Here is a 72,089-nt window from a genome sequence, read left to right as displayed (position 1 = left end):
TATATATATATATATATATATATATATATATATATATATAGATGGAGATAGATCATTTAAACAAAATTCAATCAACTCAAAATTCAATCAACTCAAATAATGTGTTCTAGAAACATGTTCAAAAAAAGCAATCACCTCAAGATCAAACATATGCTGGATACTAGTGTAAAGACTCACCACATCAGCTGTTAACCAGTATCTATTACCTTCTCAAATAACAGCAGAAAGTTCCTGTAACAATTCAATTGTGTGATGTCTTGCATTCTCTGCAAATGTGGTACTATGATTCTGATGGGTTTAATGCATATATCTAATATTCTTCTATATACTGCAGGCACTTTAGCAATGATTTTTAAAACTTTGCACAAATTTCAGAAGATACTTATTCCAAATGCTGCATTTGAGATAGGTAATCAGTTCTTATCTTTATTATTAATAAAATTAAAAATCAGTTGTTTATTTGACCATGGATACACCTGCATTCGTGATTTCACTTGAGCAGGTAGACTTCATGACCAGTCCTGGTCACTGTCACAAGAAAATAGCATGTAACAAGGGTTAGGCAAAAGATTAAAACATTATAAATCCTGTCCAGTGTCTCTCACTGGAGCAGACAGGGTACCTGAGTGTGTTTGTACCTAATTTCAGATTCAGAACTTTTACCTTTATTTCAGATAGCAGGTTGAGAGGGGATGTTTCAGTGAATTGAAATACTGCAAGTGGCTAAGGAGATCCTCATCCTTAGTTCAAACACCTGGGTATGTCTCTTGGAACTTTCTCAACACCTACCAGCCAAAAAAAGCAGTAGGCAGACTCTTATATAAATACTCAATAGCCCAAAACTGAAATAAACTTCCTCAAGAAATAAGCTCCACCATTCACCCAGCACACTTTAAGGAGAAACTAAAGCTCCATCTGCTCAACACCAGAATCTGCCCTTGCACAGCACCAACCTAACCTCATTTCTCCCTCCAAAGGCTACCCCCTCCTCACTTTCCTCCATCACCTCAAAAATGTGATCCCTCAACTAAGGGTTACAAACTGAACTATAATCTTCTCATTTGATCAATTAATCTTCATGTAAATATGTACAAACTCTCTAATCTGTAAACATATAGTTTACATAATGTAAACAGTTTCCGTGTTTTCACTTGTATCTGTAGTGTTCTTGTATTATTATTTTTTCTTCTTCTTTTTTTATATCTCATCATATGTCTATTGAAATTGTTACCTTTTTATGTCTGTATATATCTGTACTGGAGCTTTTCTCCTCGTGTCTCCACTGAAAACGGGCTAAAAACCCAGCTGGACCAACACAGTTAACAAATATCAATAAATAAATAAATCGATGTGTGACTTTCACACTAAGACTCCTCAGCAATCACCTGCATGTGTCTCTGATCACATCTCATCATGGGACCATCATTTGATTGTTCCTTGTCATATTATACTGTGGTTTATCATTTTTTTCTACTTTGTACTGCACATCAGCAGTCATATATATTCTCTTTCTTTCAAGCTTTAGGTGCATTGGTTGACCTGGATGAAGTATGTACAGTGTGGGTGGGATATCAACTGTCGTAAAAATGTTTGGAAGAATCCATTTGCTTTTGTTCTTTTCTCATGCCAGTTTTAGAGTAGCCTTTGGTTTAAATTTAGCTTCCAGCATTGGTGTATTAACCTTTATTTTTCAAGCATCAGCTGTGCAGGGCTTACTCCAACAACAGTCTGTAGAGTAGCATTGTAAAACATAAGACCTTTGTAAGGATCTGGTTGGTGAAGAATCTTTTTAGCAGTTGAGACTGTTCATTCAGTAGTGCCACTAAACTGTGGAGAGTGCGGACTTGATTTAGCATGTATGAAGCTGCAGTTCTCAGAAAGTTATTGGAACTCTGAAAATAGAGATTGTAACCATTATCTTGAAGGCACTGTCTTAAGAAGTCTGACAATATTTTTTTAACTAGCTATGACTGGTACATACAGAATTTCTGCAGCTTGTACTATTACTACTACAAGGTAACTCTTTCCATCAGATCTGGATCATGGTTAAATGGGGCCCTAAGGTACAGTAATGCACTTGACCCCCCCCCCTCCAGTGTCATGTTACTTACCTCTCTCCCTAATTACTGTAAATACTGTTCAGAAATGTCAGTGTGCATACTGTTTTCTTCTTTACTTTACAATGATTACAGAGATTAGGATTTCAGTTAAAACATTTATTTCAGATTTCATTTTCCAAGCACCAGTGGTAATTTGCTAAACTAAACAAAACAGTCTGAGACTGAAAACAGACTTAGCATGAGCAACAGTAAATTTGTCTTCCCTGGAAACTCACATTCATTGAAAATGCATCTGGTCAGTGGTGGATCATATTTACATTGAGCCCTGGACTTTTTTTGAAACCATGGGTCTCCTGCACACATTTTTAGGACTATGCATAAATGTATGCATTCTCTGATTCAAATACAAATTGGTTTAAATTATATTTCTTGTTTAATATAATGACAGTTGTTAGGGTATGTTGAAATAAATTTGTAGCCTTGAATATTTTTTTTTCCGGTGAACAATAAAACAAAATGTATGAAATAATAACAAAAAAAAAATGTTAATGTCTCTTTTAATTCTCCAAATCTTTTGTGCTTTTAATACCATGACAGGAATGGGCCCCATTCCTAAGTCAAAGTATGATTAAAGTTCATTAAATCAGTATTGTTTCAATCTTTATTTGTCAGTCAGAAGTGCTCTTCATAGCACCTACAATGTGCCTAGTAATGACTCCTTCTGCAATTCTTATGGAATTACATGTATTAGTAACATATCTAATACAACTGTAGGTTCTTTTTTATAAGACCTGTTGCTCATACTACTACTGGAACTGTCTAGGTATCTTTCTTCGACTTTGCTCTCATTTCTGCCTACAAATCCTGATATTTTATGACTTTGTGTCTCTCTGTATGCAAGACACTGTAGTCACTAAGTGTAGCAATTTCAATGATCAATGCTACTTTTGTCTTGTTTTCATGGTCCACTATATCTGGTTTTCTCTCATCTATCTCCCCTTGGAGTAGCCTCTTTTTAGGGAGGTCAGAAGGGTTATTATACTATTAACGGAAATTTGGACAGAGCTTTGGGGAACTTTCCCTACTCTTTTTGAGAGGTGCCATCAGATCTTTTATATCCACCTCAGCTACCACCAGCTCAAGCAGATATGGCCTCAGTTTAACATCTTACACAAGAGACAACACACTCAGGAGTGCAGCACCTCATTACACTGCTATTACACTGCACTGTCATCACCCATCTACATGATATGTGGAAATAGTACCCATGGCCTTCTACATGAAAGGTAAGTATGTTACCTGTTGTGCCACTGATACAGTTAGTTACAATAATGACAAAAGTACCCATTTCAGGACATTTCAACAGTAAAAGGCCACTAAAACTGCTGTCATTATAATCCATCGCTATCCATAGTCAACAATGCTAGCCACTTTCTTGACTGTGTATGCATCACTTCTGATTGTCATAAAAATGGCCACAGTAATGTATTCCAATTTGCTTTATGAATGCACACTACTTCTACAAAGACAGAGTAATGATGTTTTAACTTTATCAGCTCATAAGTGTCCATCATTTATTCCATAGACATCCCCCCAAACTCAACAATTATAGCTACATTCAAAAACAAAAATAAAAAATACGGAATAACAAATAAATCCTGTAGTGCAAGCACAAACTAAGTATCAGTCCAAACCACACCAGGAACCACATACAGAACCACTAGCACTTCATTTGAAGACATATCCTATTGATGTGAAAGTGCTTGTGGATTGTTTAATAAAGCCCTTTCTATACATGATTCAAGGTGTGGTTTCGATTCAATTATAACTACATTGTTGACTGCATCCTTCTCAGATGTCTGTGTCAAAATAAATGAATAACCATAATGAGCAAAGTCAGATATTTCAAATTTGTTTCACACAAACACACCATGGCCAAAATATTCCAAATTAATTCACACACACACACACACACACACACACACACACACACACACACACACACACACACACACACACACACACAGATGCACATTAGTGCTGCAAAGCCAGGTTAGAGATGGTTTAAAAATGACCAGCTGATAAGAGCATAAAGTACTTTCATCCACAAAGAACCCACCCCCACTTCCACCAGCAGTCGTAGCTACTTTGTTGACTGTATACACCCTTTATTGTTGTGAAGAAATAAATTACATGCATTTTGTTGTTAACTTTGTGTGAATTACATGAAATTGTATAAAAATCACAAGCATTTGACTATGTGTAGCACAGTTTAAATAGATAATATTTATGAGAGCATGTTAACCACCTGATAATATATGCTCAGTCAATAAGCTCAATCTTTCCTAAGTAAAGGTTATCTAAATTATCTCACATTAAACTGCACTCTTACTAATGCAGAAGTTGTTGCTGGCAAACAACTTTGCATTTCAGTGTCTCATCTACAAATGCAGTGCTGATGTCTTTGAAGATTAAATTGCCTAGGTTACATAAAAATGGTGTGCTGATGATATTGCTATAATATTTCCTGAACTAGATCAGCTATGCAGTGGGAAATAGCTGGCAAACAACAATAGGTTCATAGTTACTAGGCATGTAGTCCTAGAGATCATTTAGGAGCCTAGCCCAGATTCTCAATTACTCCAAAGCACTGTCTGGTTAAGTGATTTGTTCAATGTTACACAGTATAGGATAATAGGATCATAGGAAGTCACTAGGCTATTGGTCGTCAGGCCCTTATAAGCCTAACCAGGAGTTTAGCCAATGCATAGATAAATCAGCACCTGATGCCCCTGTCCAGCAGGGATACGGGTGGAATCCCAGGGATATATTTTCTATTTCCCATCAAGTTATCGAGATTACACTTAAAAAGGGGTAAAGAGGTACTCTGTTTGATGTGGACAGTGAGTTTATTCCATAGATGGGGGAGTCGCTGGGACACAAATCTGTCCTGCCAGCAAGTCCTATTGATGTCACAGACTAGGTTGAGGCCACATGTGTGGGTTACTCAAGTGGATCTTTACTTCCATAAATACAGCAGTCCCATCAAGGTGGAGTCTGAGATCACCTTGTATGCCAGGCAAAGGTCACCTCTGAGGAGTCTGTATGAAACAAAGCAGAGGGATAGGGCTTTTAGCCTGTGTATGGTAGATTTATGAGATCCTGGATTCTCCTGGTGAGGAACCTCTGTGGTCTCTTCATCTGCTGCATGTGCTTTGTGAGGTACATGCTGAAAGGGGCATTGCACTCAGTAATGGGCCTTATAAGGGAAGAGTACATGGATGTTATGACCTCCTTGTCCCTGGACGAGATACCCTTATTTATGAGGTGGGTCATGTTGAAAGCTTTCTGTACAATGGAAGCAACATTGTGGTCAAAATTCAGGCTGCTATCAATCTGGGTGCCCAAATCCCTCATGACTGACTACATGCTTAGAACCTTGTTATTAATGTGATAATTTGTGGGGACGTCTCTCTCCACAAAGGGGATGATGATGCATTCTTTTGTATTCAGCTTGAGGCCATGTTTCTGGCACCAGTCATTTGTTTGGGTGAGACCCTCTTGGAGGATGTCCATTTCACTAGGAGAATTGATGACAACTCTCAACTTGCAATCATCTGCAAACTTGGTTGGCCATAGCCCACTGGTTTTGGCCTGTACCTCAGAAAAGTATATCCTAAATAACAGAGGCCCAAGACCGAACCCTGGGGTACACCACTTGATATGGATCTACTGCTTGAGGTGGCTTCCCCTATTTTGACTAGGTGGGTCTATCAGTGAGCCAGTTGGCTATCCATCTGGTAACATATGGATTGATGCCACATTGAGAGAGTTTATCTATTATGCCAGAATGGGGAATAGTGTCGAAGGCTTTGGCCAGGCCAAGGTAGGCGGTGTGCACTGTCTTCCCCTCATCCATGGCATCCCCTTGACGAAGCCAAACTGTGTGGGATTGAGTGTTTGGAGGTTGCCATTGTCCTTGTTTATGAGGTTCATGATAATACTTTCCATGGCCTTGCAGATCAGGCTAGTTAGGCTGATGGGTCTATAATTTCCCTGATCAGTGGATGCTCTACCTTTGTGTAAAGGGATGACAGTAGCTATCTTCCACTCAGCTGGGACAAAACCAGTACTCAGGCTTTGGCTGAATAGGGTGCCTAATGCTGCTGCAAGTTCCTGCCTGAGTTCATGTAGGATGCAGCCTGGCATGTTATCAGGTCTCATGGAGGCTGTATTTTTTGCCTTTGAGAAAGCAGTGATGACCTGATCCCTAGATATAAGGGGAAGGAGGCAGGTAGTAGGAATGTCCTGGTTTACTGATGGGGGCAGAGGAGTGAAATTTTCGCTGAATCTGTAAGCCCACAAGTTTTCAATATCTATGGAATTTGTGTCCGTGACCACCAGTTCTGAACAGATCTGGGTGCTACCTTTGAGATTATGGGCATATGTGAAGAAGTCAGACCAAACCAAGTTCCACGCATGAAAGACTGAGTGCACGGTTCAAACCAAAATGACCATAGAACCAAAAAATGAACCAGTACAATGGGGAAAAGTGCAAAAGTATTATTTATTCATGGCAAAGTTTATTCCGTATAATCCATGTGTTGCAAACCGGTTTCGGCTATCTTTAGCCTTCTTCAGTGCATAAAGAGAAAGCAGTATGTTAACAGCACATCCTTGTAAACGCTTATATACCAAATAATTTAAAGGTGTCTATACACCAAAAAACTTTTCTCATTTGTTAGGGAAGAAGGCTAAAGATAGCCGAAACCTGTTGGCAACACATGGATTATATGGAATAAACTTTGCCATGAATAAATAATACTTTTGCACTTTTCCCCATTGTGCTGGTTCGTTTTTTGGTTCTATGGTCATATGTGAAGAAGGCCTTATGATTGTCTCTAGTACATGTGGCCAATTTGGACTCAAAGTTTGCTTTGGAGGATTTCACTAGTGCTCTTATTTGCTTGTTTAGTGTAAGGAGAGATTGCTTCCAATTGGGCACTTGCTCCTTTTTTGTCCTGGACAGCAGTTTTCTTTCTTTTGTTATAGAGTTTATTTATTACAGATGTCCACCAGACAGGTTTACTCTTCCTTACAAGGGATGATTTAGTCCTGTCAGGTATTCCTGATTCCATGCATCTATATAAATGTTCGTATAGTAATTTGGTATAGTTTTGGATACTGGTGCCAGTTCCTAGAGATGGGGAGGGGGCTGTGAAGCTGTTTATACCATCCCTCAGGAGGCTGTAATCAGCTTTGGAGAAGTTTTTTTTGATTGAACCTAGCTAGAGGGGGGCCAGTGGAGATGATGACTTCAAAGATGACCGCTTTATGGTCAGATCTTACAAGGGAGGATGATACTGCAAAGATGGAGCAATGGTTACTCATGTTGGTTAATACCAAGTCCAAGATATTATCACCTCTTGTGGGGGTATCAACTAGCTGTTCCAAAGCATTTGCATTGACAAAATCAAGGAATCTCTGGGCATTTGTGTTCTGGCAAGAGTAGTTCTTTCAGTCTGTGTTTGGGTAGTTAAAGTCACTCAGGATCAGGGTAAAGGATTGAATCTTGATAGATTTGAAGAGGTCTAGGTAGGCAGCTTGGGCATATTGGGTCAGATTTCGGGACCAGTAGCTAACTATGATTTGTATAGGGTCATGTCAATAGTTACCTGCACCTGGAGTGTCTCCTGTATGCCATACTGTTTGACTAGCCTGGAGGTGTGTATATCTTTAATATATATTGAAAATCCACCTCCTTTGGCTTTACTACCCACAGTTTGGGGTCTGAATGTATGATAGGATGAGTAACCAAGTAAGGCTGGGGTGCTCTCTGCAGCTTTGAACCAGGCTTCTGTGACTGCACAGATGTCAGCATTTTCCAGGGTTAGAAATGCTTGCAATGAGTCCAGTTTCATGTTTAGAGCCCTAGCATTTAGCAGCATGACCTTTAATTTGTGTTTTGTTGAAATGTTTATGTTAGTAGTTTTAACCTCATCACTTCTACTAAAAAAGGCACTATAGGGGAGGGAAGAGCCTTTGCCAGAATCCTGAAGCCCAAGTGAGACAGATGGAGGCCATTTCTGGCAAAACATCATGGTCTGTTGATCATCTCTTCCCAGGCTGTCAGGTACTGGATCCCCCTGGAATGACACCAGAAACTAAACCAATTGTTAAAGTCAATCATTTTCTGTTTGTATTAAGGCATCATTCTGGGAGACAGTAGAATGCTGCTTAAAGCTAGGGACATGCCTGTCTGGGACACATATTCAGCAAGTCATCTAGACATAAGTGCTGATGTGATATCCAAATCTCTCATGTGGATCCAGATGGCTTAACTTTTGTAAGGGAGCAAATCAATCACATACACAGATGTCTTAACTTTTTAAAAGCCAAACCGGGAGCATTTAAAAGCCCCCCCCCCAGCCAGCACCAGGCCCTAGACAGTTGCTTAGGTCATCTAGTGCTGGATCAGGCCTTGCAGCTAAGAAGTTGGTAGCAATGGCTATTCTTTCAGGGATGGCTAATGTATTATCTAAAGGTGACACACTGCCACAAGGTATGCAATGTCCGTGTTGATAAAGGGTCACCATACCAACATTTATTTATTTAACATTTGTTTACCGGGAAAGTCTGACTACAACAGAGCCCATTTTCAGTGGAGGCCCAGGGAGAAATGCTCCAGCTGCATGTTTTTGGAATGTGGAAGGAAACCAGGGCTCCCAGAAGAAACCCACGTGATCTCAGGGAGGACATACAGACTCTAAACAGAAGACACCCCAGCAAACAATTGAACTGGAGAACCTCTTCCAGTGAGGCCACAATGCTAACTGCTGCACCACTGCACAGTAGTGCAGCTCTTTCATGACACTTAGTTAGGCCTTGGTGTCCTTCATGTATTTGTTCCATTATTTTAGTATGTTGTGAAGAAATAAAAACAAAAAGATTCCAAGAAGCAAGTGTCATGATCCAGTTCGTTTATAAAAAACAGGTTTAATGTTTCACTAAATAAAATCAGGTTGAGCGCTTTCTTCTACTGACTGTAGATTTCATCAGAACACTCATCATACATTTTGAAAATCCTATATACTTGATATTTCCCGCCCTTTTTACTCAATTATTCACTTATTCAATTAATTTAGTTATTCTGTAAATACTTTTAAAAAAACCTGTACATATAAAAACTTTGTAAAACGAAAATACAAACATATCACCACTTTACTGAACCATAACAAATACCTATGCTAATAAAAACGTTATTTATACATTTATATTACAGATTTGTAAAATACAATAATATTGTTTATGTTCATTTGTATATTCATTGCCACTGTATGTCCAGTAATCCCAAAATGAACCTCACATATAATGTATATCAACACACCTGTCCATCTTCTAAATATATAGCTAATGTATACATCCCATAATATTTACTATGAGATGTTATATTACAATATATTTTGAGCTCTGATAAGTGGTTTTGTAGGTATGTGTTCATTAATACCTGGCATACTGGCCGCGTTGAGTCTTATCTGCCATTTGATTTCTTTCTCTCCCAAAATCGCCTTAAAATCCCCACCTCTAGGGTCACTCCTGACCACTTCCAATATGGCAAATTTGAAAGACTCACATCCAGTACTTTAGTCTAGGTGCCTGTATAGTGCGTTATTCTTATCTTTCTTTTTAATACAATATAGATGATCATAAATTCTATTTCTCAGCCTTCTATCTGTTTTCCCCACATAATAACTGGGGCATGACGTATATTTCCCTAAATAAATGACATGCTGTGTCTGACAATTCCCCCTTCCGAAATATATTCTACTCTTGATGTTATTTTCTAAGCATAATTGTTTGTCTTCCAAAATGTATGGACAATGATTGCAGTGTCCACATCTTTTGGTTCCATCATACTTCGTATTTACTGTATCTTTCTTATTAGATGTCCTATCTTCTATCATTGTTTTAATATTCACCCTGTTTTATAAACAAATGAAGGTTTTTCCCTTATTTTACCACACATATATCATCACTAGTTAATATGTTCCAGTTCTGTTCAATAATATTCCTGATATCACCTGCAAATGGACTGAATGCTAAAATGTAGGCCCTTTGATATCCATCAGTTCCTATACTCTTGTTCGTGATATTCTGAATGCTAGTATCATTACCCAATAGTGGAACGTATTTGTTCCCCCATTCACTTATTACATATTCTGTGATGTATTTTATTAGATTTGTGGGATATCCTCTCATTCTAAATCATTCTCCTATAAATCTGATTTCTTTGATCATATCTTCCTTACGGGTAGTCATTCTGGCCGCCCTTATGCATTGCCCTTTTAAGATACTTTTTTTCTGAGTATATGGATGGTTACTGCTATATTCCAGATATGAATTACAAAAAGTTTCTTTTCTATATATCCTGGATTGGAAAGTATTTCTATCATTAAATATAAATGTATCCAAGTAATTAATTCCCATCCTATTCATATTATAAGTAAATTTCAAGTAAGGGCTACTATGACTGATATAATCACTAAATTGTGTTACTGATTCTTCAGTCCCTTTCCACAAGAACATATCATCCAAAAATCTCACATAACATGCTATATATTCTTTCCAGGGGGTATCTAGGATGCATTCTTCTTCCCAATCCAGTAATACAAGATTGGCATATATGGGGGCACAAGCTGCCCCATCGCTACTCCAAAATATTGTTTATAGTATTCCCCTTTGAAGTAAATGTAATTGTTGTCAAGTACTATGTTGATTAATTCGGTGATAAGTTCAATTCTATCCAATTTAAGCTGAGAATATTTATTTATGATGTTATTAAATCTCATGATACCATCCATTCTAGGTATGCAGGAGAATAAATCTATTATGTCAATGGTAACAAATATCAAATTACTATCCCATAGTCCTTGTTTAAATCTACCCAAAAAGTCCCACAAATCTTTTATTAAATCTGAGACTCTGGTGTATATAGGTTTCAACCACTGATCAACAACTTTTCCAAAAGGGAAAGTTTTGCTCCTGCTTCCTGAAATGATAGGTCTAAAAGGTGGATTGTTTATACTCTTGTGTATCTTTGGTATCCCTACAATAGTTGCTAATACTGGATTATCGACTCTCAAAAATCTATAAAGATCAGCATCTATACGTTCATCTAATAAGAATTCCTCCAAATATAAATCTATCCTTCTGTGTGCTATATTGATTTGGTTTATGGATGAAGTCTCATATTGTTCTGATTGATTGAGAATATCAAATATTTTCTGAATATAATCATCAGTATCATACCATACGATTCCCCCTCCTTTGTCTGGTGTCATTATCTGGATATTGTTAATATCACAAAGTTGACGAAGGGCTACATCCTATTCCTTACTCCAGTTATTATGAACCTTCACATTTTGGCTCTTATTATACAAGTCATAAATTTGCTTAGTTACTACCTTTTCGAATGTAGTTAAAGTATTATACATCGGGGAGGGGGGGTATAATTGCTTTATTTCTTTAAACTGTTGTTACCTGTTCTCCCAAGGGTAGAGTTGTGAAAAAAATACACCCAGGTTCAATTTTCTCATGTATAACTTGAACTCAACTAATGTATCAACCAAGTTGAATCTCCTCCTGTGTGTAAATTTCATACCATTAGAGAATAACTTAAAGTGTTCAATACAAACAGGATATTGGGTATAATTATAGATTTTAAAATCTCCCAGGCTGTGGATGACCCCATCTTTTTTTATATGTTCCTGTTCACAACCTGGTCGAGTTATTTCGAGTTAACGGATAGAAGGTTGAGAAATAGAATTTATGATCATCTATATTGTATTAAAAAGAAAGATAAGAATAACGCACTATACAGGCACCTAGAAGAAAGTACTGGATGTGAGTCTTTCAAATTTGCCATATTGGAAGTGGTCAGGAGTGACCCTAGAGGAGGGGATATTAAGGCCATTTTGAGAGAGAAAGAAATTAAATGGCAGATTAGACTCAACGCGGCCAGTATGCCAGGTATTAATGAACACATACTGACGAAACCACTTATCAGAGCTTAAAATATGTTGTAATATAACATCTCATAGTAAATATTATGGAATGTATACATTAGCTATATATTTAGAAGATAGACAGGTGTGTTGATATACATTATATGTGAGGTTCATTTTGGGATTACTGGACATACAGGGGCAATGAATATACAAATGAACATAAACAATATTATTGTATTTTACAAATCTATAATATAAATGTATAAATAACATTTTTATTAGTATAGGTATTTGTTATGGTTCAGTAAAGTGGTGATATGTTTGTATTTTGGTTTTACAAAGTTTTTATAAGTACAGTTTTTTTTTAAAGTATTTACAGAATAACTAAATTAATTGAATAAGTGAATAATTGAGTAAAAAGGGCGGGAAATATCAAGTATATAGGATTTTCAAAATGTATGATGAGTGTTCTGATGAAATCTACGGTCAGTAGAAGAAAGCGCTCAACCTGACTTTATTTAGTGAAACATTAAACCTGTTTTTTATAAATGAACTGGATCGTGACACTTGCTTCTTGGAATCTTTTTGTTTTTACTTGTTTGGAGATTGTTGGGATTCCTTGGGGATCATTTGGAGTTATGTTGTGAAGAAAGTACAACAATTCTGTTTTGGCTCAGTAAAGAACCATTGTGTTCATGTAGCTGTGCTCTGATTCTGTAACATTTGTACACCAGATGCTTTGTTGGTGTAACTCTTTGTCATGTTTGATAGGTTAATTTAGTTTTTCTATTTTTTTCTAGTTACAGGTTGATTTGCCATGGCACTCATCATAGGCAGCAACATCCTCTTCAGTATCAGATGTTTTCTGGTCGTTCTGGCATTGAAATGTGTTAGCCTTATAAGCAATCTTTGGCATCTGAGTGGCACTTTTTCCATCTTGCAGGACTTGATCAGTGCATACATTGGTTTGTGGTCAATCAGAATTTATTCTAAGTAGGTATCTCGAGAACTTCTCAAACATTCACACACAAAAATGCTCTTTTAATGTCTGTAACTATCTCTGTACTGCATCAGTTAGCATTTAGGAGCACTAGACATTCAGTCTTAAAATGTGTCTACCCATTTGGAGCAAAGCAGCACTTAGGCCATAACTACTAGTATCAGCACCCACGCCTATAGTATATTGTATTCCTATCTTGATGGGGCCTATCCCATCTCAAGGAGGCATGTTGCCACTCCAGTAAATGTGGTATCAGATGTTTACATGCTAACAGATGTAACTTGACTGGGATTCCTTCTGAACATGGTGATTTTCCTGAGTTCTGGTTTTCAGTACCTGCTGCTAATCATGTAATGTAAAGAGCCCCAGACATCTGGCCACCTGGGGTTAGGTAGATGACGTGAATTGCATCAGTATCATGGGCTTTACTACTATGGGCCACTTGGGCCTACTTTGAGGAGGAGCAGAGGACCATAAAATCAACAAACAATGCTAATCATGTAATGTAAAGAGCCCCAGACATCTGGCCACCTGGGGTTAGGTAGATGACGTGAATTGCATCAGTATCATGGGCTTTACTACTATGGGCCACTTGGGCCTACTTTGAGGAGGAACAGAGGACCATAAAATCAACAAACAATGCTAAGATTGTATCAGGAGATGTAGCTTGCTTAAGTGTGTGATGGAGTTGTTTAAATTGGCCATCATTATGTCAGGCTGCTGTGGACAATAACACAAGACCAAAAACCACCGGGCTGACAGAGAATATTGAGAATATTTTACAATTACATCTCTCAAGCCGAAGTCAAGCGTTCATTGAATAATATCTTGAATCACATCTATTGCCTGATAGTTATAGCCAGAAGATAACTATCCAGTTTTGTAAGGCCCACATGGCCCTAAGAGAATTCATTCATCCCTCATCTGTATAGGCTTTGCCTTTTACTTTCACTGAGGACTTTCCTGACTTTTCCCAGTAACTGTGGAAGTAACTGTTCAAGCCAATATTGAAAAAATGTTGGTACTCAAGGAATCATCCTAAACCAGGCCCTCCGCCACAGGATTGTCTCATTAACATTAATACTCACATATATACTGATATTTTGCCTAAATAAATTGGGTGAGAGTACTAGAGTTGAGTCTGAACAACTTTTACTGAACAAAAATATAATGACATTGAGAACTTGCCCAAGGGTCCCAACAGGTAGCTAGGCAAATGTGGCACCAGTAATCAAAGTATCACAAACATCAGTGGATACCCCAGTGTAATAGTCTGTGGTGGGACAGAAAATCAGAGTCCTGCAGAATGTGTGCAGCCCAGAAGCAATGACTGTGTTTTTGAAAGTTTATAACATAATAAAAACATTAAAATAATGGCATTAGAACAAAATGACATGTGGTCTGAGTTAGTGCCCTTGTGAGGAAAGCCCATTATGAAATATGGCTTCATCTCCAAAAGGCTTGGATACCTCCTTGCAACACACAAGAGAATGAAGGACCTCTGTAATGGGTTCTCACAAGGAATACCACAACAGGCTTAATTATATGAGGACTATAAACCTGGCTACTAGGACTACAGACAATTAGTGCCCCCCTACACACACACACACACACACACACACACACACACACACACACACACACACACACACACACACACACACATTGAAATTAGCTCTTCTTCAACTCACAGTAGTCTTAGAAGATATGCCTAACTAGCTTTTTAAAAGATAAAGTAATGATATTCTCAAATTTGAATAAATCAGTAAAGGCAAGCATGGTGGGAATTATAAACTCCAAACTAAGTGTAGGAGAGAGATGATGCAATAACTCGCAAAGTAAATGCCACGCCCCACATACCCATAATTCCTAATCTCTAAAATCACCAAAACACTAGGGCCTATAGTCTCCATTGGTACATTAAGGTCTGCATAACAAGTAATATGAATACATATAAAGAACAGTGGAAATATGTTTGATCAACTTATGAAGTCCCCAGTTCATCCAAATTTGCAAGAAAAGCAAACAATGAACCAACAATTCCAAACAACCACTATAACAGGTGTATTACAAATATATGTATAAAACAGAGGGGGAGGGTGGTGTGTGCAAGACCACCAACAAAGCAACACATGAGTATAAAACCAGTATGGTATACCAAGTGCAGTAACTACTTTCTCTGCTAAGTTGGGCAGGAAGGTTTGTCCCAAGCAAATACAAAAAGAGAGAAAGCGAGAGAAAAGAGAAAGAGAGAGAGGGAAAAGCTTGCTGCATTGGTAACACCAACAGCAGAGTAAGCAGTCATTGTCAGCAGTTAGCCTTGGAGGATCTCACTATCAGAAACACACAAATGCACTTTCTATGGTGCCAATATAGCAGGGTCTGCAAGCTGCCATTGGTGAAGGGAGTCAGGGCAAACCTTCATGATTAGTGTGTTGGCCCAGTTCCACACACCTGACTCTCAACTCCAAGGGGATGGACTGATTGGACCTGTGAATCTACTGGGAAATTAATGAAATATAGCTTTCTTACCCTGACTGGGAATTGAATGGGTACAGCATTAAACCCTCTTCAGAAGAATGAATGAGCCAAAGGATGCTGGTGAGCGAATTGTCAACAGATCTTGCAAGTAGAAATTGGGGGGGGGGTGGGGGATGCCGTCAAGAAGAAGGCAGTTTCGTTTATTAATTGGTTTCCTGACAAAGTCCAAGAAGGAGTTGCAGTTAGACTAACCCAAATATTTCCTCCTCATTCTATATTCCAGATTGGTTAGTTTCACATCTGACTTCTTAATCTTTATTTTATAGGTTCATAGGTAAGTACTAAGCTAGCTGCCTTAGTTGTACATTTTAAGCTTAGCCAGCTTCCTTTTTGGTGCTTGAATTAATTTATCCCATGTAGTGTTAGACTGAACTTACCCATATAATTATTGATTACTCCTAGTCAGAATAACTGAGATCATATCATAAATAATTTTAGGGGACTCATTTATGGGATAAAGCATTTTGGAGGTACATCTGACCACTAGTAGTTCAGGAGGCAGTTCTTGTGTAAATTTTGTAATACCCATTCATAGATCCAAGTTGCCTTAGATATTATCTCCTAGATCAAGCATTTCTGTTGCTATTTGACTTGTTTCATGTACAGTAGGTCCATTAGTAATGGGTCAGAGGATGCCTTGTATGCCAAAAGCGGGTCACATCTTAGCAGTCTGTAGGATGCCAAGTATAATGACAGTGCTTTGATTTGGTCCATGTAGGAGATGTTGCTTAGGCCTTGTATCCCTTTAGTATGATAGCTCTGTTCATGTTCCAGATGTTGCATGTGGCTGGACAGATACATGTCAAAAGAGGCATTATACTCAATAACTGACCCATTCTATCTCAACAGCTTATTCTACTGAGTAGAGAGAGATCATTTGGGAAGGCCCACCCTCCTTAGTTTCTCAACCTTAAATTATTGTGTTGCATCCCTTCCCACTCAACCTAAAAAAAATGCACTTTATTCATCTGCTTTTACTGTGTTTGTTTTTCTTCCTACTTTATTACTTTATTCTGCTTTTGCTGCCTGTTCTTAAAATTACTCAATTACATTTATTCTGCTGCATTTATTACTGCTTGTTAGTAGCCTGATTAAATTGTAACTGTTATTCTAAACCTTTTGCTTTAAGCACTTGGGCTTCAGGCCAGTTGTTTTACATTAAGAAGGTTTGTAGTCTGCACTCTTGTGGCAGGAGAGGTGGCTTACATCCTTCTAAGTTGGGAATTGCTGGTTGAAGGCTTAGTGTCTGTTATTCTAAAAGTGTCTTAGTTCTGGTTTAAACACTTGGGTTCAGGCCAGTTATTTTACATTAAAAATGTTTCTGGTCTGCACTCTTGTGGGAGGAGAGGGTAGATTCTGCCCTTCTGAGTTGGGAATTGCTTGTTAAAGGCTTATTGTGCCTGCTTATTTGAACTGTTTCTTTCTGAAATTGGTGCACTTTGATTGTTGTAGCATAGACTAGATTCAGACCTGCTAAATTTAGCTTTGTTTGTATAACTTGAGCACTAATCCAGGCCATCTTTTTTTTTGGGGGAGGGTTCCCTGCACACTAGTGACAGGAGTGTGCAGTTAGAACTTGTCTTATTAAAGACTGCTGGAACAGGGCTCAGTTTTGAGCTTTTTTATTGGTTAATTGGTTAATTTGTTAAATCAGTTTGCTCTTGTTTGCTGCTGTTATATTTAAGTGTGTATCTGTTCACCTGTGTTAAATTGACCTAAACATAGTTTAAATATCTTTAGCATAGTCTGGTTAGAGGTTTTGCTGTATTCATATCTGTTTGTGTGATTTCTGTGTTTTCTACTACACCATCTTGTGTTGGCCAGGGCCTGTCTGTACTTAGTGGGAGTAAGTGAACTGGTAGGAACTGGTCTGGCATAGGGTGTTGAGCTAAGAGCTCAGGGCCAAAGGTTGATTGATCAGTTTTGGTGTTTCTATTTTACATTTGTTTTTGTGGTATTTAGACCCAGGATTTGCATGGATTTGTACTTGTTTGCACACTGCACAGCACCTCTGTGCTGTTTTAACACTTTGCGAGGTATCTTAGTTACATTTGTTTTTCTTACCATCACTCCTCTGTGAGTGAGGCCCTTGCCTGTAGCTACTGTATTGAGTTTATCCAGCTCTACTCACACCTATAGGTACTCTCCTCAGAAAGTACCCACTCTGCTATCCCTAACCTCTCTTCCACAGATTCTGATAACCATGGATGATCAATTTCCTATGGTTTCTCCTGCTAGTTTGGTTGATATGGGCATCCTGAGACGGTGTAGCAACTGCCTCATGTACATAGACAACCCTCTACTACTACCATCTAAGAACACAATATGTGAGAGATACAATCACATTAAGAACCTAGAATCTCTGCTGTCTCAGTCACAAGCCAGTACATCTGACACTGAGGTTGTCTGCACAAACACTACGAATACCACACCCCTAACACCACCCACATATGTACAACACACTCCTACATATGCAGGGGTTCTCAACAAAAACATACCTAAACAAAAGAGACCTCCGAAGCAAAAATGCACACGCACATCACAATCCACAGCACCAAGCATCACACATAATAAACAGATCTGTGTCTCACAGCCTCTAAGGCCCAACCACAAACCCAACATACTAGTCCTAGGAGACTCTATCGTGAGACACACAGATGTGCCCCTCACCAGGTTAGACAAGGAGAAAGTCACAGTAAGTTGCTTGTCAGGTCCTAGAATCTACCATATCACGCACACACTCAAGTCTCTTAACAGCAGGTACTATGTCTCTGTCATAGTCCATGTTGGTGTGAATGACTTGAGACCTACCTCTCTGGACTATATGAAGAGAGACATGATTGTGCTCTCTGAATGTGTGTCCCAGACAGGTATGTCCCTAGCCTTACACAGCATACTACCATCACCAAGAACGATACCTCAATACAAACAGAAAATGACTGACTAACAATTGGCTTAGTTTCTGGTGTCATTCCAAGAGGATCTAGTACCTGACAGCATGGGATTGACAGACCACAATGCTTTAACAGAGATGGCATTCATCTGTCTCCCCTGGGCTTTAAGCTTCTGGCAAAGGCTTTTTCCTCCCCCATAGTGACTTTTTTAGGCAAAGTCATGCGGACAAAATCACCAACATGAAAAATTCTTATAAATGAAATTTAAAGGTAATGCTGCTAAATGCCACAAGTCTTAGCATGGAACTCCATTCATTGCAAGCATTACTTGCCCTGGAGGATGCTGATATTTGTGGAGTCACTGAAGCCTGGTTCAAAGCTGTGGAGAGCACCCCATCCTTACCAGGTTACTCATCCTACCATACTTTCAGACCCCAAATGGAGGGCTACAAAGCCAAAGGAGGTGGAGTTTCAATATTTATCAAAGACATGCACACCTCCAGGCTGGTCAAATGGTATGATGCACAGCAGACACTCCAAGTGCAGTTAACTGTTGACAAAACACCTATTCAAATCATAGCTAACTACGGACCCCCAACCATGACTCACAACATCCACTCCACCTATCTGCACTTAATTGAATCCATCAAGATTCAACCCTCTACCCTGATCCTGAGTGACTTTAACTACCCAATCATAGAGTGGAAGACCTATTCTAGCTTAAATATGAATTCCCAGAGATTCATCGACTTCGTCAACGCCAGTGCATTGGATCAGCTGGTTGACACCGCTTATTACAGGTTAAAATATCCTGGGCCTGTTCCTAACCAACATGAGTAGCCTCTGTAGCACTCCTACAGTGTCATCCTCCACCTTGGTAAGATCTGGCTATAAAGCGATCACTTTTGAAGTCACCATCTCTCCTGACCCCCCCCCCCCCAGTCAGGGTAAAAAAAAAAAACTTTTCTAAATCTCACTACAATCTACTAAACCTTTTGCTTTAAGCACTTGGGCTTCAGGCCAGTTGTTTTACATTAAGAAGGTTTGTAGTCTGCACTCTTGTGGCAGGAGAGGTGGCTTACATTAGTAAGACATTAGTGTCTCTTTTGTGCATACTGAAATTAAGAAGTCTACTGAGATAGAGCAATGGCCATCTGATGTTTGCGTTGATGGTAGTTACACATACATTGGCGTGTACTTATTTCCATTTGTCTACATGTTCGTATGAGATTTAAGCAAGCATTATATTAACAGCATGTTTTTATAAATCTGAAAATGTTAACGTTGGGGTAACATTTCATGATTGTTTGATTTTATTACTGGATTAGGTTTGTTTTACATTAGTCTAAGTAGGATTTTTATATGTCCAGCATTTGAGGATGTTGGTTTTTATTTAGTGGGTAATATTTGATTGATCATGTGTAAAAGTTTTTTTATTTTTAACTTGCAGTCTTATTTATGGTATAGTCCCTTTAAATGTTAATTAGTTTTAACATGTGTTTGTAAAGGGAGATGTATATATGGGTGTGGTGTTGTTTGCTCTGTTTGTCTGAAGAAGTTCGGCTATCAGCTGAACGAAAAGCTTTGTGGAAATAAATTGTTGCTTAACAAGTTTGACTTCAGTTCTGCTCTTGCCTGGAGTTCCTTTGGAGATTTCTTGGTGTGTGTTCCAGTGTGTCTTGTGGATTTAACTGGAGTTTCTTTTGTATACCTAGTTTAAATTGTCTTTTATGCTATTTAAGATGCATCAAGAAATATTGTCAAGGCCCATCAATGTAGTAGGTTTAGGTTTTAATAGTGCTTTTAGGACTTGGTCTTCTGTATAGCTGACGGTGAATCAGCTTCAGGTATATCTTGTGGGACAGTTGAAGGGGAAGGATGTGTAAAGTTTGAGCTGAATTTATTGACCAGTAAGTTTATTATACTTTCAATCTCCATATAGGTAACATCATTCACAATTAGCTCAGCCCATTGCTGCATTGTGCTTCTGATATTAAGAACATAACTCAAAAAAGGCTTTGTGATTGTCTTTTGCTTGGGTAGCTATTTTAGCCTCAAACATGATTCTAGTGAATTTTATTAAGGTTTATAGGTAAGTACTATTCTAGCTGCTCTTGTGGACCATTTTAAGCCTAGATAATTTACCTTTCAAAGGTGAGAACCAAGCTCTGTGCCTTGTGTCTGTGGGAAAGCACCTTACTACTTTACCAGCCCCCAACTCCTGAGTAGCTTGTTTATTTCAATGATGAGAGATCTTTCATTCTGGAAATTAATCTTCTTGCTTTTAATCAAAATTCTCTTCCTTTTATTGTAAAGCTTGTTGATGTTATGGTTCCATCACTGAGGTTTGTTTCTGGGGTTTGCCCTGTGCTTGTTCCTACAGGGTACAGACGCACCTATGCAGTTATTTACATGTTGGTATATTGTGGTGGAATATGTTTGTGTATTCAGTGGAATTAATTGGGTTTGGTAGGGATCTGAAGCTTGCAAATGTATTATTTAGAAGTAGATAGTTTGTCTTAGAGACATTTCTGAAGGTACATTGGGTGGAAGGGGTTTCTGGTTTCAGTTTTTTTTGAAGGAGATGTTTTTATGGTCAAATCTAATAAGTGTTGAAAATACACAATGGATGGTGCAAGATGACCTCATATTAGTAAGAGCAAGATCCAAGATGTTGTTCCCCCAGTTGGTACTATGCCTAATTGTTTTAAGACATTTGTACTGACAAAGTCCAGGAATCTCTTTGCTTATGTACAAGTGGTGGTGGTGTAGGTTTCCCAGTCTATATTTGGATAGATTAGATCACCAAGGAACATGATATTAGGTTTAATGCTGATTCATGTTCCTGTAGGTAGGCTTTGTGGCTTTATTTGTCATAGAGGGACTTTTATAGCTAGATAGTATATTAAATGGGACCTTTCTGATGGTTATTTGGACATGAGGAAGTTCTAGTGCATCATGTTACTTTACCAGCCTTGATGTGAATCTCTTCTGAATGAATACTGAGACACCTCCAACTTTCTCCCCTCCTGCACAGTAGCTGGTCTAAGTGTGTAGAAGGCATTCTAGCTATGCACAACTGGAGTGCTCTCCACCATTTTAAACCATGTCTCAGTCACTACACAGACGTCTACATCCTCCTGGGCTAGAAGGACTAGAGAGTTTAGTTTCCTGTTTAGGCTACCAGCATTGATCAGTAGCACCTTTATATTTTCCTTTGCTTGTTTCCTTATGTTGGTAGGTTTATCAGGTTGGCATTGTCTAAAAACAGAAAACCATCTGAAATGTTAGGACCTGCTAGAGTGAGTCCCAATATACAGAAATGGAATATTCCCTTTGTATCATGGTATGGCAATCTCAGAGTTAATATCTAAAAGTTTGGGGGTGTGATGGGCTTTCTCCCCATATCAGGGGCTGCAGAGGGCTAACAAAGTTTAAAGGATAAGAGCAATGTTAGAGGTTTGCTCTACTCCTGCAGTTTTGGTCTTTTTTTGTTCCATTTGTCAGCAGTCAGCATTTTGAGTGCCTACATTTTAATAGAGAACCTAAAAAGGTACTGTGGGGGTGGACAATGTCTGCCAATAACTGAAAGCCTTGAGAGGTCAGATGTAAGCTATCCTTGGTAAAGCAGCATGGCCTATCGATCATATCTTCCCAGGCTGACAAATATTGACATTCCTTCAAATGGCACCAAAAATTAAGACAATTATTGTAGTATAGAATTTTTACTCATATTGTGGCATCATCTTTGGGGAAGGTAGAATGCTGCTCAGTGCTATTCTTATACCTGCCTGGGGCACATAGTCTGAGAGCTCTATCTTGTCTCTCTTCATATAGTCCAGGAAGGTAAATCTGACTCCCACGTCTAGTATGACAGAGTCCTAATGTCACATGAGCCATCATTTGCTTGGCCACTTGAAGAGCTCCTTGTTCTCTCTAAACCCAATCAGATTAAGCTATTAAGATGTCTTCTCGCTCTCCTGCCTTCCTTGAAGAATTTTCTTAAACTTATATCGAGTCTGGAGTTTAGTTTAATTATTTTCACTATTAGTGATGCCACTGGTAAGGACTGTAAAAGATCATGTTACATTTGATTTAGTGGACTGGGTGCTGAGGGAATATGTTCATCTGAAACCATATCAGAAAAGTATATATATTTTTTCTTTTTAGCAGAATGGAACTGTATGTTTTTAACAGTTACTGCTCCCTGACAAAAATGACATTACTTTGTCCTTGAGTAGAATGTACTGTGTTTTCTAGCAGCTTGCTTTAAATAATAAAAAAATTCCTTATGGTTTTGAAATTGTACTATCCACTGAGGAGTATTGAATCGGGACTGCTGTTGCTCTTTCATTTATGTTTAAGACTGTCATATACATTCGAAAAACCTCTAATTTGCAGAAGAAACTGAATCAAGATTCTTTGTAGATGTCTTCATTTTGGATCATGGATTTGAGCTCTTTTCAAGCTCAAAGCAGTAAAGCATTTTCTACAGGGACTGTAAAAGGGAAATACAACTGTTGTCCCAAAGACTGCAAACTAAATCTCTTGTATTCTGCCCATGTGTCATCTGCAGCCCGTGTTTATTTTAATGAGATATTAATAGCTGATCAAGAGTCTTCAGTACCAGTTGAGATAATCAGTCTATCTAGTTGCAGTTAAACTTATTCTGATGTTGTATGTTTAAGTTTTTTTCCTTCTTCCTTTTGCAATTGATTTACTGATATGAATAATTGGATTGTTTTTTTATGTCTCTATATGTTTTTTCTCTTAAGTAAAGACTTTTCATTTATAAAAGATTGTGGCTGCTTGATTTATGTAGGGTTATCTCACAATATTGGTGAGACTATCCATATCCAGCCTTTCTGAAGGAAAACTGTTTGGAAATAAACTACCATAAGTTAGCTTTTAGTTGCATGACTGGAGGAGTAATCAGCAACTGAAATCATAATACTGGATTGGTTTAGTAGATATCAGCATGTACCATGGACACAGGAAAAGGGTGCTATTATTGTGAAGTATCAGTGGCATCTCTTTGCAAATAGTAAGTAACAAAATAACCTGGTTAACTCTCAGTTACAACTGGAATGATTACACTAGAAGGCATTGAGTTCAGACTGAGGTGGATGAAATCCTGGGGAGCTAATAATTATAACTCTGTTCTCTAGCTGTACCAATGTAAAGTTTATTTAGTTGTGGCAGGTGCTGGCAGTAACTTGAGGTAGTATTGTATATTTACTGTTAGCTCTTAATGTCAGATACTCACTTGCATATATAACTGATGGCAACAGTGTGGGATTCAAGGTCCATATTCACTGGACTTGACATTACTTAGTACTAATGGCTCAGATTTAAGCTCTTAACCCTTGTGCATGTGGCATTGGGATCTTTCACAAAAGGGCTTACTATTTTTATGACTTCTTCACATAGATAAACATCCAGGAGCTAATATTTCCTGTAGCTGTTGGTCTTATTAGAAATTCAAACTCTACAATGTAATCCATTTTAAGGAGTTGTCAAGATGGAATTCTTCATATGAATATGGTGCTAGGCTGCTACCATGACAGACATTGAAAATGTTACAATTTTGCATGATGGGTATGATGAGCAGGTAATGAAGGAGTAAAAACACTATTACAACACACATCTTAAATAGTATTAAAAAAATCTGCCCCCGATTACACAATCAATTAATCAAAGCAATTACAAAATTAAACAAGACTTCTAATTGCACTCCACATTAAGTCCAGCAGGGTCAGAGTTGCATACTTTAAAATAAACAATTCTTTCTTGCATATTAACTTCTTTTTAATATCAAAATACCCTTCATGTGCATTTACTTTTTCTAAAATTGTACCTCTAAGACCATCTGGATCACTATCATGATAAACCTTAAAATGCATTGCAACAGGACTTTCATTTTTTACCATTTTAATGTCTCTAACATGTTCTTGCAGTCTAAACTTGAAAGCTCTCTTGCTTTCTCTAATATAAAACAGTTCATGTGAATACCTCAGTGTATAGATAATGCCTTCTGTATAACAACAATACCTTCCCATAGATCTGAATGGAATTCCATTAATTCTATCAAATGTATTCACAATATAACTGCAGCTAATACACTTATTACAAGGAAAGGTTCCAATATTTATAGGCTGAATAATTACATTAACCATGGGCAGCTCAGACTTACTATGGACTATTATATTTTTAGTATGTCCAGTTTTATAAGAGAACATAATGACATTTCCTATCACATCCATCAAATGCCTATACTTCAATAAAAAAAAAAACAATAATATTTATGATATCCTTAATTTGTTTACTCAGTGTGACATCTGGAAAGAGGAAGGAGGACAAGGAGACCTGGTGGTGGAATGAAGAAGTACAGGAGAGTATGCAGAGAAAGAGGTTGGCGAAGAAGAAGTGGGATTGTCAAAGAGATGAAGAAAGTAGACAAGAGTATAAGGATATGAGGTGCATGGCAAAGAGAGAGGTGGCGAAGGCTAAGGATAAGGCGTATGAAGAGTTGTATAAAAGGTTGGACACTAAGGAGGGAGAAAAGGACCTGTACTGATTGGCTAGGCAGAGGGACTGAGCTAGTAAAGATGCGCAGCAGGTAAAGGTGATAAAGGATAATGAGGGAAACATACTCACCAGCGAGGAGAGTGTGTTGAGCAGATGGAAAGAGTACTTTGAGGGGTTGATAAATGAAGAGAATGAGAGGGAGAGAAGGTTGGATGATGTGCGGATAGTGAATCATGAAGTGCAGTGGATTAGCAAGGGGGAAGTAAGGATAGCTATGAAGATGATGAAGAACGGAAAGGCTGTTGGTCCAGATGACATTCCTGTGGAAGCATAGAGGTGTTTAGGTGAAATGGCAGTGGAGTTTTTAACTAGATTGTTTAATGAAATCTTGGAAAGTGAGAGGATGCCTGGGGAATGGAGAAAAGGTATTTTTGTACCGATTTTTAAGAATAAGGGTGATGTGCAGAGCTGTAGTAACTACAGAGGGATTAAAGTGATCAGTCACAGCATGAAGTTATGGGAAAGAGTAGTGGAAGCTAGGTTAAGAAGGGAGGTGATGATTAGTGATCAGCAGTATGGTTTCATGCCAGGAAAGAGCACTACAGATGCGATGTTTGCTCTGAGAGTGTTGATGGAGAAGTACAGAGAAGGTCAGAAGGAGTTGCATTGTGTCTTTGTGGATTTAGAGAAAGCATATGACAGGGTGCCTAGAGAGGAGTTGTGGTATTGTATGAGGAAGTCAGGAGTGTCAGAGAAGTATGTAAGAGTGGTACAGGATATGTACGAGGGTAGTGTGACAGCGGTGAGGTCTGCGGTGGGAGTGATGGATGCGTTTAAGGTGGAGGTGGGATTACATCAAGGATCAGCTCTGAGCCCTTTCTTATTTGCAATGGTGATGGACAGGTTGACAGACGAGATCAGACAGGAGTCCCCGTGGACTATGATGTTTGCAGATGACATTGTGATCTGTAGTGAGATTAGGGAACAGGTGGAGGAGACCCTGGAGAGGTGGAGATATGCTCTAGAGAGAAGAGGAATGAAGGTCAGCAGGACTAAGACAGTATATACATGTGTGAATGAGAGGGAGGACAGAGGAATGGTGAGGATGCAGGGAGTAGAGGTGACAAAGGTGAATGAGTTTAAGTACTTGGGATCAACAGTTCAGAGTAATGGTGAGTGTGGAAGAGAGGTGAAGAAGAGAGTACAGGCGGGATGGAGTGGGTGGAGAAGAGTGTCAGGAGTGATTTGTGACAGACGAGTACCAGTAAGAGTGAAAGGGAAGGTCTACAAGAGGGTAGTGAGACCAGCTATGTTATACGTGTTGGAGACAGTGGCATTGACAAAAAGGCAGGAGTCAGAGCTTGACGTGGCAGAGATGAAGATGTTAAGATTTGCACTGGGTGTGACAAGGATGGACAGGATTAGGAATAAGTATATTAGAGGGTCAGCCCAGGTTGGAAGGTTTGGAGACAAAGTCAGAGAGGCAAGATTGCATTGGTTTGGACATGTACTGAGGAGGGATGCAGAGTATATTGGGAAGAAGCTGCTAAGGATGAAGCTGCCAGATAACAGGAAAAGAGGAAGGCCTAAGATAATGTTTATGGATGTGGTGAGAGAGGACATGCAGGCGGTTGGTGTGACAGAGCAAGATGCAGAGGACAGGAAGAAATGGAAACAGTTGATCTGCTGTGGCGACCCCTAACAGGAGCAGCCGAAAGAAGAAGAAGAAGAAGAAGAAGAAGAAAATATTCTAAGTAGTAACTACAAAAATGTTACTATGTTTAGTCCCCTGCCAACCATGTTTATATATATATATATATATATATATATATATATATATATTTATTTTTTTTTTTTTCACCACATTTTTATCATAACCTCTCTACAAAAACATATCAGCAGTCTTATTCAGTTCCTGCTTTATTCACTTTGGTCATTACATAACCTGGAAATTCGCAAAAAATCCCCACAGGAGAGTATCTTAATAGTGTGTGGTGGATGATGACTACTGCCATTTAAAAATGACTCACATTATCAAATATCCTGTTTACCCAACTTCTTATTTGTCCATCATTCAAACCATTTAAAAAACATCCAGAAACATTATACTAATCCCATATTGCAGGCTATCAAATTTTATTCCAAACGTATTATGTAAATCATTTATAAAATGCCTCACCACTTCATGCCCACCTTTACACACAAAAAGACAAATCATCTATAAATCTAGAACATTTTAAAACAAATTTCTGAAAAAACTTCATGCTTATAAAGTTATTCTGTCTCAAACATACCCATCATTAAATTAGCACACATGGGGCAAAAGATGCCCCCATAGCAGTGCCCTGCAGTTGATGATACATTACCTTATTAAACTCAAAATAATTATGGATCAGACTAAAATAAACTAAATCTGTAGTATAATGAGATAAAGGACTATCACTTAGAAACAGTTTCAATGCTTCTATACCAAATTCACGTTGTATGCTGGTATACAAACTTTTAACATCAACAGTGATCCAGTACATGCCACTACTCCATTGAATATCAGATATTTTTCTAATAAAATCAAATGAATCTTTAATTTACATAGACAATTTAATAACTGCATTCAATAAATATTTATGTGATAGGAAACCATTATTATATAGGAAATATTTGCATGCAGACACTATAGGTCTCCAAGGTGGCTTTTATATATTCTTACAAACCTTAGGGAGTCAATAAAAAGAAGCCATCCCGCATTCTTCAATACAGAACTTTTTTTCAACATCACTCTTAGATAAATTACCCAAACTGAGGCCATTGTTAAGTAAATCTTGAAATTCTATTAATGCATGCTTATACTTGTTTTCCTATGCTACTTTATATATTTTTTATCATTAAGATGTTGATAACACATATTTAAATACTGGGAAAAATATTACTTTAATCTTATTGCCCTTATCTGATGGCTTAATAACCAGTTCTCTTTGGTTACCAAAATCCTTCAAAGCTTGCCATTTTTTTTAGTTAAGTTATAACGAATCTTCCCCATGTTTTTATTTAAAATAAAATCAGAAAAGACCCTTTAAATGCCATAATTAACCATGGCATGACATTTCTGAACCCTCTCATGTTTAAAGGCAGGTATAAAATTATGTTTACACACTATGCAGCTAGTATCCAACTGGCAATATGCATTATATTCCAACTCATCATCCTTACTGGGTACACAAGACAAAAAGTATAATTTGACAGTGTTTAGAAGTGCTTAGTTTCTAACATCACTTGCACCTCCCTCTTCTCAACGATGCTTATGATTTGACCTGCAGCTTTGTGGAATGATGAATATTCATAAATGTTCACTTTGAGCTTGAGCATGTAGGAAGTGAATGAGTAGCAGAGAGTCAGCTTGAGAAGCTGTTTGTGTTTCTGTATAAATCAACACATGATGATGTGTATGAGATGGTCAAAAGCTGCTTTTTTAAAAATGAGCTTATCCTAAATAGGATATGAAAACTGTGCAGGTTGTATACTTAATATTAGATTGACTTAGAAGGATCTTCTACTTTTCTCTATATTAGTGTTTATTCCAACATGCCTGAGACAGAAGGTAGCAACAGGGTGTGGAAGAATGGGGAACCTAGCAACTCGCTTATCAGCAGATAACAGTGCAGCAATAGACACTTGGAATGAAAAGAGACTAGTCATTGAGTTAGGAGGGTTTAAGCAGAAGTTTGCATATTCTTGTATCTAAGTTAGTTTAGACTGGTTTGAATATAGTTTCTGTTGTACTAAGCTTTTATATTTTTTCAGGAGAATACTTTTTGTAATTTAGCTATGAGTATATATGTTAGGCATGAAAACTATTGAGACTGTCTCTGCAGATGCTTTAGCTATGGGTATTTTTTATAGAAAGGCTAGGAAAAGTGATTTGTATGGTAACTATTGGATGAAATTGTTACATGGGATGTCAATGATTTGGCCAATCCAGCTAGGAAAGGTTGAATTACAACATTTTTTGGGCTTTAGAATAGAGACAGTTGGATAAGCAAGAACATAGTGTTTCAATCAAGTGCATATGCATGAGGGGTGCTAAGCAAAGACGGTACCTCTTACAAATCAGCACTGGGGCCTTATTCAGTTAAAAATGCAATAATATATGTGAATAGCTACATGTATGGGTAAACAGATTCCTAGATGGAATCATGTTGATTGTTTTCAAAGTAGATGGAATCATGTTGATTGTTTTCAAAGTGTAATTCCTATCAAGAACCTGATGGTTTTGATTTCAGAGAGAGACAATGAAGGTATATTGCTGCTTTTTTTTAAGAATGGGCAGTGACATACATGGAGGACTGGAATGTAGGGACAAGTTCTTGATATGTGTGAGGTGGTGAGGTGTCCTAGAGTTGGTCAGCCCAGTACTGGGGAGATCTGTAATAGTTTGCACTAGGGTCATGGGGCTGGCTGATGTACAGTAGTGTGCGGGACCAACTGATACACTTATTATTCCAAAAAGATGTAGGTCAAGCTCTAGTAGCTATATGTGACAAGACCTGAACTGAACATATAGTCTTTTATTTACTTGGAGAAGTTTGGATAATTTTTGGTTAGAAGATTGCTTAAACTAAAACTAGGGCAAAAGCTGTAAATTAAGAACCAACCTGAAAACTAAAGCCAGAGTTTTCTTTTCTTTTTTTTATGGGAAGTTCTTCAAAGTATTTTTGGATTTGGTTAGGGAATCTTATACAAGACTCTGTTAGAAAGACGTGCAAGGAACAAATGAAATGACTGAAACTTGATTTTAGGAGACGGGAACAGTGGGACCTGATTCAGACCAGAGATTCCAATAATTGTGTTGTTCTTGTTTTAAATATTTCACTCCTTTCCAGCAGATATCTCAGCTCACATTATGAAACCACTTAAAAATATGATGATTAATTTTATTTGGATACTGCTACACCTAGATTGTCTGTCATGGGATAAACTGATGAAAAATGTTCTAATGAGAAAAATATAAAACATACGTTTCATTGTAGAGTGCAATGAAAAACAACATGAGCTGGAGAAAATATGTGAGGAAAAACTCAGTAGTCATATTATTTGTTACATAGATTAGTATGTGGTAAATGAGGCCTAAAACAATTCTAATAAGGTATTTAAAGAGATATTAGAGAGTACATGATTAGAGACACTGAGGTGAAATTGAGTGCTACCTTACTATGAGAGATGGTGGTCATATTTTGGTTATAGAAGGATGATGGAAGAAGGATGGAGAGGAGGAGTTTATAAGAAGAGTGCAGGGTAGGGTGTCTTCAGGTAGCTCAGGCGAGAAGGGAGGACAGAGGTAGAGGAAAGGTGTACAGAGATGAAGAGAATAAGGTAAGGTTGTGGGGAAAACAAAAAACAGTGGAATAAGAGGCTAGGGAGGATTCGGAGTGCGATCTAGGTTGAAGGGGGTGAGTGAAGTATAGTAAGTTCAGCCAGGATTGGCACAGGAGCAGATCTGTGATTCTGTAAAGCATTCTTTTAGGGAGCATTTACAGGTGGGTAGGTTAGAAATGGTTCTGGTGGGCAGAGGTAAGGAGTTCCATTTTTTTTCCACTGAGTATGAATATAGGCTTTGTCCGGGAGATTTATTTGTTTTATTTATGGTGAGAAATTGTTTGTCTTCTGATCCAAGAGTTCTTTTTGGAAAATGCATGTTGATTAAAGGGATAAGAGCTGGGCGGGCTAATGGTTTGTGTTTGATTGTATGTACTGTTATAAATTGAATGTAGGAGAGGTGGAGGAGGAGTTCCAGCCTAGGCTAAGGGTATGTATAGCTTTGCAGTGATGTGTAAGGGAGGATGAATTAGTAGCAACCTTGGCAATTTTCTTGTAGCAGCTTTCAAGTTTGTTTTTTATGAAGGATTGTAAGTTGGTTAGAGTTGGTGCTCCTCAGAGTAGGGAGGGCAGAAAGTAGGTTTTGGCTAGAGTAATTTTTGAGGGTGTGCTCATAAAATGTTTGTTTCTGTATAACATGCCTAGTTTTTAATGGGTTTTCTTGATATTGTTTTTGGATGTGGATATATTATGACTCCTAATAGTTTGGTATTGGACTAATTCAATTTCAGTGCCATTTGCTGAAAAGATTTGGAAAAAATGCTTTGTTAGGGGTGTGAGTTTTTGGGGTAAAGAGGGGAATTTGTTTTTTGGGTGGGTGAGTGGGATTTGTGCTCTTGTAAGCCAGGTTTCAATAGAGATGATAGCTTGTTCAATAATTTCTTGGAAATGAGTTAAGTTGTTTGAAGAGCAGATGATGGTAGAGTCTTCTGCATATTGAATAAAGCTGCCTTCACAAGAAGATGAATGTAGCTTACTGATAAAAATATTGAATAGTAGAAGACCAGGGCTGGATCCTTGTGGGACTCCTGTGGAAGTGGGAAGGTATGCAGAGATGAAACGTTGCCATTTTGCAGCTTGTTGCCTGTTGACAAGGTAGCTAGAGAACCATTGAATAGATGGAGATGCCAGACCCAGGATGGAAAGTTGATTGAGGAGTTTACTGTGAGAGAGACCATGTCAAATGCTTTTGATATATGTAGAAATACTGCAGATACAAGTTTATTAGAGTTACAAGATTTATTGACAGTGTCTGTAAATGATAGTAATGTGGTGGAGATGCTTTGATCTGGTCAAAATCCATGTTGCTTATTGGTGTTTAACTTATTTTGTAAGAGAAAAATTGTTGATGTATATATTTTTCAAGGATTTTAGAGAGTTGAGACAGAAAGGCTATTGGATGGAAATTTGTAAGGTTAGTAGAATTGCCTCCTTTATGTAAGAGGATAATATGCATCATTTTCCACAAGATGTTGACACAGGATTGTGTTATTGATCTATTAATAAGAAATCTGATTGGGTGTGGTATGACATCTTCAGCTAGATATAGGTATTCTGGGAGAAGGTTGTTGGCTGGGGAGGAACAATGTTTTAGTTTACATAAAACCATTTTTATAAGAGTTATAGAAATTGGTTAAAAGGTAAAGTAGGGGGAGTTGTCTGTATGTGGATTGGAGAGGTTGCAGTTAGGTGAATGTTGTCAAGAAAATGGACAAGGGTCTTAGGTAGGGGAAGCTGGCTGTGTGGATTGAGGTGTGTTGGTAAGTTTGAGGTTAAATGGAAATACATATCTGATTTCATGAGTAGACGTAATGAGGAGTTTACCTTTATGGGCTTATTATCGGAAGAGGAGTGAGCTTCCATTTGCTTTTAAGCAGGCAATGAGGCTGTTAAAACAAGTGTTGTGTAGCAAGGAAAGGAAACCATGGGCAAATCTGTTTCTACCCATCTGACATACTAAGTCTGGTGTCCCACGAGATGAGGGTTTAATGTTGAAGTTGAAGAGAAAAATAAATTTGATTTATTACAAACAAATGAGAAGTGGTGATGCGTTGAACATGTAGCCGCAAATTAAACAACATTTTGGCTTGCATTAATTCTTTGAGGTTTCCATATAAGAGGATGGCCAGTGCTACTAATGTCATGTACTTCAATGATTCCTTATAAATATCAGCCTCTACACTGGTATCTTTGTTAAGGGAATAGACCCAAGATTTGAAGCAGTGAATGGTTAAAAAAAGAAAAGAAAAAAAACAATCCTGGCAGTTGTTTTCTTTCAGATAAACTTTGTACTTTATTCAAGAGTAACTGAATGGTATTCATTATCTATCGCTCACTAGCAGCTCTAGTTAGAATATTCAGACTGCAATGGAGGCTGATGTATGGGGTAAAGATGAGTTTGTATGTGGTAAAGATATTCTTTGGGCAAGTTTTATAGTGAATGTTCTTTTCAGTCTTTTAAACAGGAAAATCCTGAAAGGTGTTAAGAAAGGTAAGGAATGAACCACTGATGACCAAAGGGAAATTATTAAGATATTTAAAGCATTGATAGTCTTAAGAGAGAGACTACTAGATAATATGAAGCAAAGTCTGGTTTAAGATACTGACGAAGACAGTATGTTGAACAAGGGCACCAGAGCCATAGGGCTTGCGGGGGCAAGAGTCCCCCCACTTTAGATGAAGTCATGGACTCTGCCCTCAGCTCTTGGCTGAGCTGTATTATTATTAAAAAAAAGGAAGTGAGCAGCTGTTTCTTCCAAAGAGGGCCCCAGAATTCATATATTAGTGTGTGTCTGTGCTTGAGCAAGAGTGTGTGTACGTGTGTATGTGAGTGAGATTGTGTGTGTGTGTTTGTGAGTATGCACATGCTTGTGTACAAGAATGCAGAGTGCGTAGGTATGTATGTGTGAGTGTGTATTGCGGGTGTGTCTGTGCGAGTCTGCATGTGCATGCATGTGTTTTCATGCAAGTATCTGTGTGTAAGGAGAATGGAAATAGCATGGTGCCTTCTTCCCTACTGCTATGGTGCACCAATTTCTGTAAGTGCCATGAATCCATAACACAATTTTCAAGCAAGTGCATCACTGACACTTTGCTCAGAACATTTTCAGTTTCTACAACTTTCATTGGCATACCTCTTAACTATTCAAATTTTCACAGATGGGCCAAAGTTTTGCTTCATATTTTGGCTTGTTTCTCATAAAATGTGTGGTTTTCTGGCAAATCACTGAGCACTGAAATCACCTAATAATCATTTGAGTTTGTGTTTTTTGTACAGACATCACTTTCATTAGTTTATTTTTTTGTATGAACTGTATATTTATTTCTTTAAGTGGGCGTAAACATCATTGCAAGAGGAGTGACACATACCATGATCCTCCCAACAGTGCAGTCTAAAATAAAATATCATCTTGTTTTTCTTTCACTGGCATTTAATGCCTCTTTTAAAAAATGGGAAACAAATTATGTATTACGTTTTTCTTTTCTATTCAAAAATAGATATTAAAGCACTGTATTCCAGGTTGACTGTCACGTGGTTAAAACTATGCCAGAATTCTTGCTTTCGCCATTACCCATAAGGCAGTTGTGGGAATGTAAGCCTAATAAACGTCTGGTCTTCAATGTCACAAACTCCCTGCTAATTGTGACCTTGTTTATCTAGTTAGCCCATGGAACCAGTACTTCTAAGGTAGCCTTAGAGACAGCTTCATCTACTGTAGTAACGCAAGCACAAATGTGATTGACCCTACCCGCTAGAATCAGCCATGATTTCTGCAGTCTAGGCTTTCAAGCATGTACACATACAGTTTGGCATCTACTTCTTAAAAGTCAAGACTACTATCAACGGCCTCTGGCTCACTAAGTTTGCAGATGACTGCAAACTGGGAGCATACCTCTCAACCTTTCAGTGCAAGAAATATGGACAAAGCCAGAAATAATTGGAAGGGGGGTGACAGAGGCCCACAAATAGGGACGGATTTTAAAAACTGCTCCTATAAACTTAGAAATTTTCTCTTATAACAGGTATGGAATTATTATGCATTTTCTGAAGGATATGAAGTCTGACACTTAAATGTCTGTCATTATTCAGTATTATTTAGTGATTTCATCCCTCAGTTTGCTAAAAAACTACAAATGTAATGAAGAACAGACCAAAAAAAATGAGGCAAAAATCTGGGCATTCTGAGAAAATCTGGACAGTTGAGAGGTCTGACTGGAAACTATCATAGATTCCACTCAGGGTGACAGCATTCTACAAGAGGGTCTAACACAAACAAATGACTAGTGTGAAAGGCACGGATTAAAACTCATTGTAAAGAAATGCATTATAGTGCCCTTTGTGAAACTGTCCAAGGATGTGGGAGAGCATTCTTGAAGTGGGTTATCTCTAAATTTATTTATTTATGCTTAGGTAGTCTGTACTGATAAGGAAATATTAAAACAGTGATGGTTTTCAAGAAAAAAATACTACAGTGATACTTTTTTGTAATAATTTTCTAGATTGCTTCATAAATGTATTAGGTCCATGATAGATTATCTAGAGAAACATGCCACATTATATCAGACTAAGATCAAACTAATAACTATCACCAAAAGCCAGTTCTTCCCCCTCCAAGGAACAGAGACTATATTCTGTATTTAACTTCTTGGAATAGAGCCATGTTTTCCCTGCTGCTGATGTAAATGCTGCATTACAGCTATATTACTCATCTTATCTTTATGTCTTAGTTATCCCACTATGACTCACAAATTTAGGGGGTCTTGAATTCCAAGGCACTCCTTAAAATGGAGAACATTGACATCTGTGCAGTGACAGAGACCTGGTTCAAAGCTCCAGAGAGCACCCCTGCATTACCAGGCTATATATTCATACCACACCTTTCAGCCACTAAATCCAGACCAAAACACTAAAGGTAGAGGCGTATCCATATTCATTAAGGATATCCACACCTCCAAGCTAGTTGCTCAGTATAATGCATCCGAGATTATCCAAGTTCAACTAACTCCAGGCAAAACCGCAATCCAGATTGTAGCTTGCTACAGACCCCCCACCATGCCCCAGGATTCCCACTCCTCTTTTCTTGATACACTGGAAAATATTAAGGTACAACCCAACACTCTAATAATGGGTGATTTCAACTACCCTACCATTAACTGGGAAAACTACTCATGTACCAACTCTTTTGCTCAACGTTTTCTGGAAATCATCAATTCCAATGCCTTGGATCAACTTATCCACACCCCCACCAGGGGCAGCAATATCCTAGACCTGGTCATCACCAACATGGGTGACCAGTGCTCCACACCAGAGGTCAGCTCCTCATTGGTCAGATCTGACCACAAGCTAATCACCCTAGACATCCACATCCCACCCCTCATTAGGAAAACAGCCGTAAAAAATTTCTCCAAAGCCAACTTCACCCTTCTTAAGACATAAGTGGCAAATTTCACTACACCTATGCAGATGGACAATAGAGGTATGACTGCTGAATCCTACACAAATGCACTTTATAAGCACTTACACGAGTGCATGGATCGTGCTATCCCTAACAGAACCAAGATGCTATCCTCCAAAAGGAAGCCAATCTGGTGGTCTTCTGCCATAAACAAACTCTACAACAGAAGAAAGAAACTGTTGCAAAAAAGAGTAAAATCCCACGATTGGAGGAACTCCCTGGTTAGCCTCAGTAAGAAGCTGAGATCCCTCATAAAAACCTCCAAAGCTAGTTATGAAAACAAAATCGCCACTGATTCTAAAGATAACCACAAAGCATTCTATAGCTATGTCAAGAATCTCAATGGCAACACTCAGATCTGCTCTGAATTACAGCACAATGACACTAAATATACAGAACCAACTGATATTGCCAACATCCTGGAAGACAGGTTCAATGCTAACTTTACCCCCCTCTCACCCCCTAAAGGGCCCATCTTTATGCGGGAAGAATGTAAAGTTCCTGTAATCACGGCTGCACAGGTAAAAACCTCACTCTCCAAAGGGAAGAACATAGCATCCATGGAACCTGACAACATCCCAGGCTGCCTTCTACATGAACTACAGAATGAAATGGCACCCCACCTATGTACCATGTTCAATCATAGCCTCACCTCTGGCTTTGTGCCCATTGAATGGTGCACCACAACAGTTATCCCAATCCACAAAGGGGAGGCCACAACAGACCCCGGGAACTACCGCCCTATTAGCCTGACGAGCCTGGTCTGCAAGGCCATGGAATGTATCATCATGGAACTCATAAACAAAGACATTGGAGATCTCCAAACTCTGGAACCTACACAGTTCGGGTTTGTAAAAGGCAGATCATGTCTCCTAAACCTGATTGACTTTTTTGAAGTAGTCACCAAAGTCGTAGATGATGGTAAGGTAGTTCACACAGCCTATCTAGAGCTTGCCAAGGCGTTCGACACAATCCCCCACTCTGGAATTATAGATAAACTCACTAAACTAGGTATAAATCCCTATGTCACAAGATGGGTTGCCAACTGGCTTAGTGACAGAACCCACACTGTGAAAGTAGCAGACTCCAAATCAGACTTCAGATCAATGACAAGTGGAGTACCACAGGGTTCAGTCCTGGGTCCTCTCCTGTTTGGTATCTACTTCTCTGAAGTACAGGCTAACACAGAAGGTCTTTGGCTAACTAAATTCACAGATGACTGCAAACTAGGAGCCATAATCGAAACTCCTAATGATGTGGACACTGAGACAGATGCCTGGTGTCAAAGCCATGGTCTCAAGCTCAATGCCAAAAAGTGCATTGTCATCCCCTTTGCTAAAAACTCTGTACCCATGAACTACTACATAAGCGGTAGTCTACTTAACACCGAAAGTTTGATAAGAGACCTTGGGACACAGGTGGACAGTAGTCTCTCCTTTGATAATCACATCGCCACAGTGGTCAGGAAATCCTTCTACATGGCACACCTCATCACAAAAGGTTTCTCATCCAGAAAAAAAGAGGTCATTGTTCCCCTCTACTCATCACTCATTAGACCCATTATAGAGTACAATGCCCCTTTTGGTATGTACCTCACAAGACATCTACAACAACTGGAAAGGCTGCAAAAATACCTCACAAAGAGGATTACTGGCCTCAAACAGATGCCTTACGCAGACAGTCTCAAAAAACTCCAGCTTTACTCCATCAAATATCACCTACTCAGAGGCGATCTCTGCCTAACATACAAAGCTATGTCAAACCCAGAGCTGTTGGACATGCTCCACTTAAAGAAATCCCAATCCCTCTGAGCTACATGCTCTAGAGACCTAAACCTTGTCACCACAATAAACAGAACAAGCTGGAGGGATAGATTCCTGTCCCAGAGACTTCCCATACTCTGGAACAGACTACCTATCTATGTCAAACAGAGCTCCTCATTAGCACTCTTAAAAAAAATCTTGATGATTGGATGGGTAATAGGAAATTCACCCCAGGGATCACTTCTGTGGTACTGCTTGACAGGGGCACAGGAAAATAATTTTCTTTGGTGGCAAAAGCCAGGGTACCTTTTTGGCTAGGCTTATATAGGCTCTAGGGCCAATAGCCTAGTACCTACCTATGAACTTATGAACCTAATAGTTAATGCATAAGGACTAGGGTCAAGACTTGGAGATTGCGGAACTCTTGCAAAAAACTTGAATTCCATGAGCTCTTCTTGGAATTATGTCACAAATAAAGAACTGCTTCCAGACTGGGCAAAGCTTGATACAAGTTAATCTACTCTGTAAGTCTCAAATTTATCAGGTGGAACTCCGTTTAGAAGTCCACAGAGGGAAACTAAAATGTTAAAGATGCCATCATTCTCTTCTCCAAATAAGGAGCCCTTCTCTCCAGAAATTTGTACTTACCTACTAAAAGATTATTTTTGTTCCATGCCTAAACATATACTCATGTGTTTGTTTCCACCCCATGTCCAAATGTAGAATCTCTTTCTCTTTCCCAAGAAAGTTCCATTCAAAATTCTATTCACTGAAGTGGTCACTGGGTTTGTAATACCTGATGTGGTAACTGTCTCCCAGCTAAAGGTGTATGTTAAAATACTTTCCTTAAAATGCTGTATCCAATTTTTACCAAAGTCCCAGAGTGTTAGCTGTATCTAAAACCTTTTACTTACCTCTGGCACTAACAGTGCTGCTGGAAAAGACCCTTACTTGTTCCTCTTTCAGTGGCTACCATTGGTTACTCTACTGACTAGCACCCCATCTACAGTCTTTACTTTCTGGCCAGGATTAAAACATATATATATATATATATCTGTATATATTGGTTCTAAACATATGTTAACAAGCTGTCCATTAGATCACTGACATGTTTTCAGGAAGGATTTCTGTACTTTAACCACCTAATATAATCCACCATGGAAAACATACAATTAGCAAATTATTGAGGACTGAAATAACTAAATAATGATAGATATTTAAGTTTTAGACTTCATATCCTTCAGACAATGCAGAATCGTTTATTGTAGCAACTTTCTAAGTTTATAAGAGGAATATTCAAAATCTACCTTGATTTTGGGCTTTAATTCCTTCATTTTATTTAACTTTTCCCACATTTCTTGTGGTAAGAGGTTAAGAGGTATGTATGTTCCTTGTATTTTTTTTCATTCCTGTTAGACCACTGAGAATTAAAATCAGTCAAAAAATGGAAGGCATGTTTTGTGCTTCTTTTTCCTCAGGAAATGTTTATTGATGCAAAACCTGACTAAATGAATTTGAGTAACAGAAAAATGCTGTTTGTCTGTGTGTGTGTGTGTGTGTGTGCGGGGGGGGGGGGGGGGGGGGGGTTATGGCTAACTTTTCAGGATTACTGCAATTTGTGTGAAGGACCTTGGAATACTATAATCCATAACTACAGTTTCTGTGGAACAAAGCTGAAATCCATGGTTGTCATGTTCAGCTATAACTGATATTTTAAACAGTTACTACTTGGATTTAGAGAACTAGTGTGCATTACAAGATTACTGTGATTTATGTGAAGCAACTTGGGATATTTTAATGTGCTGCTACTGTTTCTATGGACCAAAGCTGAAATACCATACACAGATGTCAGTTTTAGTTATAACTGCGGGATGGAGGTGGGTGCTGTCTGTAGGAAGTACCTGACCCTCATTGTTTTTCTCAGTTTAAACAATCATGATCTGGCTTTGCAGGACTAGTATGCCTTTGCAGTTTTAACATGATTTGTGTGAAGCAACACGGAATACTTTTAATGTGTGGCTACAGTTTGCATGGATGTTCGCAGAGCTGAAATACAGTACATGGCCATCATTTTTATCACAATAGTCTGAAGTACACAGAGAAGTAACTAGAACTTCTGAGTCGGGGTTGGATCTGTCTCCTGTAAGTATCTGACAGTTTGCTCTTTGCTCACGATCTGACTTTTAAGACTAGTGTATGTTTGTGTCAAGTAAATTGGACTAGATACCAGAACATCTGAGATATTTATCAAGTGAGCTGGATTAGTTTACTGGGCATTTGAGATATGTGTCATGTAAGATGGACTAGTTTACTGGACATTTGAAATATGCAGGGGCAAAGTAGCTATAAACGTTGATATCTGTAGAGGAAAGTGACTAGCTGCCTACTGTTGCTTGTGCATTATTCTTGCTTTGCAAGACTAATGTGAAATGTGTGAAGCAACTTCGAATACTTATAACTTTTGGCAACTGTTTGTGTGGAGGAAAGGTGAGCTGCATTGCAAAGGCATCCTCATCTAACACAATCAGATGTATGAACTGTACAAAGAAGTAGCTAAAAGTGCTTTGTGGGGGCAGGAGCTATCTGGATGAAAGTAGCTGATGCTCTTGTGATAGGGCATAAAATGCATCACAGAACATCCAGACCTTCAGAGCTGCTGAGGGCCCTCTGCAGTCCAAGGCTGTATAAGTGGATTTTGACCTCTGCCTTAAATCTCATTTAGTCTGAAACTGACCCTTCTCAGATGTGTGCATAGGAGGTCACTGTAATTTCTGTTGGGAGGGGGACTGGGGACAGTGCACTTATTTCTGTAATTTCCTTCTCAAAGCACTTAGGTGTGCATAGGTCATCATAGTTTGTGTTGGGCTGGGGACAGTGCGATCATTATTTCTTTAGCTTCACACCCAAATTTCAAATGGGTGCACAGATGGTCACCATAGCTTGTATAGAAGCAGTATGCTGTCTAGGAGTAACAAGTTGAAAACATTATTGTGATTTTCCTCGGCAACATCAGCTGTATCTACAAATGTCTGTATTTTGTGGGAGTGTAAGTAAGCATGTTGTTTATATGTCTGACAATATCAGGTTGAAATATCTTATGCTCTATTTTTGTCAGTTTTGCCCTAGTCTGAAACAGAGATACACAGATTGTGGCTGTCTTTTGAGGGTAGGGGGAAGAATGCATGCTGTATATATGCATGGCATCAGCTGCTTGACATATAGATGACTGTGGCCATTTGTGTCTCCACTTTCCTCCCTGTCTAACACCAGAAATAGAGAAAAGGTAACTGTTTTCTGAGGGGTGGGTAAAGTGGCAGGTACCATTTTCAGATATGATTTATGTATCCTCACAAACATTTGCCTTCTCAGTTTATTGTAAACTGTTAATTTGTCAGTTCTGAGCTTTAAGTCTTATTTCTTCCTTGAAAATAAATAAATAAATAAGACTTGTTTTTTTTCCTTACATTTTTTTCAGGCCATCATTAGATTTAAAAGGTTAGGAAAAAAGCTTGTAAGATACAGCTCTGGGTGTCTAGTGTCCTCACGGCTTTTGTTGGTCTTGGCCTTACCCATGACCTAAGGCAGTTCTTTCCTCTAAGTGCAGTCTTGGTCACTTAGGATCTGTTTAAATGCTGCAGGAAAAGGCAAAGTTCAAGAATAGCACTGAAGTTATTTTCTTAATTATGATTTCTTTCAGGTCATAATTTGATCATAAGTTTGGAAAAAAGTTCTAAAATGCACTTCCAGCATCTAGAGCATCCATGGCTATTTGGATCCTAGCAGACATAAGATCCCCAGTGTAAATCATCTATTTCCCACACATTTATTACAGTGCAAGTCTTAATCGGTTATTGACAGGATGTAAGACAAACCAAAGCTGAAGACTGACACTAAATTTCTTACTCATACCACATAAAAAATATTCAGGGAAATGAAGCGTTCTGTTCTGCTTTTAATCCAACATATAAATGATAAACCAATTTGGTTGAAAGCAATGTCAACCAACTTAGATAGTAACAATTAAACGTAGGAAATCTCATGCATGTTTTTCGTCACAGTGATGCCGTAACTTCCTCTGATAATTTCTTACTCATGATTATTGTTCAGGCCATCACTAGATGAAATGGTTATTTAAACATCTTTGAAATGCACCTCAGACCATCTAAAACCCCAATGGCTTTTGAGGGCCTAGTGGCTCCCAGACCCCCCTACCTTAATTAACTTACTTTTGCCACTGTTATTTGCAGCACAGTCATGGTTAGTTAGAATCTGTTAAAATGATGCAGGAAAAATGAAACTTGAAGAATAAGATTGGAGTTCTTTCCTTAATCAGGATTTTTTTCAGGCCATCATGGGTGAAACAGGTCCTTCAATGCATCTCAGAGTATCTTGGACCTGCCATGGCTTGGCTCAATGCACTTAATTCCCCTACTGTTATCAGAGTGCAGGCTTGTCTAGTTAATAATAAAGAATGAATATGTGAATGCTAAAAAAAAAAATAGGAATAATACAAATTGTGAGAAAAGGAAGAAAAAAGTAATATGGATGATGTGGAGTCCAGAATGGGTGCAGGTTGGCACTGGATGATGGGAAGGAGGAAGTGAGTAGTGGGGGGGCACCATGGAGCTCTTCACTTAGGGTGCCAATTCATCTCAGGGTCTAGGGTTCAGCTTTCACATACATAAACATACACACACACACACACACACACACACACACATGCACACACACACAGCACAGAATCTTGAAATATGCTCTTCATTCTGGTTAGAAAATATGGTTAAGAGGAATGAATTTAAGAAAAGAAGGCAGAGACTCCAACAGCTTGGGACCAAGGACTGAGAAATCATGTTTTGTGCACTGAAGCCTTCTTTGAGGGGTTTGGAGAAGAGAGAGGGCCTGAGTGGTTAAGTTTTCTAAGGGTGTATGCTGATGCATCTCTAAATAGTTTGGTGGCTAGTGGGATGAAGGTCTCATTCTTGATAAGTTTAAACAGCGGAGAGGCAAGTCCTTTTTTCACATGTAGCCAGTTAACTTTTTCAAATGTTTTGCAGTGATGTTCATTTCTTGGTAAGAGTAATGAATCTGCATATGTTGTTTGAGATTATTTGAATGTCAGATGCATTTCTTTCAGATGCTGCAGAAATCAGAGGGAGATGATATTCTAACTGAGCCAGTAAGATACCTTTACCAATCATTCCTACAGGATCTTTTGAGAAAAAGGCAAGATCCTACTAGCTCAGAAAAGAAGAAGATTTATGTTTTATCTCTGTGTAGTACAAGTGGAGATGGGTATTTAGGAAGGTATACTCCAGGTGAAATCATGCAGTCCATTCACACTAAGGATGGGGGTAGTGAAGAAAGGAAGTAGCTTCATTTATATTTTTGATATGAAGTTTATGCGGAATTATTTTTAATGCAACTCTATTTGTCAATGTCCAGTACAAATCACATATATGCATCTTTTGTCATAGTAAACAGCAGAAAAAACATCTAAACATGCCCTTTTCAGGTCACCAAATGCCCCTATTGACTTTCTCTCCTCCCCCTCCAACCTTCAGCATCTTCCGGCACCTCTGATATTGAAACTGTGGTATTAATATGGCAACAGCTGACATATGCTGCATAACTATTACATTTAGACTAATCTGGTAATACCTACCCAATTGTTTATACCACAGCTGTGTTTTTCCTCAGGTTGATGCCACATGCTGTGAGGTGTGATTTAAGTGCATGTGAGATATGGGAACATGTATTTTTATCTTGCTAGAGGTTTTGTGTATTTAAATCAGAATGTCTAAGACTATTGCAAAGTGGTGAAACTGTTTTTGCACAACAATAAATCACTGGATTTGACAAAAACTGAGCAGGCATTGTACATTTAGTAATGATGATAGCTAGAAAGATAACTAGGAGGTAGAAATGTAAAGACATATCAACTATTGAAAAGACAGAAGTCATTGCAAATGAAATGGAAATGATTCCAGACAAGCCCAGTGTTTGGGGGTTGGGAGCTGGCTTAATAGCTAATGTGCTTACCTCACAGAAACAAAGTACAAGGTTTGATTCTCACCTTCAAAAGGAAATTGACTAGGCATAAAATAGCCTGCAAGGGCAGCTACCTTAATACTTACCTACCTACCTATGCGCCAAAAAATATTCCTGTCAAAAGTATGCTTTTAGATGCATACCATGACGTGTGTGTGTGTGTGTGTGTGTGTGTGTGTGTGTGTGTGTGTGTCCATGGATTCACTTTAAAACCCCGAAATCCTGAATCTCAGAATTTCGAGACCATAAAACCAAAAGCTCTAAATACCGAAATCCCAAAAGCATGAATTTTGAAATCACGAATCCTACACTAACCAGACACCACATTCATACACAAACAAACACCTTCCCCCCACACACACAAACACACAAACCTACACTACATACAAGCAGGGGGGCAAGCCCTCTGCACTCCCCCACACCCCTCCTACTTATATATACTAACTCCAGAGTCGCACTACACAGATAAACACATGAAAACACCACCACACACCTACATTCCCCTTGCACACACACACATCACAGTCACAACACACACTGACACACACTAAAGCTCCTAACTAACACCCTTAAACATACATACTTACCTGAACTTCCATTCAAATACCGCAACACCAGAAGCGCTACTTCAACATCTCCGAACATCAGGGATTTCGGTGTTTAGAGCTTTTGGCTTTATGATCTCAGGATTCTGAAATTCAGTATTTCAGAATTTCGAGATTATAAAGTGCTCCCATATATATATGTGTATATGTATATATGTGTATATATATATGTATATATATATATATATATATATATATATATATATATATATATATATATATATAGATATAGATATATATAGATATATATATATATATATATATCTATATATATATCTATATAGATATATATATCTATATATATATATATGTGTGAAATCACTATAACAGCATTAAAAGATGCTACCTGTTTCATATTAAGCATGTTATGTGATGACTCTTGTACTTGTAATACTAAATGAATTTTCCCTTGGCTAATAGCTTTATAGCAAGGAGTAAAGTAATAAAGGGGCCAGGCCATAAAGTCCAAATGATACAAAGCTTAAAAAATGGTGGTAAGATCAATCTGCCTTTTAATGGCTTTAAACAGGCTGATGCTTGCCTGTATAATGACCAGTCTAGCAGGAGTATGACTAGTTCCATGACCCATCATTGGGATGCTGGCTTGTTCACAATAAAACATAAAAATAGAAAGACTGCAGGATGTCTGTCATTTTTAGGATTTATATTTTGCTACTGTTTCTTCTGTTTTATCACCTTAGATGATATTTCTAATTTATTTGTTAATGGATAGAGTGTCTTATTTTCTAGTAGGATGATTATTATGTGATCAGAAAAAAATAAAGAAATGCTGTGTTGGTGTACTAACTGAAAACACTAAGAAACTGGAACACATATGTGATGTAATACCTTTTATTTGACCAACATAGCTTTTGCAATTATATTATATCTCTATTTGTGCTGTTGAACTGATACTCAAGCTTTTGAGCTGGCAAGAGCCTTCTTCAGGAGTTATTAAGTTCAGATGTTAAATACAGTGCTTAAATATCAACTAAAGCCTAGGCATGGAATTGCATTATATATTTTCAGTTGGCTAAAAAAAGAAACTTGAAAAATGCCAGTGTGGAAAAAAATGCAAGCTCAGATGTTTTATATAACTTCATATTTCAGAGACAGAAGCAGTGTGTGTGTGTGTGTGTGTGTGTGTGTGTGTGTGTGTGTGTGTGCGTGTGTATGTGTGTTAGACTGTGTAATGAACGGTAAGAGACCAGGTCATACCCAGTATAAAAATCATACATTTCCATGCTACATTACAGTTAGTTTTCATTTAGCAGAGAATACACTCAGAGAGACTGCTCTGGCATTTACTGAGAGAATAAATCTCAAAACAAGAGATGTGTAGACAGATTACTTAAATCCAGGAGTGGCTCATGCTATTGGGCTGCAGGACTGCAGCCCCCCCCTCACCTGTACAAAAGAAAGAAAAAAAAAATAAAAACAAACGAAAAAATAAATAAAACAAGAAACCCGAATCCCGGAACTCACGCATGTGCACACGCAGCATTTCCCAAGTCCAAACTGCTACTGAACCAGTCCAGAGAATGGACACAGAATCCAGACTGCTGGTGAGACAATCCGGATTAGGAAGACCGCCTCCAACAGCAAAGATCCCAGACATCTATGCAGTTACAACTGCAAAGACTGGAAGGGGATCGGACTGCAACATCTGCAGGCTGGGTAGGAGCTTGCTCTTCTTGCGGGTTTTCTAGTGCTGATGGATAGCTCTCATGGGCTTTCTAATGCTGATGGACGTGGACAACTTTTGAAGCAGGAATATGTTTGGACGGACTTGAAGCAGTCAGGTAGGATACTTTACAGTGTGTGTATGTATAAAATGCCCCAGATAAATATACCTGGTGGCTAGAGAGAACTCAGGAAATATCACTGGTGGTTAGGCTCAAACCCTATACCTTGGGAGCAGGTAGCAAGACCTTAAATTCCCTACCCACCACCACTTGTAAAATTGTTGGTTTGTTCTCTTCCTCATAAAATCTGGTTTTCTGGATTTTGAATTCACTAAATAATGACAGGCATTTGATTCTTCAGAATCAATATTTGAAATTTGTCCCTATTTTTGGGGCTGTATTCTTCCATTATTGACTTTGTTCAGGTTTTTTGTGCTAAGAGGTTGAGAACTATGGTGAGATCTGAATTCACTGAATATGTTTGGCAGCTGCATTCCCCCATTATTGGCTTGTCTAGGTGTTTTGTGCCAACAGGTTGATAGCTATGGTGAGAACTGAATTCACTAAATGATAGCCATTTAAGTTTCAGTCTACATGTCTTTCAAGAAGTGGCTGATTTGGCATAGTGGTGTGTTGCTGTGACTATAGTACACAGGGTCCTGAGTTCAAGACTTAGCAGTAAAATGCATAGTGATAGCATAGCATTTTATTCTAGCAACTTTCCAAGATTATATAAGCAATGTTTAAAATGTGTCCCTAGTTTTTGTGCTTTTGCCCCCCCCCCCCCCATAAATTTTGGCTTTTTCCAGATTTCTTGTGCTTCAAAGCTGAAAGATACAGTTGAGTGCTGAGTGGATTTTACAAGGAGCTGAGAGCTTGAACAGAACTTCAGTGCTGCTTATGCTCAGTTGGCTTGCATTGTTAATAGCACAACAGGTACTTGCTTTTGATGCAGAAGGCTGTGGGTTCTACTCCCACAGTATATGCATGCATTGCTGATCTAGTACTGTGTTGTACTTTTAAAGGAGGTGGATGCTGCAGTCCTGAGAATGTCCTCTTTTGTGGAGATAACTAGTAACAATGAACCTATCAGTTTGCCATCCATTTCCTATTGCAATATTACTAGCTTATCATCTTTAATGTAACATAGGCACTTTATTTGCAGATGAAACAATGAAATATAAAGTTGTTTGCTAGCAGCAATCTCTTCATTAGTTACAAATCCCTTTAATGTGGAATTATTTAGATGACTTACTTCTGCAGAGATTGTGCTTATTGACTGATACTGGTGGATTGTAGAAGTCTGAGTAGACTTTTATAATTGAAATGTTCTGAAATGGGCAGTTTTGTCATTATTGGTGCATGGATTGTGTTTAATTGTTTACTGGAAAAATGTTCAAAACAATAAATTTAACACCCTCTAACAACTGTATTGTATTATACAAGGAATATAATTTAATACAATTAGGAAGGTGTATCAAAGAACACATGTATGTTTCCTGTGCAAAGGGGCTATGATTTGAAAACAGCCCAGAGTTAATCTTTATCTGCCACTGGTCAGATGTATTTTCTTTGAATGTGGGTTTCAATGCTATTTCAATGAATGTGAGTTTCAGGGGCGGAGAAGTTTTAATGCTAAGTCTATTTTCATTGTGAGACTGCATTTCTTTGTTTAGTAGATGTCTGTTAGTGTTTGTGCTGTAAAATGTAAAATAAAACTTTTAAATGAAATCCAAATCATCGCAGAAGTAAAGCAGTATGCACATTACAGTGTTTATAGTAAATGGGATGAAATAGCCAAGTAGTGGGACATTGGAATAGCTGCAGGGGGGGAGGCCCCATTTGACCATGATTTTGTGAGGGGGAAGGGCAGCAAACCCAGACAACCCTGGCTGAACTATACCTCTTAAAAGTCCAGAACTGTGCAGAATGAATAGATTTTTGTTTCTTATTTTTGGTTTGTCCCTGCTACGGTAGTGGTGCTGCGGTAGCATTGTCGCCTCACAGTTAGACGTTGCCCTTCGATTCACAGTTACAGTGTCTTCTGTGTGTCGACATGCGTGAATGGGTGTTCCTTCATTGAAGGTTGTGCATTAGGCCTGGCAAGCCAGCACGTAAAAATTTACTGCCAGTCATTAGCGGACCGGAGTTCCGCTGTGGCGACCCCTAACTGGGAAAAGCCGAAAGAAGAAGAAGAAGAAGATTTTTGGTTTGTCCCTCATAAATTCTGTGGTTTTCTGGCAAATCATTTAGGAATGAAGTCACTAAATAATGACAGACATTGTGTTTCAGACTTCATACGCTTCAGAAAAATGCATGCTAAACCAAGACCTGTTATTCCATCAACTGTCTAAGTTTATACAAGAACAATTTTTAGTACTGTTTGTATGTTCCCACAATACATTTGGCCTTGTCCTGATTTCCTGTATTAAGAGGTTGAGAGGTACACTCAAATAAATCGCTTTATGGAATTAGATATAGCTAAACCTTTCGGCTGTTCCCAATTTTGGCTCAAATTTTTGCTCTCCCCCTAATAATCCCTCTGCAAAATGGCAAATTTGGAAGAAAACGTGGAGAGTTTACAATTAATAAATAATTATAATGATCAGAGTAATAGATTACTTTTAATTTTAGAAATGCATGTAGATTCTCTTATTTTGTCAGCTGCTCAAGTTAACAGTACTAATATTAAAATAGTGTCCCTTCTTTGACAGCTTCCCAGCTGTATTGTGTGGCTATTTTATATTTGTGCATCATATTTTTGGTCCATTTTTTTATAAAATTGTGGTTTTCAGGCAAATTACTTGAAAATCATTAAAGACTAAAGTTAGAAAATAATGACAGACATTTGAGTTTCAGATTTCATACCCTTCAGAAAATTCATACTAATGCAAGACCTACTATTCTATTATCTTTTTAAGTTTATAAGAGCAATATTTAAAAATTGTTCTTATTTTTGGGCCTTTGTCCCACTTCTGTTTATGGCTTTGTCCAGATTTCTTGCTCTGAGGCTGAGCGGCATGACAAATGTGTTAGGGCTCTCATCATCAGCCAGAGACATTTCAAATTGTGACATACTTGTTGCACCCCACTCCCCCACGTAGTGACTCTGGATGTGTCCAAGCAAGGCAAAGAGCAGTTATGCAGTGTAAGTGTGCAGAGTATCCCCCATCCAAGGTAGACACAAGTACTAAAGTGGCTTTTCATCTGTCCTTGATTTTGCAGAATGTTCTGGTTTTCTGTCATATTTTTATACTGTTGATTTATGCTTCTTCTTATTCAGAAAATGCATGATGTTGCAGTGCCTATTGCTCTGTGTTTAAGTAACAGTGCTTTAATGACCATCAGATAAGCTTGTCTGAGACTGTAAGATGCAAGTAAGCTTTAATAAGCATACTGTTAAAGAATTACTAACACTGAAAGCCTTTTTGTTGTTGCCATGCAGAGAATATTTACCTAATTAGATAACGTGCAAGCCTTAGGTATTGAAATGCATATGAAAGTATTTGTAATAAAGGACAGGATTGCAGTATTTTCAGAACCTCATTACATTTGTTGGAGACTTGCAGTCATCTTTGCAGGCTTTACCCGTAAAGTAAATAGAATGCCTGTATATCATGTGTGGTCCATAACCTGTGCAGTAATCCTTTAAGCAATTTATCTTGAGCTTGTTTGCTGTTCAGTTTTTACTTTAATCATGTTTTCCCCATAAAACAAGTCGATAGCTATTGTCAGGCTCAGGCAGCAGGCCTTTTTTGGATAAGAAACATTTTTACAAGTGGGGGTATCACAGAGATTGCTACTTTCAGCATGTTACTTGGTACTTTTATAAAGCTGAATATAAATTATAATTAGAACAGCGCAAGGAGAAGTGGTTTGAGTCGAGTGCTTCTTGCTTTTTTATACTTTATTTTGACTGGCATTCCAGCAATGTATTTAAAAAGTAATTTATTTTTTCATGCCTCACAACCTTTTTGTTTCCATCTAGATATTAAGTAAGCTGTCATGTAGCCTATCCACTGAATTTTTTTTCTTCTGCACTTTATTTTGTCTTGATTGGACTCTCATAATGATGGTTTGGCACCCAGGACAGCGTATTTAATTAAAGTTGCAGTTTTTGTGGTTTTGAGCATAGCTCTGCCACTTTCTGGTTGACCACAGCCCTCCCCATTGTCCCCACACATTCAGCTGTCTCCTGCAGCACCCCTTTGATTTGAAGTCACCAGCCACCATTGGTTAAATCCAGAGAAAGAAAAGAAGAATTTATAATTTGTAAAATTGTTAGTCTGTTTAAACAAGCAGTCTTTGTCAGATCGATGTTTTGGTTAACAGAAAATATGAATTAGCAATAATGTCCAGTTGACAGTGATGAGAAAAGCAGGTTAGAATGTATGGATTCTGTACGCGGTTAATATACTACAAAGGCTGTTGTTTAGCTAACTGACAGAAGGAAGGAAGGAGGGAGAGAGAGAAGAAAATTGTATTATGTCAGCCTAAGGTTCTGAAGAACAGCAGAACTGGATAACAATTTGTTACACTGTTAAAACCGTCTGAACATTAAGGCATTACTGACTGTTAAGTTTATGGTTACTGCTGTCCTGACCAGAATGTTGCTGTATGTGAAAGTAATTATACTATTTTCATGAATAAAATACAGGTACCAAAACATAGACCTCAGTAATCATAATGGTTACTGTTAATATTCTGAAATAGTCATAAGTTTGAATTCAAAGGAAATTCATCATAAATCTTGCATTACAAAAAAAAATCTGTTGCTGCTAATATGGTTGAGTAATTGCAAAATCTCTGCTGATCGAATAAAATGTCACATAAATGTCTTTGTGTTTTCTTTAATGTAAGAATGCACCTTTGTAGGTGAAAATACATCTAAATTATGATAGCTAATTATGCATCGATAGTAGTTATGTATGTAAGATGCCATGATGGTACATCATTTAATATTCCTGCTGTGTATTAAGACAGGTAATTGTTGTAAACTGGAGTTCACATGTAGCAGTTCAGGCTTCAATGAATGAAACACTGTAACTGTGAATTAATTCAAAAATCACATATTTTAATTTCATCTGTAAACAGTACTAGTATGTACTGTTGGCGGCTAAGGTTTCTGTTCATATAATCCTTTATCAATAAGTGAATTCGGCCCTTTAGACGTACTTATCTCTATAGTGCACTACTAATGTACTTTAGTCCAAGGAGCATATGTTCTTATGGCAATACCAAATACAGACGTTCTGCCAGCAGAGCAAAGACGAACTTTAGAAAAGCCCTTGCTAACCCACTTTGATGCTTTACAGCATGTATTATTTGCTTTAACCATGGGTTTACAGGCAGACTACTCTTTAAAATGCTTTTGTAACTGGGCATTCTTATGTAAAGTTCTTAAGTAATGATTGTTGGTATGAGCATTCCACATTAAAAAATATCATCCCTGTCCATTTTCAAGCACAACTTAGATCTAAGGATGAGAAACAGAAAATTTACCCCAGAGCTGCCCCTTGTAGTACTAATGGACATACACAGCTCCTAAATGCTTTATCCTGTACATTAGTTCCCTCAAATTATCTATGGTATTATCCCAGTTATTTTCTTTAGGGGTAGTATATATTTATCAACCATGGGATAAGTACTGCCAATCTATAACCTATTGGGATAGGTTATTTTACGTACGATAAGAGAAACTGGCTAGGCTTAAAATGGCCCACAAGGACAGCTAGTCTAGCACTTACCTATTACAATATAAATATTGTTTTTTTATGTTGTTTCTATAATTAACAATAAATAAAATAAAAAAAACACCATTTTAATATTGCTGATGGTTTTGAGGGAGTCCTATGAGCTGCAGAGTTGCAGCGTATTTTTCCTAGCTCAAAACTAGTGAAAGTTTATATCATTTATACTGTATGAACATCAGTTAATTTCAATCAGCCTTGATCAATGCAACATTTGGTACTATTTCCATGAAAATAAAAAAAAATAATAATTGTAATTCAGGTAAGAGTCTGCTGACTATATTTATTTAAAAATAAACTATAAAGGGAATTTCATATTTTTGGCCTATAACCACAAAGGAAACTTCATGTTTTTTTTTCTGGCTTAAATTGTGAGAAAAAGGTGTCAGAAATGCAATTCAGAACTTTTCTTCCCCATTCTTAAGTAGACCACTCTGATTTTTTGACTTTGTCAAGTTGCACCATCTGGAGCCAGAAATGTATATAGGTTTATAGATTAGTACTAGGCTAACTGCCCTTGTGGGACATTTTAAGCCTAGTCAATTACCCCATGTAAGAATCAAACCCTATACCTTGTGCCAATAATATAAACATCTTACCTATTATACCAACCACCTACCCCAAATTTACCTAAGATATGTTGGTCCCACTCACATATTTAGGCATGTGTGAGTGTCCATTTTATATAGCTGCCAAATACTGCTTGTGTATATATATATATATATATATATATATATATATGTGTGTGTGTGTGTGTGTGTGTGTGTGTGTGTGTGTGTGTGTGTGTGTGTGTGTATATGAGTGTGTGCTTTTAATTTTCTTAGTTCATGAGTTTCAGACTCGTGTGAAGATTTCTCATACATTTAATAATGGGATAACATAGGTTCATAGGTGTTTACTAGGCTAACAAGCACAAAGGCCTTTTTAAGCCTAGTCATGCATCTGAAATCTCTGACAAGTTCTGATACCCTTGATAAGTGTAAGCAGGGGTTTGGGAGATGAAACATTCACAAGCAGGGGCCTGGGAGATGAACCATTCACAGGTTGTATGTTTCCATTATAGACGGTGCCAAACCAGGAATGAATTTCTTGTTCCCCATCCAATTGTCCAAGTTGCATTTGAATTGAGTTAGGGAGGAACTCTGCTTTAAGTGGATAGGGAGCCTGTTCCATAGACAGGGTAGTCTCTGGGATACATAACTGCTCTTCATCAGGTTCTATTTATATCACAAGCAAGATTTAACTCTTTAGAATGGGAAATGTTTGTGGTGCTGTTTGTTTTCAGGAGGTTCATTAGTGGTTGGTCTGACAATGCCCTGTATACCAGGCATAGATCTCCCCTCAAAAGCCTATAAGAGACAAAATACAGGGATAGGGCCTTGGGGTGGTCTGCATAGGACATTTTACTTACGTCTTATATTCTTTTACTGAAGAACCTCTGTGGACATTCCCATTTGTTAGATATGCCTGGTTAGGTACATACCAGAAGGGATATTGTACTCAATGATAAGTCTGATGAATGCTGATTACAGTGGAACAATGACCTCCTTGGACTTAGATGCCACATCTTTGTTTATGAGTTGTACAACATAGAATTATTTCCTCAACACTGTAGAAATATGATGGTGAAAGGCTATGTTACTATCTGTGTCCCTAAGTCCCTAACTACTGGGTCAGCTCTAAGGGGTGTGTTGTTAATATGCCACACACTCCAGAGATCACAACCTCATTAGCACAATTAACAGAACATGCTGGAGGGACAGGTTCATCTCCCAAAGAGTGCCCATACTCTGGAATAAGCTTCTCATTCATGTCAAGCAGAGCACCTCGCTGGCCCTCTTCAAGAGAAATCTTGACGAGTGGATGGGTAACAGAAAGTTCACTCCAGGGATCATTCCAATTACCCTATTGGATAGAGGCACTGTGAACTAACATTGGGTGGCATGGTGCCTGGGCACATTTTTTTAGGCTAGGCTTGTAAAGGCTCCAGGGCCATTAGCCTAGTACACACCTATGAACCTATGATAGTTACCATTGGTGGCTGACTTCCCAAAGGATAATATTATGCATTTCTTGGCATTTAGTTTTAGTCCATGGCTCTAACACCAGTCGTTTGTCTGTATCAGCCCCTCCTGCAGAACATTTGTGTCAGTGTGGGATTCAATGACATCTCCTAATTTGCAATCATCTGCAGATTTAGTCAGTCAGAGACCACTGACATTGGAAGTAAATGCCAAAATCGAGCAGTCTAAGGACTGATCCCTGAGGGACTCTGTTTGTGACTGGCCTCTTTGTAGAGGTGGACTCCCCAATTCTAACTTCCTGGGTCCTGTCTGCGAGCCAGCTGGCTATCCACCAGGTGACATACAAGTTTATACCTATCCTCTTGAGTTTGTCAATAATGCCCAAGTGGATTATTATGTGAAATGCGTTAGTCAGGTCAAGGTAGGCAGTGTGAACAGTTTTTCCCTCATCCATTGCTTTGGTTACCTTTTCAAAGAAGTCCACCAGATTGAACAGGCATGATCTACCCTTGACAAAACTAAACTGGGTTGGATCCAGTGTCTGGAGGTGTACTATATCTCTATTGATCATTTCCATGATAATTCTTTCCATGGTTTTAGTATATAAGACTAGTAAGACTTATGGGTCTGTAGTTTCTGGGGTCTGTAGATGGCCCATCTATGTGCAGAACGATGACTGTTGCTGTTCTCTATTCATGAGGCACGAAGCCTGTTTGGAGGCTACAGTTAAATAGTAAATATAGATGCTTTGATAAGTCGTGTTTCATGCTATTTATAAGGCATCCTGGGATATTGTCTGGGCCCATTGATGCAGTGTTCTTGATCTTAGAGAGAGCATTAAGGACCTGTTCCCTAGTGATATTAGAAGGGAGTTATATTTGATGGTATTTCCTGAGGTAAGGTTGAGGGAAGAGAGGGGGAAAATTGGAGCTGATTTTATCAGCCAAGAAGTTTGCTAGATCTTCTTGCTTTTATAATTTCTCCAAGTCTTTTGGGTTTCTAATACCATGACAGGAATGGACCCCATTCCTAAGTCAAATTACAATTAAAGTTCATGAAATTAGTATTGTTTCAATCTTTGATGTCAGCCAGAAGTGGTCTTCGCAGCACCCGCAATGTGCCCAGTAATGACTCCTTCTGCAGTTCATAAGAAGTTACATGTATTGGTAATATATCTAAATATGATTGTAGATTCTTTTTTATAAGACCTGTTGCTCCTACTACTGTTGTAACTATCTGGGTATCTTTCTTCCACATTGCTCTCATTTCTGCCTGCAAATCCTGATATTTTATGACTTTGTGTCTCTGTATGCAAGACAATGTAGTCACTGGATGTGGCAATTTCAATGATCAATGCTACTTTTGTCCTCTTTTCTTGGATCACTATATCCAGTTTTCTAGCATCTCTCTTTTGAACTGTCGGTATATGGATGATCCCATGTGATGTAGACTTCATAATTTTCTATGATGCTTTGTGGTTCATGTTTCCAGTGTTTTTCAGCCACTTCAGTACTGTAATGTTTGCACAATCCTCAGTGCTACAGTCTTGCCACATTATTATGCCTTTCAGTATACAGTCCTTCTGCCATTATTAGTATGTCACAACCAGCAACAAGGTATGTAACTGTTTTCAGTTTGGTTTTACAAAACTGACATTTGTCTGTTTCTCCTACATGTTTAATGATCTTTGTGAACCAACGTGAATGCAGCCCACTATCTTGGTTTGAATTTGCCTCTCCTTAACCATTCCTACATTCATTCCTGATCAACATGAGGTTCTTCCAGAAGTTTTCTATACTTGCATATATTTATGCATTTTCCACATTTCTTGCCTTCTCATTTGGTTCTTCACCTTATATTCTTTCTTTTGTTTTTTGGCACATTCATTTTCTGCCTGATTTTTATCTACTTCTGGTTTGATTCCCATTCCTGCTTGATGCCGATATGCTTCCGCTAGATTAAGCAGAGACATCATCTTAGATTTATTTTCCTCATGTTTAAAAACTTTCACTAAATTTGTGTCTGGTGAGATCAGCAGATATGTGTGGAGTCCCATGATTGCAGATCCATACATGTAATCAATTTCCAGGAAGCCCATCCCACCTTCAGAACGGGGACTATATAATCTTGGTATGCAGTGATTTTTATAAATCATTTGGTGAGCATGATGCATCCTTCTTGTTTTCCTATCGAATCTATCCAACTTGCTTTGGGGCCAGCCCATCACTCCAAAAGTATAATTTAGGACATGAAGAGCAAATTGGTTTATAGCTTGGATTTTGTTCCTAGATGTCAGTGCTGTTTTCAGGATTAATTTAAGTCTTCTGAAGTATTCCTTACTAAGTTTTATTTGTATTTGTTTGTGTCTTATTGTTGATCTTTCATCACTTCCCATATATATATATATATATATATATATATATATATATATATATATATATATATATATATACACATATATATATATATATATATACATACATATATATATATATATATATATATATATATATATATATATATATGTATATATACTCCTTTTTGCTCAAGTTCTTTTTTAGCACATTTTTGTCCCAAACTGATGTTTACCTGGTGTTGCACTTTTCATGATTTAAAGGTCACTTTTGCACATTTATCAAGACCAAATTATATTCTTATATCATCTGAAAAAGTTTTGACAACTTGCAGTTGTGCTTTCAGTTCCTCATCTGATAAGCTATACAGTTTTAAATCATGGACAAAGAGAAGATCAGAAGTCTTTACACTTTGTTGTTTTCTAGGAGTCAAATTATAGCCATGGTCTAAGCTGTTAAGTTGGCAGCTTAACGGGTTAAGGGCAAGACAGAATAGCAGTGGTGACAGAATTACCCTGGAATATCCCCCTTTGAATTTTTTTATCCCTGGGATAATAATTTGTCCTTTATCATGGCTTAATTGCAGAATGGTCTGCCACTGTTTCATGGTCATTGCAATGTAGTCGATCAGTGTAGGGTGTATCATTTTTAAGTACTCATTTTTTCATGAATGCGGGATACTATCAAATGATTTTTTGTTGTCAATCCATGCTATACTTAGATTCTTTCCCTTTTTTACAGTTCTCCACTATGACTTTATTTAACAACAAATGATCATTTGTTCCATATGACTTTCTTTAATTGCCCTTTTGTTCTACTGCCATAATTGAGTTTTCTTCTAATTACTATAAACTCTGTTTGCATCAATTTCCATGTATAGTTTATGCATCATCGGAAGGCAGTTCATTGGTCTATAATTTTTTGGGTAGCTTGCATGTTCACTCTTAAGTAGGAGCATTGTTTTTCCTGTTGTTAGCCAGGTTGGTGTCTGTTCAGGGTGCACATATAAAAAGTTCTTACTCATGGCTAAATCTTCATGCAAAGATGTTAATACTGCATCTGGGCCTGGGGGTTTCCAATTAGAGGCTTTTCTTAACTTTGTTTTAATCTTTCTTGCTGTTACTTCATCCCATTTCATATCCTGTACCTTTAAACGTCTTATTCTTTCTTTTACTTCTTCTATCCATTTAGCATCTTTGTTATGTTCCACAGGATCTTCATAGATACTTCTCCAAAATGTAGCTATTTCTTTTTTTTTGGCAGTCTTTCAATTCCTTTTACCTTGTTTCCCAGTTCTCTACAAAACTTTTTTGGGTCACCAATAAATTGCTTATTTTGTATTTTTCCTTTATATTTGTTTGCATATCTTCTAAACTTTTCTGCCTGTGCTGAGATTTTTAGTTTGTCATTTGTAATAGTGCATGATAGATCCTGATCTGTTCTAATGCTGTGCATTGCTTTTATCACGTCTATCTTTCTTAGTATTTTTGTTGATCTGTTCACTCTTCTATATTCCTCTAACAGTGAGTGATACTTCTTGTCTTAATTGCTTTATAGTTTTCTCTATTCGATACTTTCATGATAGTATTCAATTTCTCCCATTCCTTTCACTCATTATCCTGTGTTCTTGTAGTAGAACTTTACCAGTTATTAATTTAGCTGCACAGTAATATAGCCTCTTTACTTCTGTTATATCGCAGGGATCTCTATGGAGAGTCCTAATTACTGTGTTCATTTGTTTTATCAAACTTCTGACATTTTGATTTTTATTGACCGTCTGCAATCTATTTCTGTCATTGATCTTAATATGTCTATCTATGTCTATTAAATCAAGCAACTCTTGTCTATTAAATCAAGCAACTCTTCTCTTAACTCATTTTCTTCTAAACTAAGGGCACATTTTTGTTTTCCATTTCCTGTGGGCATTCTATAGAAAGTTCTGCAGTATCTTCCTGTGGCACATTCTCTTCAGTTTCATCCTGTGCCAGCCATTGCCCTGTCATGTGGGAACTCACTGGTCTATCACTCCTCAGCTTTGACTGCATCAGAATTTCCACAGATTCCTGTTTCTTCCTTTGCTGTTTAGCTTCAAGTGAATATTTATACTGGTTTCCTGTGGAAGGCTCCAAAATATCTTCATATGCCACCTGGCTAATTGCTTCTCGTTCCACTGGTTTCCCCTAAATTTGGATATCCATTGCACTATCCTGTTGTGGTGCTTTCTGAATTAGATTTTCTACACTGAATCCTTCACTTTGCAGGTACTCCATAACTTCAGTTTCCATTTCTCTAACTTATTACTAATCTCCTTTTCTACTTTTCCTCTTTGTCTTCTTATTTTTTGTATTGTAACGTTTTCCATCTCTGAATTCCTTTGCCTATATTTCTCTTCAAATATCTTTGGTGCTGCTCTTTTTGTATTGGTTAGTTTTGGTTTCTCCTTTGCATAAATTTTACACCGTATTAAATCTCTTTTTCTTTCCCATGTCCCTATTTTTTCTTCAGATGTCTCAAGATCTTCCTGCTTCTCCTTACATTGGGGACTCACTCCATCATGCTGTGATGTAACATTTGTTAGACCTTCTATACCAAATCCTTCATTTCGCAGGTACTCCATAACTTCAACTTCTATTTTTTTGGCTCAGTATAGGTGGATCCATTTACAATGAGCTCTGCATACAATTGTGTATTGCCTTTGAGGTTGCAGTCATAGCTAAAGAATACTTTGTGGTTGTCCTTGGCCTGGGAGGCCAAACTTATCTCAAATTTGGCTTTGGTAGACTTTATTTGTCTTCTGAGTTGTTTGTTTTGTTTGATGACAGTGCTTTTATCCTGCTGGGTGCTGCACCTCCTAATTTTTGCCATGATTTTCTTCCTTCTGTTATACAGTCTATTGTTTTGTGATTCCACTAGGATGGCTTGCTTTTTGAGTTAGTTCTGTGCTTCTTCCTAGTGGGTACTGCTGTCAGTATGCAGCTATTAACATACTTGTACATGATTTCTGTAAACAATGCTGCATAGGCAGCAGTGTTCTCAGGGTTTATGGGGACTTGAAACTTTGCCAGGTTTTCACTTAATAGCAGGAGGTTAGCCTTAGAATAGTTCCTGAATATTCCAGGTTCAGCTGGGCATCCAGGTTTTATCATTACTTTAAAGGAGACTATTTTTTGGCCTGACCTTACCAGGGAAGACATTACAGTAGGGGGTGTGTGGCACTCTCCCATATTAGTGAGGACCAGATCCAGTATGGTTGCACCCCTGGTTGGTGTATTGACTATCTGATCCAGAGAGTTTGTGTTTACAAAATCCAGGAATCTCTGTGCATGTATGTTTGGTGTTGTATAAGACTTCCAGTTAATAGTGGGGTAATTAAGTCACCCATGAATATGGTATTGGGTTGGATGGTTAGTGTTTCTAATAAGTTTAAATACATGGTATGGGTTTCCTGGGTCATAGAGGGGAGCCTGTAGCTTGCAAGGAAGTGGTACTGGATTTTGTCTATGGTGATTTGAACATGGAGCAGCTCAAGTGCAAGGGTCTGTAGGTTTGTTGCAACTTTTTCCTTGTAGATGCCTTAAATGCAATCATACCAGTCAAGAACATTAATCACATACACTCTCTGTCCAACCAGGAACAGTCAGGAATCAATACACTCTGCTTCTTCTCTCTCCAAGAACAGAATATAAGCACAAATTCCAATCTGTCACCTATAAAGCAATTGTTAGGCTTACTGGTAATCAGCAGCCTCCAGGAAATAATGTCCATGTGGTCCTTCTCTCATCAGGAGAAAACAGAAGCACTAACCCCAAGATGACCACTGAGAGGCAGAATGTGGGCTTTCCAATAACTAGTGGTCTTAGAATAGATGTTTAAATGTAAGATGAAAAAAATGTGTTAATATCCTAAACACTGTAGTGTGCACTAAGCAGTTAGATATGAAATGGGGTAACTTAAGTTTTAGCTGTCTAAGTGGAGAGCCACTAATTTAAAATAGAAAGATAGACTGAAAGGGGGCAGGTGTTTTTGTATTCTGGTTCTATGGAATATAGTGGGATGGCCAATAAATTTAAATAGTCGAAGGCGAGTGATTTTACAAAATGATAATTTTGTGCTTACTCACATTGGCCAGTGAAAGGGGAGAGGGAAGAAGATTTGTAGCCAAATTAATATAAGGGGCAGGCAACTAGAAAGATAGCTGTGTTTAAGAACACAAAAGCAACAGGGAGTGAGGGTGGGAAAAATTCTGTCTGACTCACAAGAGACACAGGTGTGGTCTCTTTTAAAATCAGAATACAAGTAACACACAGTGTAAAGAAAACAAATCACAGTATACAAAATATAAAAAGGCAATAAAGTAACACAAAATACAAGAGTTTGCTTTCTGCTTCTGCTGCCATTCATTATACATTTTTCTTTGTGCTTTGCTCAGTTGTTATTCCTTTTTCTTCATGTTTTGTTGAGCTATTACTAATTTCCTGAAGTAGTTCTTCTCAGATTATGTCATTATCATTTAAATACAGCAGAAAGTCAATTATCCAAACTAATTGGGACCTAGGTTAGTTCGGATAATCAAATTGTTTGGATAATCAAACCTATAATTGAACCAGATAAAAAACTTCTAAAAATGCTTTTGATTAACATTAAACAAGAAAAATAAAACAAATTTACTGTAAATACAAAATGGTACAGTATATTATTGTAGTAAAATATTTATTTATCAAACTGTTCAGATAATCAAACATATAACTGAAACAGATTAAAAAGAACTTCTAAAAATGCTTTTTATGCACATTAAACAAGAAAAATAAAACACATTTATTCTAAGTACAAAAATGGTTCAGTATATTATTGTAGTAAAATATTTGCCAAATTACAGCATACGAGATACCAAACAGGACACAACAACACATAATCCACTATAAACAATAATCATGAATTGTTTTTTTTAACCAAATTTGATAGTTGTCTTTTCTTGGCAGCTAACTCGCACATTCTGTTTAACAGCAGAAGTTGAGTAGGACAGCTTTCTTCTTGTTGCTCGTGCCAGGACATTGCAGTTTCCAATGCTGTAAAAGCCTCTTCATGACTTGGTCCACTTTTTCTGTTTTCTTCACCATCCTCATCTTCAACTTCTTCATCATCAGTCACTGCCTTTTCTTCTTCTTGCAGAAATGACACAATTTCATCATCATTCAAAATTTGAAAGCAAGGATCATTGTCATTTTCTAACCATATTTGTGCATCATCTTTGTCACAGTTGGAAAATCCTGGGATTGCCTGGAACATGTCCACAATTTTGTTTAGGTCCTCACTGCCGTCCACATCACTTGTCTCATTTTCTCCTCTTTCACCTAGCAGTCAGTTTCAAGCCTTTTTAATATTATCTTGTGAGAATGTGTTCCAAGCATCAGTCACCATATAACAACAATCTTTAAGATTAAGTCTTTTTGAAAAGGCCACTGCACTTTCCTCATCTTCTCCCAATAATAAACAATATAAGACTTGCTTCTTATACACCTTTTTAAGCTTCTCTATAACACATTGATCCATTGGTTCAATAAATGCTGTTACATTTGGAAGCAAAAAAAATCACTTCAAAATTTTCATCACCTGCATTCAGTTTCTCCACTCCTGGATGTGACGGTGCAATATCCTGCAGAAGAAGTACTTTTCCAGTTTTCTTTTCTTTCAGTCTGAACTTCTTTACATTTGGGATGAACTCATTTGTAAACCAATCAGGGAATATTTCACAATTCATCCAAGCACTCTTCTGTGCTCTGTAGCACAGTAGGAGACATGTCACATTTTTGAAACATCGGGGCCTTTTGGCTTTGTCGATCATTACTAGGGGTACAAGATGGCTTCCAGTGGCATTTGCAGTTAATATAACTGTTATTCACCCTTTGCTAACTTTAAAACAAGGGGCCACTGTTTCTTGACTAGATGCAAGTGATTTATTGGGCAATGATTTCCAGTATAAACCAGTTTCATTGGCATTATACATATCATCAAGTGAATAGCCTTCTTTTTCCAAAATGGGCAAGAAGGTTTCTTTAAATTTTTCAGCAGCAGGCGCATCACGAGATAAAGATTCCCCTTGAACTTCTAATTCTCATATGCCATGATGAGATTTGAAGTTCTTTAACCAACCACTGCTAGCCTTAAAATCAGATGGGCCATTGAACTTTTTGTTTTACTCAAGTGCTTTTTTCACACAATAGTGGACCAGAGATAGGTTCCCCTTTGCTTCTTCTTTGCACAAACCATAAATACATACTTCTAATTTTTTGTCTTTCAGGTTTTTAAGTTTTTTTCTTCTTTTTGATCCATGTTCACTGTTTAAATTTGATGCAAACTTCAAAATTATATCTTTTTTACTTTTGATATCAGAGATTGTAGCCTTCCCAACATTGAAAATCTTCACATCTTCACCCTTTTCTAGTCTATTGATAATTTGAATTTTGGTTTTAACAGGTAAAACATTGTGGTTACTTTTTCTTGTAGATGACATATTCACACACAAAAATACCCATAACAAAAATAACAGAACTGAATACAGTACTGTATGCCCATGTAGGTAACCCCAACTCCTCTGTTCCACCGATCAAACACATCCTGTAGATGACTCATCATCAAAGCATGCATCAGCCACTCATTCACTGCGTATTTGCCATTTAAAAAATGCCCTGTACTGTACAGTATAATGGCTAAAGTGTTTACCTTACAGACACAAGGTGCAGTGTTTGATCCTCACAAAGAGTAATTGACTAAGCTTAAAATGGCAGCTAGCCTTCTATTGCACGAATCTGTGAACCTACTGTGTTTAGATTTAATTTAAAACTTATTTCAAATTTTATAGCACAAACACTGATAGACATATGCCAAACAAAGCAATACAATATCACAACGAAAACAACATTTAGCATTAAACTTATCTGCCCTTAAGACTCACTTTCATTGAAACAACATTGAAACTCACATTCCAAGAAAATAAATCTGGACACTGATGGATAAAGTGTATCTTTGGGCTGTTTTTCAAATCATAGGCCCCTTGCACATTTTTAGGACCATGCATATATGAATACACCTTCCGGATTGTATTAAATTATATTCCTGGTGTAATACAGTACCATATGTTACAGCGTGTTTTAAATTTGTAGATTCAAACATTTTTCTAGTAAGCAATGAAACAAAATGTATGAAGCAAAATGAAAAAGAAACTGCCCAATTCAGTACATTTCATCAGTAAAAGTCTACTCAAACTTCTGTCATTACAATCCACCAATATCAGTCAATGCACAATCTCTACAGAAGTAAAAGTAATCTGAATAATCTCACATTAGAGAAATCTGTAACTGAGGACTGCAGCATCCATCCCCTTTAAAGTACAACACAGTATGGAATCAGCAATCCATCTACATAATGTGGGAGTAGAACCCACAACCTTCTACATTAAAAGCAAGTATATTACCTGTTGTGCTACTAACAATGCTTTTGAACACTTTAGCACAATAGTGATTATCATTTGCTAAACAACAGTTGCACATTGTAAACAGACTTGGCATAAGCAACACTAAACCTCTCCTCCCCTGACGCTCTCAGCTCCTTGTAAAATGCGCTTGACACTCACTTTCTTGTAGAATGCACTTGACACATAACCATACCTCAACTTTGTAGCACAAAAAATCTGTAAAAAGCCAAAATTTATCAGCGGGGGGGGGGGGGGGCAAAGGCTCAAAATCAGGGACACATTTTAAATATTGCTTGTATAATCTTAGAAAGTTGCTAGAATAAAAGATTTTGTATTACCATACCATGCATTTCCTGAAAGATGGTCACATGCCTTTTCTCCCAATGCACTGTTTGTTAAAATAGGGTCTCTACCAACTCAAATCAGTTTCTCAGTGGTGGTAGGGGTAGAAAATTCAGGCTCTTGTACCCAAAGTACAGGGTTTGAGCCTGAGCAATAATGTTAATCACCAGTTATCCCTAATTGTGTTATTTTCTCACAGCCCCCACACCCCTTCCTTCGAGTAAAGAAAAACTTAATTTCCTTCCAGAAACAAACTTCCCAAGAGAGCAAAACGGATGTTAAATTACAATTCCCTTCCAGCAATGATGTAAAATTTTGTGCAGGATGCATGGCACGTGTGCTGTTTGGATAACCGATGATTCGGATAATTGACGCTCTACTGTAGCGATTACTAGTTTGTTTTTTTTTTCTTACCTAAAATTGTCTATCTCATTTCCACTTTGAGTAGATGAAACTGAATTCATCAAGGTTTGGAATTCTGAACTGCATTCACCAGAAAAAAAATGGCTATAAAACTTTTTTACATTTTTTTTATTTTGTAGGGGCAAGCCCTTCTGCACTCTCCAATGTGAGGGGAAAACCTCCCATACACTCTCAATTTATATATACCAACTTAATGGTTGCACCATCTAAAATAGGGGATAAATTCCCCCCAAAAGGGCATCACTGCCAGCAGAACTTACTGACAGTGACTTCCTGTGGAGGAACTCCACTTGTCAGTGGGTTGAAGCCTGGGCAACTGAAACTAGAGAGTTCAGTCTTCATCCACCGGTAAGGTAACGATTTATATCACAGTGGTTAATGATAGAAAGAAGACATCTGATCAATTAAAAACATGTGTGTTTCTGTAAAATGTTCTTATTTTATATGCATTTCAGTTTGTCTTTCACAATTAATAATTAACATATGCTTCAGTAGTTTTCAGTGTATTGCAGAAGTCCCAGTCAGTTATTGTATCCAGTTATCTACTACATACTGTTTCTGTGTCTGACTGTAACACTGCAGTCATTCTTTTTATCAGCTCACAGATGCTTGCCTAGCTCTGTTTTTGTTAACAAGGATTCTGCTGTCTCTCCTCAGACAGAGTTAGATGTTTTTGTATAATTTGTAGTATACCTGCTTGGTTGTCCAACCAGATTCTTTACACTTGCGAGCTAAACTCATTCAGAGATTTCCCAATACTATTGGTGGGTCCAACAAAAATTGTCCGACTTTTGATTTCACAGCTTAAAGGATGTCTATGCCTCCCCTTGCCATGCAAGCAATAATGCCTGTGTTACTATTTCAATAACATACACCCAGGGGGTGTTCTGAGGCTGACACTGCAGGCGAGGTCCTCTACATCCCCTGGAAGAGTGTTATTGCCACAGTAACCCACAGCCTAGAGTGCATTATTGTACTTTGAGAATGGGCTGTCTGTAAATTTGTTGTGTTTTACTTATTATTATTATTATTATTATTATATTTTGATGTAAAATAGTACCTCAATAGGTTCATAGGTGTGCACTAGGCTAATGGGCCCTGGAGCTTTTACAAGCCTAACCCATAGAAGTGCCCAGGCATTGTGCTGCCTGGCATTAGTTCCCAGTGCCTCTATCAATTAGAGCCACTGGAGTCATCCCCGGGGTGAACTTTCTATTTCCCATCCACTCATCAAGATTTCTCTTGAAGAGGGCCAGTGAGGTGCTCTGCTTGACATGTATGGGAAGTCTATTCCAGAGCATGGGCAGTCTCTGGGTTATGAACCTGTCTCTCCAGCATGTTCTGTTGTTTGTCCTAGTGAGGCTGAGGTCTCCGGAGCGTGTGGTGCGGAGGGATTTGGATTTCTTTAAATGTAGTGTTAATGTTTCAAACTTGCTGTAGTATATTATTGGAGGAAATATTTTACATCCAAAATATGATTTTCAAAAAATGTCCAGATACTTACCTGATGTTTTTGGTCCCTTAATCATAAAATTTGAGGTTTGTTGGCAATCGCTGGGGATAGAAGTACATTTGAGTTTCAGACTTTTATTTCCTTCGGAAATGCATGCTAAAACAAAATCTTTTATTCTAGCAACTTTCTGATTTTATATCAGCAATGTTTAAAAGCTGTTCTTATTTTGAGCCTTTGTCCTCCCTTTATTTTAGGCTTTATCCAGATGCCTTGAGCTAAGAGGTAGACAGATATGCAGACCTTAACTGCTGCTGCTCCCGCTGCTTGATCAGTCTCTCTCTCTCGCTCACACACAAATACACTTGCACTTTCGTTACACTTTCGTGCATGCAAGCACACATGCACTTACGCATACAGGAAGAAACAGAAACATGCATACACTTTTCTTTCTTTTTTTATGGTTCTTTTAATTTTACACTTGCTAAAAAAAAAAAAGTGCCACTTGTGAGTGTAAGAATGGCTCGATCGATCTTACTCTCACTTTCATTTATGCAGTAACTGACACACAAACATAAACACAGACTTTTATGGTGTATTTTTATTTTTTTAATTTTATACTTGCTAAACAGCAAAACCACTGTTTAGCAAGTGCAAAATAACAGCAGCTTTTAGCTTTGTTGCAGTGCAAGCTCCACAAAAGCTAGGGGTTGGCATAATGGTAAAAATGTTTACCTCACAGGCACAAGGTACAGGATTTTGTTTTTACCTTTGGGTTGGGAAATTTCCCTAGGCTTAAAATGGTGCCAAGAGCAGATAGCCTAGTGCTAACATGTGAGCCTATATGCTACTGTGAAATGGAAGAATTGTTTTTCAGCAGACATTGCCTGTATATTAACACATTGCTGGAGATTGTTCATTCGCCAGTCAGAGTGGTGATGTACAGAGTACACATTCTCTAAGCTAAGGTCCTCTGCCTTGCCATATAAAAACACAAACTACACTATAATGTAATGAATAGCACAGTGGACTCCTAACTGGATATATAATAAACCCTGCCTTTGGCCAAAATGCAGATGTTAAAGGAAAAGGTCTTTCTTTAGTTAACATAGAACTCAATACCAAGAAAGACAAAAGCAAGCAAATATGCCTAGAGCATGTTCTTAAACATGGCATCCATTTGTCTAAATTTAGTTTCAAGGCAGTTAGTAATAAGTGAAGATGTTGAAACCTGCCACCTTCTTGTAGCAATTTCAATTGATGCCTCTCAGTAATTATAGTAAACTCTCGAAATGGAAAAGCTACAGAATATATGTAAATCTGAATTTATGTAGTTGCACAGCAGTGTCATTGTGCAGTTGTGTAGCTGACTGAGTAACTTAGCTTAGACATTCACAAGTAAGTTTATTTAACATTCTAGCTGCTTCTGCAACACAAACATTGCTTAGTGAAGCTTATGTGCCTTCAGTGATTGCATCCTTTATTCCATTTTAAAAAGATATATTAGCAAATTCAGTAAGGAAACTCCTGTTTAAACCTTTTCACAGCAGTCTTGTTAAAGATGGTCTATGCCTAGGGTTCCTCAGCTGGGGTGTTCCATGTATTTCTGCCCCACTAACAAACTTATAGTGATATGTTGTATCTTGGCACTGCTACTCTGTGAAAGATTGGAAATAACTGTGACCCCTCAGCAATGTGATTTAGTCTTGTACATAATTAAATATTTGTGCATCTTCTTTCTTTTCCAGCTAATGTGCTCAGAAACATAGCATTCAGTTATATAATAAATTATTTGTTATGCCCTACTCCTAGCTGTTATGAGTTCAGATATGGAAACACCATGCTTAACAGATTCTATCTTAAGGGCTATGCATTGCAGCCTTTCGGTGGATATGTTGTTTCTTTACTTAACCAGATCATATGACATGACTGACCACATGAAGTGTCTGAAGAAACATGACAAATTTAGATTCTCCTTTGGTATAGTTACCTGACTTGACTGCTATTAATCAGATGATCCAAGTGTAAGCTCTCAGCAGTTCCTATACAGTTTTCAGGGTATATCTCTTTTCAGGGTATAACTCTAACCTGTAGCTATTCCTGTTCTCATAACAGCATAACTGTATAACTAGACATGTGAACGGCAGGGATTTCACTCTTTATGCAGAAGGTCTGTGCTTTAGCAAGAAATACCAGTTTACAATTTGGATAGTTGATGACTTGCACAGTAACATGACACCATTGTTTTTTCATTTTACATAGAACTAGCTCACAGTTTATTAGCACAGTAGCAAACTAAAATAGTTTGGTTTGATAGAAAAAGGAGTCTTGCATTATCTCCTCGTGTGCTGGCTCCAAGTAATTTATTCCTGATGCAGTATGCTTATCTGGGCACCTCACAGTCAAGCTGAATGTTGAACTCTCTTACAAAGTATATGGGTTCAAACAGTGGCCAAGGTTAAGTGATGTTTAGCAGCATTTTGCATAGTGTATCATCATTTATTGCCATAAAATAAAATTAAATTTGGTCGTGCACTCTTTTTAGTGCATGGTAACTGGATGTTATAAATATGATTAAAAACAGTGTAAGAAACTTCTCTGTGTGGAAGTTTTTCAGTTCGTGTATGTCTAGTTAATCACTATATATTAAAAAGCAGAAAGAAATCAGAAAATGGTAGGAGATGTAGTGAACTTAAAATGTCCTAAATCAAAAAAGTAAAAACTTATTTTGAAATATTATTAATATTATACAGAATAATTAAATCTATTAGGTAGTCAGAAGTAATCCAGTTAAAAATCTGTTATTATACCATGACCCCCCCGAAACGTGCACGCTGATTGGCCAGCGTGCCCGTTGTAAATCGAGTTATACTAATGGAAAAAGGTCCGGTCCCCCGGACTTTTTTCCCTTGGTATTACTCGTTTTTTAAAAACACTGTCTCGCTATGTTAAATGGGTTTAACATAGCGAGACAGCTTTAAAATAAGCAACGGAGATCTCCGTTGCTTATTTTAAAGCTGTCTCGCCATGTTAAACCCATTTAACATAGCAGACAGTGTTTAAAGCAACGGAGAAAGCAAGATCTCCGTTGCCTTTTTAGGTCTCGCTATGTTAAATGAGTTTAACATAGCGAGACAGTTTTAAAATAAGCAACGGAGATGTCCGTTGCTTATTTTAAACTGTCTCGCTATGTTAAACTCATTTAACATAGCGAGATTAAAAGCAACGGAGATCTTGATTTCTCCGCTTTTTGCTCAACTCTGATGTACTGCGCAGGCGCAGTACATCAGAACTGCCGCGGATGCCAGACATCTGCGGAAGGGCAGTAAACAGGCATTATACTATGCCATTATTTAAGAAAAGTAACAGTTTCTTTTCTTAAATAATGTCATATAATAGCAATAACCACTTCTGGGTGTGGGTAATGCTAAATTTACCCACGGTTGGCTTTGTTTGGTCCTCGGGCGCCTCGGGACCAAACCACGCCAACCGTGGGTAAATTTAGCATTACCCACACCCAGGCGTGGGTTATTGCTATATTAAACACATGCACACTGGAAAATACATCACTGAGTGACAGGGGACCTGGGTGTGGCACAGTGGTAAAGATTTCTGCTTCACAGCTCCAGGGCCAGGACTTCAGTTCTGATATCTGGGCACTTTAGCTTTATATGTTTTTGCCTCTGTCTGCATGGGATTATGTTGGTTTCCTCTCCACTCCTATAAACACGCTTTTTGAGTAGCTGCATTTCACTGTGTAGATACAGGTACAGTGCCCAACCCACTCCATCCAGTGCAGATGATTCTTTACAATGTGGCAACAATGCATCAGTAATGGACAGTCACTTTGCCACTATAGGACATTCACACTCTTCTCCTAATGCAACCCTTATGTTCAACAAGAATCTTTCCTTTTTATTCAAAAATGCTTTCCCTCCACCTTAACCTATTCAAATCCCTACTATCAATAGTGGCTATGCACTGTATAATGCTATAATCATTCAGGTTCTGCTGGTCTACATCACAGGTTCAGCCACGCCTGTAACCGTTTTCTGTTGTTCTCTTGTGCACATTATGATTATGGGCTTTTATTGGAAAGGCTCACCCAGACTCTGCTGCACTGTGCTGTGAGGGAAAGGTTGGTATGCTTTTTATTTGTTGTATTTTGCATTAGTTTATTGCCTTTTATATTGTGAGTGCTGTGATTTGTTTTCTTTACCTTGTGTTTTGCTTGTGTTCTGCTTTTAACTACATATTAAAACTTCAAAAGACACCACAGCTCTGTCTCTTGTGAGTCAGGCAGAAATTTGTCCTCACCCCCCACCCTGTTACATCACTGTCTTTCTAGTTGCCTGCCTCTTATGTTAATTTGACCATATATCTCATTTCCTCTCTGCTTTTACTGGCTTGTGTGAGTAAGCACAAAATTATCATTTTGTGAAATCACTCCCCTTTAACTATTTAAATTTATTGGCCATTATACTGTATTCCATAGTACCGGAATACAAAAGTGATCACCCCCTTTCAATCTATCTTGCTGTTTTAAAAATAGTGACGCTCCATTAAAACTTAACTTTTTAGACAGGTAAAACTTAAGTTACCTACTTTCACATCTAACTTCTGTAGTGCACACTGCAGTGTTTAGGATAAACCATTTTTTTTCATCTTACCTTTAAACATCCCTGTGACTAGCACTTGCTCTAATACTTGCTGGAAAGCACTATGAAGCCTTAAACTGATACAAGCACTCAACTCTCCTTATTAATAAGGATAAATTAATCATAGGCACTAAACAGCCTATAATTGCAAAGTACCTTGCTAAGGTAAGGGAAAACAGCTCCTGTACTTTTCAAAAAAAAAAGCACTAAACCAGGCATGTCCAAGGGTCAGTTTCCATTGATTTATCCTGTCCACCTGGTGAATCTGGGCATACTGGGGCAATGCAGCAATTGCCTCATTTACACAGACAACCCTCTCCTCCTACCACCCAAAACTACAACCTGTGAGAGATGCACTTACATAGCCAAACTGGAAGCAAAGCTCTCTCCACCCAAGATTGTGCTAGACAGTCAAGAGGAGAAGGTTAACACCCACACTACACCTCAAGCAACACATAGCCCTTCTAAACTCACACCTCCAACACCCACATATAGCAACACTAAATCCACATATGTGGAGGCCCTTAACTGTAACCTGCCCAAGCAATAAGGACCTCCGAAGCTGAAATGCAAACAAACAGCAATCACAACCAAAGTGTCACATAGCTCGCAACACCAGTGTGCCACCCAGCAACAGCCCCCAAGGCAAGACAACGTACCTAACACTTTAGTCATAGGCGACTCTATAGTCAGGCACACTGATGTCCCACTCACCAGGCTGAACAAGGAGAAAATTACAGTGAGCTGCCTGTCAGGTGCCAGGATCTGCCACATAACTCAAGCACTCAAGTCACTCCAAAACAAGTATAAATATGACTCTATCATTGTCCATGTTGGAGTGCATGACTTAAGACGTACCTCCCTGGACTACATGAAAAGAGACATGGAAGCGCTCTCAGATCATGTGGCCCAGGCAGGTATGACCCTATCCCTGAGTAGCATCCTGCCTTTGCCCAGAAAGATACCACAATATAAGGACAAAATGATTGACTTCAACAATTGGCGAAGCTTCTAGTGTCATTCAAAGGGGATCCAATATCTGTCTGTCTGGGATGACATGATCGACAGACCATGATGCTTTGCCAGTCGGCCCTGAGATTCAGGTTACTGGCTAAGGCTCTTGCCACCCCTATAGTGCCTTTTTTAGGCAAAGTTTAAAGGAAAAAACCACCATCGTAAGTGGTACAAGCATGCACAATCTGAAGGTAATGCTACTCAATGCTAGAAGTCTAAACCTCAAAATGCACTCTCTCAAGGCACTCTCTCGTGGCACTCCTAAAAATGGAGAACATCAATATCTGTGCAATAACTGAGACCTGGTTCAAGGCAGCAATACCAGGCTACAACTCTTACCACACTTTTCGGCCATCAAACCAGGATCGAAACACTAAAGGTGGAGGAGTTTCCATATTCATAAGGATATTCACACCACCAGGTTAGTTGCCCAACACAATGCGTCTGAAATTCTCCAGGTGCAACTAACACTAGGTAAGACTACAATCCAAATTGTAGCTTGCTACAGATCCCCCACCATGCCCCAAGATTCTCACTACACCTTTCTAAACATACTGGAAAATATTAATATATAACCAAACACCCTAATACTGGGTGATTTCAACTACCCTGCCATTAACTGGGAAAACAACTCATGTACCAACAC

Source organism: Protopterus annectens, chromosome 14.part0 (assembly GCF_019279795.1).
Source record: "Protopterus annectens isolate FY-2018-M chromosome 14.part0, PAN1.0, whole genome shotgun sequence".
Classification (NCBI taxonomy): domain Eukaryota; kingdom Metazoa; phylum Chordata; order Ceratodontiformes; family Protopteridae; genus Protopterus; species Protopterus annectens.
Note: the sequence above shows the minus strand (reverse complement) of the source record.